Here is a 72089-nt window from a genome sequence, read left to right on the forward strand (position 1 = left end):
TTAGAGAAGTGTCTATTCATGTTTTCTGCCCATTTCTTCACTGGGTTATTTGTTTTTTGGGTGTGGAGTTTGGTGAGCTCTTTATAGATTTTGGATACTAGCCCTTTGTCCGATATGTCATTTGCAAATATCTTTTCCCATTCCATTGGTTGCCTTTTAGTTTTGTTGGTTGTTTCCTTTGCTGTGCAGAAGCTTTTGATCTTCATAAGGTCCCAGTAATTCATTTTTGCTTTTAATTCCCTTGCCTTTGGGGATGTGTCGAGTAAGAGATTGCTACGGCTGAGGTCAGAGAGGTCTTTTCCTGCTTTCTCCTCTAGGGTTTTGATGGTTTCCTGTCTCACATTCAGGTCCTTTATCCATTTTGAGTTTATTTTTGTGAATGGTGTGAGAAAGTGGTCTAGTTTCAACCTTCTGCATGTTGCTGTCCAGTTCTCCCAGCACCATTTGTTAAACAGACTGTCTTTTTTCCATTGGATGTTCTTTCCTGCTTTGTCAAGATAAGTGTACTCTTTAATAAGACTCTTTCTTCTCTTAATTTCTTCTAATGCTATTTAAAGACAAACTTTTAACATTGTCTTACAGAGTTGATTAGTATGTAGATGTAATACATATGATAACTGCAACATAAAGCATGGTGGGGGCATATATGGATGGACCTATACAGTTACAAGGATTATATATATGTGAAGGAGTATAAGATTGACTCTAAGTTATTAACTCTAAGTTTAACTGTAAGACTCTGAAAAACTAAGGATGCATATTATAATCCTTAAAACTAAAAATATAACACAAAGAAGTATCACTTAAAACCTAATAGATAACATTAAAATGGAATTCTAAAATGTATATAAATAATGAGAAGGTAGAATAAAAGACAATAAAGGAATAGTGAACAGAGGGAACAAAGCAAATAATAAATTACTAGGCCTAAATCTAATCATTTTAACGATATTGAATTCTAATGGACTAAATAGGCCAAAATTATCAGAATGGATTTTTTAAAAAGCCAAGATTAAACTCATATTGTCTACAAGAGATATTTTTTGGAATAAAATGTAGCTTTATTTATCATAGAGACATTTTAAATATAAAGATGCAGAAAGATTGAAATTAAATACATGGAAAAATATACATCATGTAAGTAGCCAGCATAAAAAGGCTGGGATGGATATATTAATATCAGATAAAACAGATTCTCAGATAAAGAGTAGAATTTTGTGAAAAGGTAAAAGAGGTATTTCAAAATATTAATGTTATCTATTGGCTTTTTAGATAAATTAATTATATATATACCTAGAAGCCTCAAAATAGAAGTGGAAATTGATAGAATTCAAAACAGAAATTGACATAATACATAATCCTATTACATAATCATAGTAGGATAATTTAACACTCTTCTCAGAAATTGATGGAACAACTAGATCAAAAAAAGGTAGGAAATAGACAATCTGCCTCATTTAATTACTGTTTGTAAGTCACTATAGCCGACAATGGCAGAATATGTGTTCTTTTCAAGTGCGCATGAATCATTTACAAGAAAAGACCACATGTTAGGTTGTAACAACAGTTTCAATCAATTCAAAAGGGTTCAATTCATACAAAGTATGTTCTTTTACCACAATGGAATCAATTTACAAATCAATAACAGAAAGATATCTGGAAATTTTCTAAACATTTGGGAAATAAATAAAACATTTCTAAGCAATCCAAGGGTCAAAGAAGAAAACGTAAAGGAAATAAAATGTTTGAACTGAAAGATACAGAATGTACGACATATCAAAGTTTATAGGATACAGGTAAAGCAATGCTTAGAGGGAAATTTAGTACTTATAAAAGCAGAAAGTAAGTAATCAAATTTAGTACTTATAAAAGCGGAAAGTAAGTAATCCCATAAGTAATCAAAGGCTTTACTTTAAAAAATTTTTTAAAGTAAAATAGAGTTCAAATAGTTCAAAATTTATAAAAACAGTACCATTTATAATAACATCCCAAAATGGGATACTTAAGAATAAATACTACAAAATATGTACCAGAATCTGTACGCAGAAAGCTATAATACACTGATAAAGAAAGCCAGTAAGACCTAAAAAAATGGAGAGACATACAATATTCATGGATTGGAAGATTAAAACTTGTTAAGATGTCAATTCTCTCCAGAAGAAGCCATAGTTATAATGCAATGCAAATCAAAATCTCAAAAATTAATTTTGTAGATGCTAATAAGCTCATTCTAAAATTGATATGGAAAGGCAAAGAAATTACAATAGCCAAAACAATTTTGAAAAAGGAAAATAAGGAGTATATATATACTTGATATCAAAACTTATAAATCTAAAGTTATCAAGGCAGTGTGGTATTGGTAAAAAGACACACAGATTAGTGAATCAGAATAGACAAGGCAGAAACAGACCACACCAATATGGTTAGCAAATTTTTGGCAAATGTGCAAAGGCAAATCAATGAAGGAGAGAGTGTCTTTTTAACAAATAGTGCTGGAACAATTGGATATTCATATACAAAAAGTTAACTTCAACTCATTCCTCACATCTTGCCCCCCCCAAAAAAATAACTCAAAGTGGATTATAGACCTAAATGAAAAAAACATAAAGCTATAAAATATCTAGAAGAAGACAGAAGGGAAAAAAATCTTTGTAAACTTGGTTTAAGCAAAGAGTTCTTAGATATGATACCAGAAATATGATCCAGAAAAGAAAAAATAAATTAGACTCCATCAACGCTAAATTTTTTTCTGTTAAAGGCACTTTAAAAAGAATAAAAAAGGGGCCCCTGGGTGGCTCAGTCAGTTAAGTGTCCAACTCTTAATTTTGGCTCAGGTCATGATCCCAGGGTCATGGGATTGCACCTGTGTTGGGCTCTGACCTGAGAATGGAGCCTCTCTCTCCCTCAGCCCCTTGCCTCATTCACACACACTCTCTCTTTAAAATAAAATTAATAAAAGAATAAAAAGCCAAGGCAGAAAATGCGAGAAGGTATTTTCAATACATATATTTGGCAAAGCATTTGTATTCTAAATATGTAACTCGCAAAATTCAACAATGAGAACACAATTTTTTTAATGCAAAAGATTGAAACAGTTTACCAATAAAGAAAATAGATGACAAACAAGCACATGAGAAGATACTCACCATTATTAGGCATTAAGAAAATGCAGATATAAAACGTTTTAAAAATCATTACTCTATACCTACTTAGAATTATCTTTTTTTTTTTTTAATTGACAATATCAAGTGCTGGTAAAGATGCAGAACTGGAACTCTAATATGTTGTTGTCAGGGATGCATAATGACGGGGCCGCTTTGGAAAACCAGTTTGGCAGTTTCTTATAAACATTTGTGTAGTATACTCCAGGATTCCATTCTTAAGTATTTATTTACCCAAGAGAAATGAAACTTATGTTCACACACAAATCTGTACACAAATGTTCATAACTGTTTTATTTAGAATTGCTCAAAACTAGAAACATCCTAAATATCCTTCAATATGTGAAATAGAAAATAAAACGTGGTATCCTTTGGCAAATTTAATGCAATTATTTGGCAATTGTAAGGAATGGACTGATCACATAGATGAATCTCAGCACTGTCATGCTGAGTGATGGAAACCAAATACAGGACAGTACATACGGTATGATTCCATTCAGATAAAATTTCAAACTAACCTACAGTAAACAAACAAACAAAAACCTATCAGTGATCGTCTGTGACCAGGAGTGGAGGGAAGAATGCACTGCAAAGAAGTATAAGGAATCTTTTGAGAATGAGGAAATACTCTGTATCCTGATTGGAGGGGTAGTTTACAGGTGTATATACTTGTCAAACCCATGGTATTTACACTTGAAACAGATACAGTTTATTGTAAATAAATATAAATAAATAATATCTTATCAAGTTGATATGAAAAAGGCATCTCTAATAATTTTGCTTTCTAATAACATTTTTCTTTCTCCTAAAAATGAATAAAACATAAAATTTTCTGTCTAATAAAGTGATCTGCCTAATAAACTCACAATGTAGCATCTTTCTAGAGTCTCTTCTCATCTATCAAAGTTTCTCCATCTTTTTTCCTTCACCAGCTCCTTTGAGTGCAAGTAGCATAAGCATTCTGGAACACTAACTCTACTTCTTTAGATAGAAGCTAACTTCCGTTGCCCAGATTGAATTGAACTAAACTTCTTGAATTCTGCATTTTTTCATCCACTCATATCCAGGAGTTTCTGGCTCCATCTCAGAGATCAATGCAACTGAATTATTGATGCTTGGGGAGATTGTATTCAGATTCTCATTAACTGCCTGGAACTATAGGCCAGATTGCCCCAGGAAAACTTGTCAACCAGGAATATTGTCTTCATTGCCTAGCACTCAGCGTCTCAAACTCAGAGTGGGGCTTAGAGAACACTAGTCTAGTCACTGGCTTCCATTCAACCTGACCCTTCACCACCAAGATATCTTCCAGCCTCTTCTTGAACACTCTGGTGATGAGGAGCTCACAGCCAGGTTTGTTGTCTTCCTTATGATTAATCAAATCTCTCCCTTGAAGTTGACTCCTTGTTTCCTTTCTGGACTCTCTCTCCACTTTTTGGGGTGCCCAGGGTTATCTCAACTTCCAATTGCCCATGGCCCCTTCTGCACATCTAGGCAGTTCCCACCAGAGGGCACTCCAAGCACTGCTCAGTCTCTCTTCTGCAGATACGTCCTCTGCTTCGATTTCTTCATCTTGCTCTCTGCCTTGTGCCAAGGTGTCAACCAAACTAATCCTTGCCAAGAGATACTTAACTGTCATTTCAGATCACTTAGTGCTTTAAACCCAAATAAAGGTAGATAGATACCTAGGAGTAGAATTGCTGGATTGTATAGTAATCCTACATAACATTTTCTTTCTTTTTCTTTTTTTTTTCCAATATATGAAGTTTATTGTCAAATTGGTTTCCATACAACACCCGGTGCTCATCCCAAAAGGTGCCCTCCTCAATACCCATCACCCACCCTCCCCTCCCTCTCACCCCCCATCAACCCTCAGTTTGTTCTCAGTTTTTTATCCTACATAACATTTTCAGGAACCACCAAACTGTTTTCCAAAGATTGCACCATTTTATATTCGCACTAGCAATGTATGAGGGTTCTTTCTGATTTCTTCACATTCCCCTCAACCCTTATTATTGTCTGTCTTTTTTAGTTATAGGTATTCTGGTAAGCATGAAATGGTATCTCATTGTGGTTTTGATTTGCATTTCTCTAGTGATTAACGATGTTGAGCATATTTTATGTCCTTATTGGACATTTCTATATCTTCTGTGAAGAAATGTATATTTGAATTTTTGTCCATTTTTAATTGGGTTATTTTACTATATATTACTGAGTTGTAGAAGTTCTTTATATTCTGGATATAAATCCCTTGTGAGATATATGATTTGCAAATATTTCTTCTCAGTCTGTTGGTTGCTATTTTACTTTATTGGTGGTATCCTTCGAAGTATGAAAGTTTTTAATTTGGATAAAATCCATCTTGCCAATCTTCTCTTTTATTGCTTGTGCTTTTGGTGTCATATCTAAGAGATCATTGCCTAACCCAACATCACAAAGATTTATTCCTATATTTGCTTCTACACATTTTTATATTTTAGCTCTTACATTTCTTTACCTTTATAATTCATTTTGAGTTAATTTTTGTTTATTGTGTGAGATATGGGTTCAAATCCATTCTCCTGCATGTGGATATCCAGTTGTTTCAATATAGATTTGCTAAACGGATAATGAAAAGTTTGACGTGATTTGTCTTCAGAGATCACCAAGCATCTAGATTTTTCCTATGGTTCTTACAGGCTAAAGGAAAATGATGAACCTATTAAACTGGTACCAGACAGAAAAAAATCTACCTCACATATTTCCAAGGCTTTAGAATGAAGAAGAGAATGCATTAGAACTGTTGACAAAGTGTGATGGCATTTCAGCCACATTAGTCTCTGCAAATAATTCTGTTAGTAGCCAAGGGGGTATGCTGTGAAGGGTTAGAGTATTCATAGCACCTCTAAATTTGGGAAGAAGAATGCCTCATTTTTAAAAGAAGAGTAGACCTCAGCTGAATTTAGAAGACCAGATAAAGATTACACAGAGCCCCTAGAGTCCAAATAAATATTGTACATAAGACAACAGGCCTTATTTTCATCTTTAAAATGTTCTATCCCAAATTTTCAATTAAATATATTGGAAGTTTTGCCCACTTTAAAATTCATCTCTGGTTCCATACTGGCCATAAAGAGAGCCTACTTTATGTGCTGCCTCCGTGAACCCTTCCCAACCTGCCCTAGATACCTCTGCCCTCAGAATTCCAGCTACCCTGGCTTTCCCAAATCCTCAACTCTGTCTTATCAACTCGGGGAGATCACCAGCCTCTGTTTGGGCTTCCCTTCCCTGTGCTGTGGCTTGGAAACTTTCTTTAATCAATTAGCTGAGGAAATCATGGGCTCATCTCCTTTTGATCATTTCCTTTTGCTCAGGAAACACTCATGAATTGTAGTTCAACACTTGGACGTTGTTTCATATATTTTTCTACTATTTTAGTTATAAATACAGTCCCGATTTTTACATAATAACCATTTGTGGATGTCCCATGTCACAAATTTTGCTATGTCATGTTTTTCATTTTCATTTTGATTCAAAAATTTTTTAAAGATTTTGTTTATCTATTTATTTATTTTTCATTTTTAAAAATTTATTTGAGGGAGAGAGTGCATGAGCATGAGTGCATTTGAAGAGGGGCAGAGGAAGAGGCAGAGACAGACAGAGACCCCAAGAGGCAGAGACAGAGACCCCAAGCTGGCTCCATGCTCAGCACAGAGCCTGATGCAGGGCTTGATCCCACAACCCTGTGATCATGACCTGAGCTGAAATCAAGAGTTAGGTGCTTAACCGACTGAGCCACCCAGGCGCCCCTAAGATTATATTTTTTAAATAATTCTACACCTAACATGGGGCTCACAACCCTAAAATCAAGAGTCACATGCTGTACCAACTGAGCCAGCTAGGCACCCTTGATTCAAAATATTCTCATTTATCGTGTGATTCTCCTTTGACATACAGGTTATTTGAAAGTGCACAGATAATGTGCACAGAGAGGAGCATTGAAATTTGACTACAATTATGGATTCATTTCTCCCTCCAGTTATAGAAGTTTTGCCTATAGATTTTGAAGCTCTGTTATTTGATGTGTACAAATTTAGGTTTGCTTTCTTGATAAATTGGCTTATCATGATGTAATGTCTTTCTTTATCACTTATAATATTTTCTGCTCTACAGTCCAAATGTTCATCAACAGATGAATGGATAAAGAACATGTGGTGCATATATGGAATTTTACTCAGCCACGAAAAAGAAGAAATCTCTCCATTTGCAATAACATAGATGGATCTAGAGGGTATAATGCTAAGTGAAACCAGTCAGTCAGAGAATTGACTCATGTGATTTCATGTGATTTCACTCATATGTGGAATTTAAGAAGCAAAACAAACAAATAAAAAAAGAGACAAAGCAAAAAACAGACCCTTAACTATAGGGAACAAACTGATGGTTACTAGAGGGGTGGTAGGTGCGGGGGATGGGTGAAATGGGTTAAGGGTATTAATATCATGATGAACACTAAGTTATGGATAGAACTGTTGAATCACTGTATTGAACACCTGAAACTAATATAACATTGTATGTTAACTATACTAGAATTAAGAATGTTTTTAAATATATTCCTTGCTCTAAAATCTACTTGGTCTGATATTAACATAACCTCTCCAGATTTATTTTAACTAATGTTTTCATAGTATATATTTTCCACCCACTAACTTTGTAATTTTAGCAGGTTTCTTGAATATAGCATATAGTTGGATCTTGCTTTTTTATTTAGTCTGGAAATTCTGCCTTTTAATTGGAATGCTTATACCACTTCCATTTCATCTAATTACTGATATGGTTGGATTTAAATTTACCATCTCACTATTTTCTATTTTCCCCATCTGTTTTTTATTCAATTCTTCTGCTTTCCCTACATTATTTTGGGATTGAGTTGTTTTTTATTATTCCTTTTCGTTTCCACTATTAATTTATTACCTATATCTCTTTTTTTTTAGTTGTCACTCTAGAGTTTATGCAGTATACATCTTTAACTTAACACAGCTCACATTCAGATTTATACCTCTCTCTATAGATTTAGCATAAGAATCTTACATTAATGAATTAACTAATTAAATGCATTAAATGCAACTAATTAATGAATTAATTAAAGAAATGTAATTGATTTTATGGCATTTGCTTTCTAATCAATGCTGAAAAAAATGCATCCCTGTAGGGAAGGATCCTTTCCTTTGGGGCCTCTGGAGTAAAGGAAAAGAAAGACCATGAAAAAGCCACACCCTGTGGATGCTTACTCCTCTGGAGGCTCCCATCCCCCCACTGGCCTCACCAAACTTGGATGCTACCATGCACTTCTCAGCACAACTCTATCTCTTTCTCACAAGTGTCACTGCTGTACAGACTTAAAACCATCTTTATGAGGTGAGTGAACAGAAACATAATTAAATTATTGTGAGGTACAACCATATGGCTTGTGTTTAAAGAAATTAAGCATCTTCCGTTATGAAAAAGGAGCTCTAAGAAGAGCTTATTCTCTCTCCCAGAAGGATTCTTTCTCTGGGAGGATAAGGAAGGGATCAGACTTATGCAAACTGAAGGCAAGAGAAAGGAAAGAATCCCACCCTGTCGGGAGAGACTCCCTCTCCCAAGGCCCTTTCCCTGACTTTATCACTCACCTTCCCCTGCCCCTACCCCTGCTCCTCCTACAGAACTGCCCACCTCCTCCACGTTCTGTGTTCTCCTCCTGCTCTCAGCCAGCCTGCCATGTGGGAGAGGGTAATGGACATCCCTTACCTAGCCTCTGACTTCACTGAGCAAAGCCAAACCCTGAACTTAACAAAGATTAAGACAAAAGGAACTAAACACAGGTTAGTACATATTTAACCTTCCTCAACAGTGCATTTCATTCACCCACATCCCAAGCTATGGCTGGTGGGAAGAAATGGGACATGATACAAATAACATAGAACCTTTTAAGATCACAGCCTAATGGACTTACAGAGAGAATGAGTAAATCTCTTACTTAAAAATAAATCCACTCAGTGGCTATTAAATCATCCAAGCACCCACATCACCATCTGGTACCATTCCTCTTTCTTTTATCATGGGACAGTGGAGATGCCATAAAACAATCAGCAGCCTTTTCTAGAAGGTTTTGCTTAGCATTTATTGTTACCCTAGCTTATTTGCCATGCCTGGACCTCGGCCCACAGCCTATTAGAGAATCAAAAGGCCAGGCAAGAAAGGAAATGACTCTTCATGAGTTCATTCCTTCATGTGCCAAGAGCTTTATCTTTTGATTCGTGGTGAGATTACCATAAGGTTACCACAAAAAGTCAAGACAGCTATTAAAAAACTGCAAGGCAGTAAAATCGTAGGCTTATTTATTTGTTCCTGAAAGGGTTAGACCACCTAAATCACTATTTAATTGCAAATTTCTCATTAGAGGTCTTTTTTCCCCCCCTTTTGAATACAGTAAAGCCAGTGCTGCTGCTCCTTCTGGAGGCAAGCATTGGGGGTAAGGGTAATTTGGGACTGGAAACCCTTTCCAGAACACAAATGCCATCTCTACTCACCATGATCTCTACCACACCTTCATTTTATGAAACAGGTTCATGATAATGCATAGCCTGATCCTCTCCACAGAGTGCGGGTAACAGATTCCACAAAATGGATGTGACAATTGGTAGAGTCTGAACTGTAGCACCACACTGAAGCTCTGGCTGTTTTTCTCCTGCATGAGTTCCTCAGAAATCTAAATGGTAGCCCCTAAAGGACAAGAATCATGTCTAACTCAACAATATCTCCCACCCCTTACCATTTTTTTGTATTTTGAATACTTAATAAATGATTGCAGATTATGTTCAGGCCTTAAATTCTATGTAGAGCCTATCTATGTGGGCTCTGCTGGGTCTCTCTTACAAAAGCCTGCTATGCCCTAAGAAGAAAGACAAACTTTGTTTTTAAGTTTATTTATTTTGAGAGAGACAGAAGTAGCACAAGTGGGGGAAGGACAGAGAGAGAGGGAGAGAGAACCCCAAGTAGGCTCTGAGATGCCAGCCCAGAGCCCGACCCAGGGGCTCGAACTCAAAACCGTGAGATCGAGACCTGAGCCAAAACCAAGAGTCCAGACGCTTAACCAACTGAGCCACCCACGTGCCCAAAGAAAGACAAACTTCTGATTCTTAAAGGGGCAAGACAGGATGGCTACTCTGACCAGCTACGTGACCTTGGAAGGCATTTTAACACTGCAGGTCTCAGTGTCTCCATCTATTATGTGAATGGGGCAGAACTAGCTGATGTCTTAAATGTACTTTGGCTCTTTCATTCTGAAAACAAACAGAACACTACAACATCTCCCACAAGGTCAGGAGGAAAACGTTCCCTCCATGAAAGTTTCAGCAAGAGCAAGACAGAATATTTTGTTAGCTAAGCCACAGGCATATTTTAACCTCTTGTTTCAAAAACCACTCCATAGAATCCTACACTAACCATATTTTTGTTGCACTCTAGTTTTAGGAAAAAAGGGAATACATTTAAGGATGAACATACCTTCCCTTCAGACTTTTATTGTACTCCATCTGCATACATATTCTAGCCCTACACAGAGAAAACGAGTTGAAAACAATGGCCCTAGAACACTGAGAGTACTTCAGTTTTAAAAGAAGAGTTAAGATTGCGTGAAGTTTAATCCACATTATATTTAAATTAAGAAAGTCCACATTAGGGACACCTGGCTGGGCTGATATGATAGATTGTAGGACTCTTGATCTCGTGGTCTTAGGTTTAAGCCCCACGTTGGGTGTAAAGATTACTAACAAATAAACTAAAAAAAGAAAAGTCGACGATCACGTTAACTTGAAATGACAATAGGGTATTTAAAATTTCCAAATATGTAAGTTACCTTATTAAATCAGGGTTGGCCTAAAAATTCTAGACAGCACCCTCTTGTGGCAAAAAATGCAATTGCTGAATGACAGTTTTATCCAGAGATTGTACCTACCAGGCAAAGAGCAGCTGCCATTCATCAAGCACTTATTACAGTTCAAGGACCAGCCCAGATATTTTATATGGCAATAAAATAAAAGTTTTAATAAAGGCAGTTTTCAATGTCATGGAGAGAACTGGAAGTCTTTTGTTTCACGGAGCCCAAGCTACACCTTAAGGTTTACTTCACTGAGAATGTCTCCCCCACCTGTATATTCTTGAACATGAGGGGTATCATCTAGCCTTAGCACATTCTCCAGCACCTTTCCTGCACCTTCTTGGAGTACTGAGCTGTGCCTGAGACACACTGTTAAGTTATATTTCTCTTTTGTTTTCAACTCAGAGTCCCTTATTTCAAGTTGACAAAATGAAGACAGAAGAGTAAAAAGGAAGCAATACTTTAAAAAAAAAAAAAAAAAAAAAGGAAGAAAACAAAAGGCAAACAACAACAACAAAAAAAACCCCACAGGTCAACACCTTATAAAAATCTTTATGAGCCCAGGGATCTTTAAATTCAAACAAAATTACTTAGCATCCATGATTTGAGAGGCATTTAATAAACAGAAAAACACTTATATGATTACAATTTATATTCTTCAGTAATATATATCATTCTTAGATCTTCTGAGCATTCTATGTTTCTTATATAGCGAATTTCTGTACTTAGTACCTCGTGTGATAAACCTAGTGTTCATTTCTCAAAAGGGCTTGCTAAATATTACCAACACTTGCCACAAACCTGGACCTGAGGGGACAAATATTTTTGTACATTCTGATTATGAATGTTCAGCCCCTCCCTAGAGAGCCCGATGTCAAGTTCCCATGCTAGGTGACCCCTCCACCGAGGTTGCAAATTCTAATGCCTACTAGCTGATCAGTCCCCATTCTTAGTGGGCTTCATGATCTCAGATCCTCCAACTTTTTAAAGACAATTGAAATGTAGAGACCTAACTTTGAAATTTTGGAAACTTCAAATGTTGAAAAAAAGGAAGTCAAATTATGTGTGAAGCCCTGTCTGAGCCAAACAAAACAGGCCTTCTGCCCAGTTGCGTCCCTCTGGTTCAGAGGCAGAGGTTCAGCATCTGCCCTCAGGGATTCTGAGGACTGCTGTTCAGTCTACCCCCAGGAAATGGCTTCCTGATCAGATCCCGAGGACTGCAGTGAAGAAATCCCAGAAGAGGAGAGCTGCTGAGTGCTTCTGATATGCTTCAGTGTCACTGCAATTGTCTTCAGGCAAGCCATGTATGATCTTATCCAGTCAATTCCCTTCTTTAACATTCTCTCATTACTTGGATATTTCCACAGGTTTCAGAGAATACCAGAGTTGACAATGTCTACTATAAAACACTTTTTTTTAATTCTCTCAGGAACCAACCAGAGTCATGTCTTTCTCTTTGTGGTCATGAAAAGCCGTCCTTCAATAAAACCCACACCAGTTCTGGGGATATCTCCAACAGGGATCATGGAATCTTTCAGAAGATAGGGGCACTGAGATAATATACAAATTTGAAATGGGGTCAGTGCATCGTTGCATCTTTAGCAAGATGAAGAGAGCCTCCTCTATTAAAAGTTCATCTCACATCTTTCATAATTAACTAAGGAAAAGGAAAGTGTGACTGAGTTTCCATTTGGGAGTAGATTTGCTCAGGATCCATGCAGCTTCAGATTTTCAATATCTGCTAATTTGTATGGGTATAAAATATGTACCTTTAATAAAGTCTATAAGCAATGCCCTCAACTGGGAACCTCTCTGACTACAGAGATGTCTTACATTGATGTAGAGTAGGTATTCAGCCACACGTACTCAGATCACCCAAAGAAAAAAGTATAGGGAAGTTCTATACTTTCTAGGAGGAATAGCTAAGAAGCAGATAGATGCCTCTGTGTGGAAAAGAGCCTTGTCGAAGCTTCAAAAGGAGATCAGGAAAGAGACGCTCTGGGACAGTGGAGTACACACTAAGTACCCACCTCACAGGATCTCCAGGACAGCTGTTGGAATGCAAGAAGCCTACTATTATGTATATGCACAGTGCAGCTTTAAAAGTTACAGGTTCAGCAGCCTGATGGTGCTCGACAGTCATGTGGGAGCTCTGTTCCTTTTTATTTGGTTTCTTTAAAAGATGAATGGAATGAGGGCTTTCCGAGATTTGGGGTAGTCCTCAAACATCTTGAGGTAGAACCTAAAAGACAAGAAAGGATAATTACAATAAGCAGTGGTCAACAGTGGAGGTTCACTGGGTCTGAAATCCTTATGACTAATCAAACGACAGTTATTCAGGGCCTGACTCTTCCACACGGCCATTTGTCCATCTTCTTTCTCCCTCCTGCACCCTCTTCTGTAAATGTTCAAGCTTCTTGTGTTGGGAAATAAAAAGTAACAGCCAGAGGACAGTGGTGATGGTTGCACAACATTATGGATGTACTTTAAGATGACTGAATGGCACATTTAAATGGCTAAAATGGTAAATTTTATGTTATGTGTATTTTGCCACAATAAAAAAAAAAGTATAAGCCAGAAAGAATTGCTCAATGGATTCAACCGGGAAATAAGGAACCAAAGACCCCAAAGACAATGGGCAAGGTTACTCCTAGAGACCTGGTAATGTTCCCAGGCGAATATCCCCTCATGAGGCCTGGGAATGCCAAGAAAATGTTATCTTGTGTTATGGGTTGAATTGTGTCCCCCAGAATAGATGCTTGAAGCCTTAACCCCCTACCTGGAAATAGGGCCATTGCAGATATAATTTATTAAGGTAAGATGAGATCATACTGGAGTAGGGAAGGCCCTTAATCCAGTATGACTGAAGGGGAGAAGAGACACCACAACAGAGACAGGCAGGGAAGGAGGCCATGTGGGGACAGAGGCAGAGGTTAGGAATGGAGCTGTGTAAACCATGGGACACCTCGGACGGCAGGTGCAACCAGAAGCCGGAAAGAGGCAGGGAGGGATTCTCTCTTAGAGCCTTCAGAGAGAATATGACCCTACATCCACTTTGATTTCAGACTTCTGCCTCCAGAACCACAAGGAAATAAATTTCTATTGTTTTAAGACACTCGGTTTGCGGCCATCTGTTTCGGCAACCCTGAAAGATTAACAGAAGTTGTGAAATGGCTTTCTCCTTCAGTGACCAGTCTGTCCTCCTAGCTAACTGAAGCTGGTAGTTCTCAGGTTATAGTCAAGATGATACACTCTGTTAAAGTGCCTTAATTTGAACTGGGGGACACCCAGTAATAATATCCGATGAGAGGTGGCATGTTTCCGGTGCTATGATTATGCCCTCTGGGCCTCCCTCTGGAGCAGTCTGACCTAACAGGACAGGGCCACACTTAGGAATTTGTTGGGGCACCAGCTGGAAACCTCTGGTGGAAATGCTGTCCTTCCCCTGACCAGCTCCACTGAGACCACTTCTCAGGGCTCCTTGAACTGCTGGCTGATGCCCTCTCTGCCCTCTCCCTCTCCACCTCTGGTGGTGAGCAGACTGCCTCAAGAGAGGAAGGGTGCTCTGCAGCCTGTCCCCACCAAGTCTAGGAGGTGGCTGGCACGGGTCATGAGGACAGCTACTGTTTTATTCATTTCTGACAGGTCTGCGTAAATTCCACTCCAAGGAAAAGAACCCATTCTTGGTTTAACCTTCTAAACTATGAAATTAATCATTAGCCCAACTAAAACACCTATGCAGGAGACTAAGGGTCCCTCAGATCCTGGTTCCAAGGCTATTCTCCCCTTGGCTATCGCTCGCTCTCTCTCTCTCTTTCTCTCTGTCTCCAGCCACAAATGACGTTTTATTTTTTTAATTAAAAAAAATTTTTTTATGTTAATTTATTTTTGACAGAGAGAGAGACAGAGCATGCGCGGGGGAGGGGCAGAGAGAGCAGGAGACACAGAATCCGAAACAAGCTCCAGGTTCTGAGCTGTCAGCACAGAGCCCGACATGGGGCACGAACTCACAGACCACGAGATCATGACCTGAGCCGAAGTCGGACGCTCAACCGACTGACCCACCCAGGTGCCCCTATTTTTTTTAATTTTTAAATTTTATTTAAATCCAAGTTAGTTAACATATAGTATAATAATGATTTCAGCAGAATTTAGTGATTCATCACTTACATATAACACCCAGTGCTCATTCCAACAAATGCCCTTCTTAACAAATGCCATTTTAGAGAAAGGATCTGAAATTCAAGTTCAAAGCCTGGTAACAACTTAGCATGTTACCTTCCTTCCCCCTGCAGTGAGACATTTAGTCAATGCTTTGGTCCCCACCCCATCCGAGGTGCAGGGTTTGGGAGGGAGGTGGAAGTTAGTAAAGCTTTAGGCTAGCCCTACAGAGAAAAGTTTCCAAACCCGTACAATTACCCAGGTGAGGGGACAGTCCTGAAATCATACCACATAAGCACTCACTTACCCTGCCTTCCCAGGAAGCCAGCAATGACCTTGGCTATGACTTATGGAGGGAGGAGGTAGAGGGAAAGGGAAGTACCCATACCCAAGTAAGCCCGAATATTGCACAGATTCCAATAAAATAATCCCAGAGTTTCCAAGGCTCTTTGATTACCTGGACTGTTAGCACCAAGCCTAGAATTAAAGAAAGTAGCTCCACAAGACCTGGGGCCAGGCTGTCCCTTGGTGGGACTGTATCCTGGCTGTCCCTCAGAATTACCTGTGAGGCTGCGGAAAGTTCCGCCCACGGAACACACTTAGAAATGTGGCAGAAGTGAAATGAACTGAAGCAGAGAAATGGAAGTGAGTTGAACTGAAGCACTCCTTGTGCCTCTTGACCCTTCCCTATAGCCCACTGCCACCCAGAATCCACCCACCAGCAGGTGAGCCTGCTAGGAGGGCACAGAGCCGCCTAACATATGAGGACACAAAGTGCTTCTCCCTGGGAAGCCTTCTTCATCAAGGCGTTAGGTGGCTCCCCAAGTCACTCCCCAATGGGTTTAGTTTTCCTCATAGAAAAAAAAAATTTTTTTTTTTTTACAATACTGTCATCCGGCTAAATTCCAAGTTCAGTGAAAGCCCAGGAAGTCAGAATTTACCAGTCCAGAAAACTGTATCAATTTTACCTTATACAAACACATGTCTTAGTTTCTACATCTATCTGACTCCCAGGGCTGAAAGCCTGTTTAGAGAAGAAAGCTACTTGGATGCTGCCACCCTGAGTGCAAAGTTTACCTATGGTGGTGAAAAGCTCGCAGCCCAAGGAAACAAAGTGAGAAAAAGGCAAATGCAAGCGCTGGGAGCGACCACGTGGCCAGGGCATAGCCGATCCATTCAATGATCTCACCAAGGAAATTGGCTCCAGAAACGTAGGTAAACAAGCCACCTGCATGCAGAAGAAAGAAAGAATCATTGGAACTGGATCATTGCCACATTAAAACCGCTCCTCCTATGTAGAAATACAAAGGGGAGCTACAATGGACAAGGGGCTGAGGACTTCCTTATGGTCACTGCAGTCTAGGGCAGTTTTCTTGGGGACAAGGGAAAACAAAGTGACGCAGCCTGTTGTTCTCGGAACATCCCAGAATCACGAGGAGTGGCAGCAACTTCTTGACAGGCTCTAGCCAGTCTCTAGCAACGGCTGCACCACTGGCTCCCAGACAGGACGCAGAAGAGAGGCAGGAGGTGTGGGGTTTGTTTCGTTCTATTAAGTAATGTTTCCAGGCCACCTCTCACCTTCTCCCTTCTCCCGCGGACACCCACACTGCCGCCAGCGTATTTCACGCTGGCACTCAGACAAAATGCAACAACACACAGTGTGACAAGAATAAAAACCTGAGTTGATGCCAGAAGTAGATTTGGGGACTGCGCCCCCAGCCCCCCGCCGCCGCAAGATCTGCTTCTGCTGATTTTCAAGGTTTACTTTTCTATCCAACCATGTATGTCTGATATCAAAACTATAAATAGAAACCAACACATTTCCAATGACAGTAAATATATCCACTTTCTGCCCCACACTAAACTGGGAAACTCACCCAAAACTAGTTGCTTTCTTTCCACAATTCTATAAAGAATATTTTGTTGTTTTCTTATTTTTTTTTAAGTTTATTTATTTTGAGAAAGAGGGAGAGAGCACACATGTCTGTGTGGGAGGGGCAGAGAGATAGGGAGAGAGAGAATCTCAAGCAGGCTCCCCACTGTCAGCCTGTAGGCTGATGCCGGGCTGGGACTCACCAACCCGGGGATCATGACCTGAGCCAAACTTAAGAGTCTGATGCTTAACCAGCTGAGCCACCCAGACGCCCCAAGAATATTTTGTTTTCAAATCATTCTCACCCCAAGAATATTTTGTTTTCAAATCATTCTCTAACATAACTTAAAGTTGGAAACTAACTTCGACAATGGAGCTTTTAAGAGCATTCTTTGCTCTTCTTTGTTTGGTTAGTGAGTGAATATTTAAAATCCCACAGCCCCTTAAATTTATCTTCCTTAAAGATGACACTGCCTCAGCAGTTCCAGACCTGTGATTTTCCAGACCCTGGGAGGAACCACTGTCCTACTGCAAAGGGTCTATAAATTGCCTGTGAATGCAGCAAATTGTATTTATCAATGTATGGCATTATTTTTGTTTTATGTAAGATACCATTAGGATGTCAGCAACATTTAAATTTTTAAAAATGAATATTAATACCATATTGTAACTTAGGAAAATTTAGGTTCCATTTACATCAAAAAGGATGGGAGCCATCCTTTTTAGGTTAAAGGAGGTTAAACCTATATAAGTACCACCTAAAATATCCAAGGATTACTTGGACTGGTTCACTCTCAACTGCTTATGTTTGTCAACCTCACACCCTGATTTCTTGGGAACAGTTAGGGTTTCAAATATCCTGTGACTTTATATCTGAGAATGCATTTGTAGTTGCAAGACCTCCCATCCTAATTTGTGATTAATTATGGCTCTCCACACCTTTAAGAAAATACAAGTGGTAGGAAATATAGCCCTGACTACTCACTAAACAAATCTAGGTCAACTGGAAAAGACAAGTCATACAGGATTCATCTTTATCTGCTGACTCAGGAAGGACCAACACTCTGTGTACACATGATGCTTAACTTTTTGCGTTAACCTGACTGGGCCATAAGGTGCCTAGATATTTGGTTAAATACTATTTCTGGGTATGTCCATGAGAGCGTTCCTGGAAGAGATTAATGTTTGAATCTATACACTGACTGAAGCAGATTTCCCTCCCTGATGAGGGTGGGCCTCACCCAATCCACTGAAGGCCTGAATAGAACAAAAAGGCCGAGTAAGGGAAAATTCACTCTCTCTGCCTGACTGTCTTTAAGCTGGGATGTTAGTCTTTTCCTGCACTCAGATTGGAATTTACACCACCAGCTTTCCTGGGTCTCCAACGTGCACGTAACAGATCATAGGACTTCTCAGCTTCCATAATCAATTCCATAATCAATTCCTCAGAATAAATTTCTCCATATATATATATATATATCTGTATCCGTATCTGTATCCTAGTGGTTCTGTGTCTCTAGAGAAGCCTAACCCAGCACATGTAATCATACCTATTGTAACTAGGTGGTAGCCTATTTCCACCTTGCCCCCAGCATTGCACTACCCCACCTTTAGGGTGTTATGATCTCACACCTTCCTGAGGATGCCTCTGCCTTTCTTGAACTTCCAGGTTTAGATAAAAAACACAAATGTGTTGTGGGGTGGGAGGGGATGTCAGAGGCAAATGGAGATATAGTGTGTCATTTGTGCCCTCACTGCCCCCCCCCCCCCATTTGCCATTCATAGCATAATCCCTGGGAAAGGCTCCCAAGGAAGAGTAGAAATCTGGAGGGCAGGAGAGACATTACCTTGTGGAATCCTATAGATGACTTCTCCAGGCTTCCTGAGCTGGCGCAGTATACAGTCGCTATGAATGTTGATCCCCATTCCCAAAATAAATAAGAAGACACCTTAGCAAAGAAGACAGAAGGAAGAAGTTAAAAATGTATCCTGATTTTGGTGTTTTTCTCACAAGCTAAGTTTTTTTTTTCTTCCTAAAAATGGAGACAAGGGCATTCAATTTCAAATGCTGAGGATGCTACAAAGAATGTCAAAGGGTGGCCAATTAGTCATGGTCCCAAATTTGGTGGAGAGGCCACATTGTTTCATAGAACTGTGTCATATGATAGAGGCAGGTGGCAGAGAAGAAAAAGGGAGGCAACACCATCGGCCAATACTTGAATGAATGAATGAATGAATAGCAAGCTTTTGACTCATTCACAAATAATTAAATTGTGATTGGCAAACTCAACAAATAATTCCAAATCCCCTTCCTTTGCCTTTCCACACTATAGAGGCTGGAAGTCTGAAAAGTGGTCATGTGACCTGTTTCTGCCACAAGGATGTAAAGGGAAGTGAATGTTCTGGGTGTTTCCTTGGAAATGTTTTGCTTTTCTGATAACAGGGCAGATGGAACAGCACTTCTTCTGTCACCCTCCTCATTCATTGCCAGATGTGATGCCTCGAGTTATAGCAACTGTCTTGCAGTCCTGGAGTGAATATCATGAGGACCACATACAAACATGTTAAGAACAGTGGAAAAGAAAGTATAGAAAGTTCCTGGGATCTTAATGACATCTGTAAGCAATTGAAGGGATGCAGAAGTCACCTGCCTTTGAACATTCTTGCTATGTAAGAAATATAAATTCTTAATTATTTAAGTCATTATGAACTGGTTTTCTGTGACTCAATGCTCAGAGCATTCCTCATTGATACATCCATTCGCATGAAAGTAACATGAGCTGGACTAGGGAGACTGGCACCTAGTAAACTGGTTTCTACCACTGTCAGTCACACACACACACACACACACACACACACACACACACACACACATGTTCCCCATTCATTGGTTCAGAAAGAGCCCTGGTCTGAGGTGAGGAGAGCCAGGATAAGGGATGCTAGGTCTTACACCCCAATGGGCACCATTACAACCCAGAAACACTCTATTTTTCCACATAGATGCCCAACCTCACCTCTCAACGATGTGTATTTGTACCGATCAAAACACATGAGGCAAAAAGCAAGAACACTTGAATTCAAAACAGTCAGATCTACTCTCACCTCATTTAGTGTGATATGAAATACGATATGATATGATTTTCAGTCTTGTCTAGTCGAAAGATCATTGGCCGTGGTATGGCATCAAATGGTGACTACACTTATCTTGGTGATCTCTGAATAATGTATAGAATTGCTGAATCACCATGGTGTGCATCTGAAACTAATATAACATTGTATGTCAACTATATTCCGATAATATTTTTTTTTTTAGTTATTGGCCTGGAAGAAGAGGAAACTGGGGAGAGACACCAATGGCAAGACGTTGAGAGAAGGAGGGGAGATAGCATGCACAGCAGTGGACAAAGCAGGAACCTTGGACTCAGAGTCTGTGCTGTGTGTCCTTGGGCAAGTCACTGACCTTCTCTCAGCCTCCATTTTGTCATCTGTAAAATGGAGATTCTAACAGTACCTATTTCACAAGGATGGTACAAGACTCACTTATGTGTTCATTCATTCATCTATTCATTCACTTATTCATTCAACTACTATTTACTGTTACTATGTACCAAGCACTGTCCTAAACATCAGGGATACAGTAGTGAGAAAACAGTCGAGGTGTCTGTTCTCATGGAGCTTACATTTTAATGGAAGGAAACAAATGAATTCAAATAATTAAAATTGTTTTAATTATATAATGTCACACCAAAGCAGAAGATCATAGGATCATGAGATAGAGAATGAGCTGGGGAGGGGAAGTGGTGTCTCTACTTTAGATGAGGTGGAAAATCTTTTCTGAAGATTTGGCATTTGTCCTGTGATTTGAATAATGAGAACGCACAGATCTGAGGGACAGCAATCTAGTATAGGGATTAGGTGCAAAGGCCCTGAGGCTAGAATAGGTTTACTGTGACTAAGAAGTAAAAACTTTGCAGTTGAAACTTTAAGATAAAGGGAAAAGTGAGAAAATGTGGACTGGATGATAATTAAAAAAAACACAGTAAGCATTATATACCTTGGTGAGGAGTTTGGATTTTTAAGTGCAAGAGAAAGCCAGTGTCAGGTTTTAAGCAGGGAAAAATAGGAACTTATTTCTGTTTATTAATATTACAAAAGAAATAAATATGTGGAATACTACATGTGAATTTGTAAAAATAAGAAAATCAAGACACCTTATTCCCACCACCCAGAAATTACCACCGTTAAACACCTTAGTACGTATCCTTCCAGATTTTCATCTTGTGTAGTATCTAGGCCAGATTTCAATTTCCCCAGGAAGAAGCAAAATGCTCCTTATAGCTGGGTTGAGCAAACCAAAGTCCAACATAGGACCATATCTTGTAGTTGGTCATTATCTCTTTTAAGACCATTTTGACCTCTACCTTTTTAAAACATTTTTTCAGGGCACTGACTTCTTGAAAAGACTGGACTCTTGTACCTCAGAATGCTCCCCTTTCTAGATAAGACTGGCTCATTTTCTCATGGTGCCATTCAGCTTACTTCTTCATTTGCCTTATTTCCTGTAAACTAGCATAAGTCATTTTCCTGTGTGGTTATGTTACCAGCTTGATATATAGTTAGGTACATTTATTTGTTTGTTCCCAATTTTAGGGAACTTTTTCCATTTAGATTTTTTTAAGTTTTCTTTAAATTTATTTTTTAAAAATCAAGTTAGTTAACATACAGTGTGGTATTGGTTTCAGGAGTAGAACCCAATGATTCATCACTTCCATGTAACACCCAATGCTCATCCCAACAAGTGACCTCCTTGATGCGTATCATAGATTTTTTTTAAGTTTTATTTAAGTAATCTCTACACCCCACATGGGGCTCAAACTCACAACCCCGAGACCAAGAGTACCTTCTCCCTGGACTGAACCAGTCAGGTGCCCCCACTTAGATTTTTTTTTTTACCTAAGTTATGAAGTTTTGTGATTCAAAGGACACAACCATATCAAAAGAGAAGCTCTGCCCACCATCCCATTCTCTTTCCCTGAAAATCTATGTGTCACCTTTTTAGTTTTTATCAATCTGATACTCCCTTTTCCAGTTTTACACACACACACACACTTCCCTCCCACCATTTTTACATGACAAGTAGCATACTATATATACTGTTCACACTTGATTTTTATATAACCACATATTCTGGAGACATCTTACAGGAGCACACAGAGACCTTCCTTGTTTTTGTTTTATTTTGTTTGTTTGTGTCTGTGACTCCAGAACACTCCATTGTGTGCGTGTATCGGCATTCATATAACTAATCCTCCAGTCATTTGTGTTTTCTTTTTACTTCTCTTTCTTTTCTTTTTTTTTTTTTTTTGAGAGAGAGAGAGAGAGAGAGAGAGAGAGAGAGCACAGAGCAGAGGAAAAGGGCAGAGGGAGACAGAGACAGAGACGCTTAAAGTAGGCTCCATGCTCAGTGCAGAGCCTGATGCAAGGCTCAATCCCGTGACCCTGGGATCATGACCTGACCCTAAATCAAGAGTCAGACACTCAACCAACTGAGGCACCCAGGTGCTCCCGGTCATTTGTGGTTTCAAATGTGGACTCTGACTGCTATGTGCAAAAGGGGCTATTGAAGGCCAGTACCAGTGGTAGGAAGCTTAGTTTGAAGTTCACTGTCGTGGTCCCGGCAAGAGGTCATCGCTGCTCAGATTAGGACAAAGTTGGAGCAGTGAGGGAGAAGTGAGCCCAGTTGGCACAGTTATGGAACTAAATGCAGCTGTACTAGGCTGATGGGTAGAACTGGATGTGTGATGTAAAGAGAAAAATTAAGGATAATCCCTGCATTTTGGTTTGAGTCGAAGTAATGCACAATTGAAACTTCCCAACTTGAGTTCCTCTTGCAGATAATGAAAAAAAAATTCAACAATTAGTGTCTTCTACTATTTTAGATAAATGGTCAGGAAAAGTCTCTTTGAGGAGGCACAACTTGATAGAGACCTAAGTAAAGTGAGGGACCAATCTCCATGAATATATGTGGACAGAACATTCTAGACAGAGGGAATGGTCTGTTTGAAAGTTTTGGGGCCAGACCAGCTTGGCCATTTCAGGCCCAGCAGGAAGTTCCCTGAGGCTACAGCACAGTAAATGGATGGAGGCAGGAAATAGGGTTGGGAAATCGTGCAGGACCAACAATATTTGGGTGTCAGAAGCAGAGACAGTGGTAAGGAATTTGTATTTCATCCTGAGAGTAATAGAATTCTGGAGGATTCTCGGGGCGGGGGGGGGTGGGAATGATGTTTTTCAAAGTGCTCTTCTACTGCTTTATAGAGAAAAGACTGGTAGCAGGGAGAGAAGAGGAGTAGGGAGTCACTAAGGGTTATTGCAGTAGGGTGGGGAGAGATGATGGTGATTCAGGCTGTTGGAAGGGATATTCACTGGGGTGTGGGTGGGAGATGGTCAGGTGTACTCACCCAGGCTAAACCGTATGTCTGTGTACCAATCAGCAGGGTATTCAGCACAGTAAATCAGATAGTAGCCTTGGAGAAGTCCATTTCCCATGCAGAAAACAAAGCCTTTGACGAGGAACACAACTGGAAAAGGCCTCCCTCTAGTACGCAATGAGTAAACAAATGTCCTGGGGTATATGGGAAAGAAAGGACAGGATACACTGTTTTAAAAAAAAAATCAAATAAGATAAAACAGTAAACAATTATATCAAGCCCATTTTTTAATTAATTAACTAATTAATTATTTTGAGAGAGAGAGAGAGAGAGAGAGAGTGAGAGGAGGGCAAAGAGAGAGAGAGGGAGGGAGGGAAGGTAAGAGAGTGTGGAGCCCAGAGCGGGGCTCAAGTACACCTGGAGCAGGATTCAAATGCACAAACTATGAGGTCATGACCCGAGCCAAAGTCAGATGCTAAAACGATTGAGACACCCAGGTGCCCTACATCAAACCCATTTTATAAAATCATTTTCTGGTGAACTTATGCAAAGAAGAATATTATTATTCAATTCTACAGCAATCATTTATGCTATTATTTATCTCACTTCATTAAAATCCATAGTAGTCACCATTTATTACCTTATTTTATTCTGAGACCAGCCTTGAAAGTTACATTTCCTCTCCATCCAGTAGTTAATAAATTCAATCCTATGAGCCCAGAATTGGAGATCAGCTTTATATCAATCTACAAGTAAAATCCATACCATCCTGAAGAAAGGGAAAGCCTGGCCTGCCCCATGCAGCAGTGCAATGACATTTTTATAGCAGCCACTCAACAATGCATTTTTCTATGTCTCTCTGATAGACTTAATTACTGATATTGTAGCATTTCTAGAAAGTGGACTGAAAAATCTCGTGAGAAAAGAGAGAGAGTCCTCTAAATGTTATGGAATCTAGAGTAATCTAGGAAGATCGAACTAAATAAAGTAGAAATAGCCTCAAAATAAAAATTTGCCAAGGTATAATTGAATGCTAGACATCAACTATATCTTCTTTGTAACTTTCCTTCTTTTATCGTTCAATATAACAATCATACAGGTAAGTTCATAAACCTATGTGAACAGGTCTTTTAAGATTTTTAAAAATATTTTTATTTATTTTTGAGAGAATGAAAGAGAGACAGAGTGTGAGCAGGGGAGGAGCAGAGAGAGAAGGAGACACAGAATCCAAAGCAGGCTACAGGCTCTGAGCTGTCAGCACACAGCCCAACATGGGGCACGAACTCACAGACCGTGAGGTCATGACCTGAGCCAAAGCCCAACTGACTGAGCCCCCCAGGCGCCCCGTGCGTGAACAGTTTAATGCATAACTATTAAATAAACACCCATATAATCACTAAGCAAGCCAAGAAATAGAACATTCCCATCACTCCCAGAAGCCTCCCATGGGTCCCTCCCTATTCATGGTACCACCATCACCCCAGACATAACCACCATCCTGATTTCTGTGATAATTTCTTTTTGCTTCTTTACAATTTTACCACATTTGGATGCATCTATAAAAATATGGTTTATTTCTGTTCATTTTTAATTCCATACGAATGGACTCATATTCTATGATTATTAGAGTATCATTAATGTCATGTCTTTAACTCCTATTGTTAATATAAGCATGTTGTTGCATATAAGCTATATAGTTCAAGCATGTTGTTGTATATAAGCTATATAGTTCATATACTTTCATGGTTGTATATTACTGTTATGTATGAATATATCACATGTGTTTATCTATTTTACTTTGATGGATATTTGGGTTGCTTCCAAAGTCTTATAACCACTCATTATTTAATGATTTTACATTTTACTTTTAAACCTTTGATACATTTGGAATTTCTTTTGTTGTAAGAAGTTAGATAAGAATCCGACTTAAATCTTTTTCCTAATGATAGTAAATTTACTTAATTCTTTTTTTCACTGACATGCACTACCATTGGTATTATTAAACGGCCATAAAAATTGATTCTTCTTCTAGACTCTCGATTCTTTTCCATTGATCTATTGATTGCCAGTATTACACTGTTTTAATAATTGTACTTTTAATATATATCTTAATACTAGGTGGGGCTAAGTAAACTCTACTCCTAATGTGGGGCTCAAACTCACAACCCTAAGATCAAGAGTTGTAAGCTCTAGGGACTGAGTCAGCCAGTTGTAGGTGGGGCTATTCTTAAATCATTACTCTTTTTGAGGCTTTTCAACTTATTCTATATTATGTATTTCTTCATCTGAACTTTAAAACCAACTCATGGAACACTCACCCCGCTAATTTTAGAAATACTCCTAGATGTAAAAATTAATTAAGGGAGGGAAATCACAGAAGGGGGACCTCTAAGAGTTTGTAAAAAAGCATAAAAGCAAAGAAAAAACTGGCAAAAGAATAAAAGTCAAAATCAACTTTGTCAAAACTTTGGGTATTAGTCCAGACTTGCAGTAACATGGGGAGCATTTAGGCAAGAAAATAGCTGAATCTCAGGAAGGGCCACAAACACCGTGCATTTCAACTTACTCATCTTAGTCCCATTTCCCACGTTCCAGCTCAGCACAGCCTCAAAAGTAACAGCCCACATTCCCAGGATTGGAGGGAGGAAAACAGGGCTGGAGCCTTAGTCCCAAAGAGAAGTCATCATGTTATCTGTCTGGTGGTTCCCCTCAAAAGGCTTGTCTTTTGACCACCTCACTCAACCTTACCCAGGGCTAAATGTTTCTGCGGAAGGTGGATGTTTTTGAATGTTTTACTAGGGCAGTGGCCTGAGGCAACGGATAACAGGTGGGGCAGATGAAAAACTCATCCAAAAGCTTCAAAGGAAAGATGGAGGAATGAGATGTCCATAAGGGGTTTTGAAAATCTCAGGTATGTTTCTGGGAATCTACACAGCCATGAACATGCATAGGACCATGCACATGTTCAAAAACAGACCTGAAAATGTCCTACACTCTCACCTCTGATTGACCTTAAGGTTTGCACAAGTAGCTAACAAGGCTAAAAGCAGAGCTGTAAACTACATGGGTGATTACTGAACAAGTCCCTTAACAGACACCCAGAGGTCCTTGGCAAAGACAAGGGAGACTTAATTGGTTCCAGGTGTTTAGGGAAAGCTCTGTGCCATCATTAACTGATCATTGAGCTAACAAGCAGTGACTTCAGTGGCCACAACAATAAACATGAAGACTTCAGAGAATGAGTTCAGAAAAGTCACTAAGCAAACAAACGACTATGACAATAGACAGCAACAACAACAAGCCCCTGGAAGGCAGGAGAATCTGATTCCCAGAGCTGCCACAAAGTATCATCAGAAATGCTTCATTTTCAACAATCAACCGTGGGACATACAAAGAAACAGGAAGGTATGACCCATACACAGGGGAGAAAAGCAACCAAAAGACGGTGATGCTGTCCCTGAGAAGCCCTATCACTGAGCTTACCAGACAAAAACTATAAATTAACTATTTTAAATATGTGAAAACATACATTAATACAAGAACTTGTCCACAAATATTTATAGCAGCATTATTTATAGTAACCAAAATGAAACAACCCAAGCGGGAATGGATGATGAATGGATAAACAAAATGTTGTACATCCATACAATGACATGTTATTAAACCATAAGAAGGAATAAAGTAGTGGTACATATGCTACATGAATGGACCTTAAAAACAATATCCTACATGAAAGAGGCCAGTCACAAAAGGCCACATATTCTATGACTCCATCCATATGAAATGTCCAGAACAGACAAATCCTTAGAGACAGGTGGTTGCCAGGGGCTGGGGGATGAAGGAATGGGGACTGACTGCTACCAGGTACAAGATTTCTTTTGGGGATGATGAAAATATTCCAGAATTAGACAACGGTGAAGGTTGCACAATTTTTTTCGACATACTAAAAACCATTTAATTGTACACTTTAGTATGATGAATTTTATGGTATGTGAATTATATCTCAATTTTTAAGTTAACGAAGAGAAAATTCAAGCAGTGGTGCACAGGGGTTAAATTGCAAGGCTTCTTGGGGTGCCTTGGTGTCTCAGTCTGTTAAACGCCCGACTCTGGGTTTTGGCTCAGGTCATGATCTCAGTCTGTGGGTTCGAGCCCTATGTCAGGCTCCATGCTGATGGTGCAGACCCTGCCTGCGATTCTCTCTCCCTCTCTCTCTGCCACTCCCCTGCACTCTCTCTCTCTCTCTCTCTCTCAATAAATGAATTTTTTTTTTTTAAATTGTAGGGCTTCTTCCATTTACTAGCTCTATGACCCTGTCACCTAACTTCATTTGTTGTGTCTGTCTCTCCATCCACCCCCATTTCATAGGGTTGTGAGGATTAAGTGAGTCAGTATATGCAAGGTGCTTAGACCGGAACAAAGAAGAGATAAGTAAACGTGTTGTTTTTGGTAATGTGTTTATTAGGTTGTTGTTGACATTACCATTTTATTCAGGTACAGGTGGTTCCTTTGCACTAACTCAGGTCTTTTTTGTGTGTTCCCCAGTACATTTTTAAGTTTCTTCACATAGATTTTGCACATTTTTTGTTATGTTTAATCCCACGCTTTTTAAAATCTTATTTTGTGTGACTGTCAATGGGATTTTCCATTGACCTTTCCAGGATTTCCTCTAACTAATGTTATACTTCACTCTTAGAAGATTCTGGAAGGCTTCATTCTTTGACCGTGCTCTGGAATGACAGATAGCACTAGAATTACACAGTCTTTAAAAATTTGGCAGAAGCTTTTTGTGAAATCTGTCTAGGACTACACTGCTGGGAGGAGGGTTTGTTGTTATTATTGATAATATCTCTATTTCTCTCAGAATAATTGGTTTCTTTGTCTTATCTATGCCTTCTGGGGCACTCTAGTAAGTCCTGAAAAACACATGTTTTTTATACAAAATCATGCTTATCACTCAAGTTTTTAAATGTATTTGCATAAGGCTGAGAAGATCATACTTTATGATACTTTTAAACTCTCAGTACATTTTATTACTCCTTCACCACAAGGGTCTTTCTTACTATCCTTTTATAGCCACATCCTCTCCCCATTCCTGGTAACCACTAACCTATTTTCATTTTCCACAGTTTTGTCATTTCAAGATTATGTTAAGTGGATCGAACACATGTAGTTTTTAAAGTGGTTTTTGTCACTCAGCATGATTCCTTCAAGATTCATCCAAGTTCCGAGATTTATTTGTAAGCGAAAAAAAGGAAGCTGATAAAGAGTATATTACAAAAAGCTTGCCATCATTTTGTAATCAAGAAAAGGAGGGGCGCCCGGGTGTCTTGGTTGGTTAAACATCTGACTTCACGGGCCCCCCGTCCGGTTCTGTGCTAACAGCTCAGAGCCTGGAACCTGCTTTGGATTCTGTGTGTCTCTCTCTCTGCCCCTCCCCTGCTTATACTCTGTCTCGCTCTGTGTCTCAAAAAAATAAAATAAAATGTTTAAAAAAACATTTTAAGGAAATAATATATACATTTATTTTTTATAAAAGCATTATTGAGATAAAATTCACATATACAAAATTCACCCTTTGAAGTGCACAATTCAGTGGTTTTTAGTATAGTCACAAAGTTGTGCAGTCATCACCATTATCTAATTCCAGAATATTTTCATCACCCCAAAAAGAAATCCCGTAACTGGTGGCAGTCAATTCCAATTTTCCACACCCCCAACACCACCAGCTTCTGGTCAACAACCAATCTACTCTGTCTGTAAGGATTTGCTTCTTCTGAACATTTCTTACCAATGTAATCACACACGATGTGGTCTTCTGTGACTGAGTCCTTTCACTTAGCATAATGCTTTCCAGGTTCATCCACGTTGTACTGTGTATCAGAACCTCCCTCCCTCTTGGGGCGCCTGGGTGGCTCAGTCGGTTAAGCGCCGACTTCGGCTCAGGTCATGATCTCGCGGTCGGTGAGTTTGAGCCCCGCGTCGGGCTCTGTGCTGACAACTCAGAACCTGGAGCCTGTTTCAGATTCTGTGTCTCCCTCTCTCTGACCCTCCCCCATTCATGCTCTCTCTCTGTCTCAAAAATAAATAAAAACATTAAAAAAAATTAAAAAAAAGAACCCCCTTCCCTCTTAAAGTTGAATAATATTCAATTATATGGATATACCACAATTTGTTTACCCATTTGTCAACTGATAGAAATATGGGTTGTTTCCACTTTTTAGCTACTAGGAGTAATGCTGCCATGAGCATTCATGTCTAAATTTTATGTGAATGTATATTTTCCATTCTCTTGGGTAGATACCTAGAAGTGGAATTTGTGGGCCTTATGGTTATATTAACATTTTAAGGAACTGATAAACTGTTTATCAAAGTGGTCACATTTGCTTGCTTTTGCAAAACAAAACAAACCCTAAAGGGTAAATGAGAAACTAATTTTAAAAGATACTTAGCTATAGAGGGCAGAAGGAAGGGAAAGGATAAAGAGTATAAGGGATTGAGGTGGAAATGAAACGTCACTGAATTTACCTTTTTTTTCAAAAAAAAATTTTTAACATTTATTTATTTTTGAGAGAGAGAGTGAGACAGAGCATGAGTGGGGGAGGGGCAGAGAGAGGAAGGGACACAGAATCCAATGCAGGCACCAGGCTCTGAGCTGTCAGCACAGAGCCCCACGCAGGGCTTGAACTCACAGACCACAAGATCATGACCTGAGCTGAAGATGAATGCTTAACCAACTGGGCCACCTAGGCACCCCATTTACCTTTTTATATAGCTTTGAAATATGGCCCATGTGAATGCCTTTATGTTTAAAAAGTTACAAAAAGAGCAAACTGTAAAAGTGAAAACAAAGAGAAACATAAATCCAGTTGTATATAAAGTTGGTAACACAAGCACATACACAAAAAGAATCCTTTCAAGTGACTTTTGAGCATGGTATTATGACTGTATATCCTTAGTGGGACAGAAAGAATGGCACAGAAATAACAACTGATTTTTTTGTTTTTATCAGTAATAATGGTATTGTAATATAAATTATCTTATTAATATTGTCAGAGAAAGCCAACAAGTATACATGCTATTGTGATTAAGAACTAAGATTTTCGGGGCGCCTGGGTGGCACAGTCGGTTAAGCGGCCGACTTCAGCCAGGTTCGAGCCCCGCGTCAGGCTCTGGGCTGATGGCTCGGAGCCTGGAGCCTGTTTCCGATTCTGTGTCTCCCTCTCTCTCTGCCCCTCCCCCGTTCATGCTCTGTCTCTCTCTGTCCCAAAAATAAATAAATAAACGTTGAAAAAAAAAATTTTTTTTTAAAAAAAAGAACTAAGATTTTCAGGGGCTCCTGGGTGCCCTAGTCAGTTGGGTGTCCAACTCTTGATTTTGGCTCAGGTCATCATCCCAGCGTTGTGGAATTGAGCCCCACGTCGGGTTCAACACTGAGCACTGAGCATGGAGCCTGCTTAGGATTCTCTCTCTCTTGCTCTCTCTCTCTCTCTCACCCCCTCTGCCTTTCTCCCCTGCTCACATGCTCTTTCTCTCTCTCTCTAAAATAAAAATAAAGGCTGGGGCGCCTGGGTGGTGCAGTCGGTTAAGCGTCCGACTTCAGCCAGGTCATGATCTCGCGGTCCGTGAGTTCGAGCCCCGCGTCAGGCTCTGGGCTGATGGCTCGGAGCCTGGAGCCTGTTTCCGATTCTGTGTCTCCCTCTCTCTCTGCCCCTCCCCCGTTCATGCTCTGTCTCTCTCTGTCCCAAAAATAAATAAATGTTGAAAAAAAAAATTAAAAAAAAATATTTAAAAAAATAAAATAAAAATAAAGGCAAAAAAGAAACTAAGATTTTTGGTGTAAAAGAAAAGGATATGAATATAAAGTCAAAGGAAATGTAATGTTGAATTTGAATTGGAGGTATCATATAAATTCATGACTTGTAATTCTGACCCACTCAAAGACATAGGAGTAATGACATGCCCATAGCAATAAGCACCAGGTCTTCATTTGTGAATGCTATTCTCTAAAAGAAGCAGGCCACCATGGAGAAACAGCTCATTCCAGATCAGAGGCAGAAAAAGTATAAGGTGAGACAGAAGTGTTTTGGTTGTGTTGGAAAGTAAGGAAACAATCCAAGATCAAAAGGGAGATGACGGGGACTGTCAAAATTACATACGTGCCAACCGGAAAGGACTTCCACTGGCCAAATTTGTAACAAACTGCATATCAAAAAGAATAATGCCTATAGTTGATGGTTAATATCTGTAAACTGAGGTTAATCTTCACTACCTCATGGGATTCCTGTAAAAATTAAATGTTTATGCAAGGAAAAATGCCTGACACAGGATAGTTGCTGAAGATTTTGTTTCTCTTCCCCTTCATACCCCATGAAGCCTTGAGGGCCTAAAGGTAGCTTAAGTTCTCAAAGGGAAAGGGTCCTGGAAGGCTACAGAAAGGTTATTTGAAAAAATTTTTAAATAGTTGCTTGCCTCCCAGAGTGGCCCTGTCAGTGCCAACAATGCCCCCAAACTGGTGCTCGCATGTGAGCCATGCTTCCAGATCAAATCACATATCTGCCTCACCCCTAACCTCTAGACCTTTTAAATCTGAATGCAAAGCCAAAACTCATCATATCTCATCCAAAGGAGTGTGTTATAATCAGAACAGGCTCATGGCTATAATAAAGAACTCTAAAGTATCAGAGTTTCCACATAACAAAAGTTCATTTCTTGCTCATGCCACAGCATAATGTTCAGCGGTGGTGCTCTGCTCCACAATCATTCAGGATCCAGACTCTTCCAGGCCATCTTCCTCCTCTGATGGGCAAACAAAGAGAGAGAGCATAGAGAATGGTGTATAGGTTTTCCCAAGGGCCAGGCCGTAGGCTGGAAGTGGCCTCACTGGGAAATGTAGCCTCACTGGATTTCCCAGCAGGAAAAGGAAAAGAGGGTTGATGAAACCCATCATAAGGAACAGGCTCTCGAAAGTCAGGAGCCCCAGAAGGGTAAATAATCCTTCTGATCTGAATGATTTTGCTGCTGGAAAGCTGGAAGCAGTTCAAAATAAATGTTTCAATGTAGAAAGCAATAAAAACAATGAAGATAAAGGAAAAGAGAGTCAAGTAGCCCAAGAGGTTGACAATTAGTGCTATGGAGGGTGCAGGTGAGTTTCACATTCAGATCCCACATATGCTCTGAGACTCAGTTTTCCTGATCTGGGACCACTTTAATTCCTTCCTACACTGCTAATGACATTTTCATTCTCTTGTGTTTGTTCTGATACAGAGACTGATAAGTACTCTGTAAATATAAAGTTTTCTATCACTGCTAAGTAAATATTCATTTTGGGGGACTCTTATTGGAAAGGGTTAACTGAAATTCCAAATCCAAATTAAATTAAAGAAACAACCTTTAAAATTACACATCTTCCAAAGACCAACTCATATTTAACTAAGTCTTCTTCAAATATAAATGCTATTGCTAAGATTATCAAGCCTATTGAAGACTTTTCACTATATGAAATTTTAGATTTCATTGTCAATCAAAATAAATTCAAATTCTATATGTAAATACAAGGTTTCCATGTATATATTTACTTGTTATGTGTAGTAATAATTCCTTCCTCAATCCATGTCTCCCTTCATCCACCACCCCATTGTTTTGCTTTCCTTTACAGAAAAACTCCTTCAAAGAGTTGTCTATACTTGCCATCTCTCTGTCTCTCCTCCTCTTCTTTCTTCCTTCCCCAGCCACAGAAACTGATCTTGGCAAGACCACCAGAGACCTTCATATTTCCAGATCCAAGAGTCCATTTTCAGCTCTCTTCTTATTTAACAAGTTAACCTCTCCATCCTTCTGGAAACACTTTCTTCACTCAGCTTCCAGCACACCACTTTCTCTTGGTTCTTCTACTTTACGGATTTCTCCTCATTTTCCTTTGCTGCTTTCTCTTTATTTCCTTGACCTGTAAATATTGGAGTGCTCCAGGGCTCAGGACTCTTTTCTTTATTTATAGCCTCTATAGATGAGACCATGTCTAGTCTCATATCTTTAAATATCATACACAGAGTGACAACTCCCAAATTTATGTCACCAGACAGGATGTCTGCAGTCCTTGAACTCAGATTCATACAGCCGGTGTTCCACTAGACTTCCAGTTTAAAGGATATCTCAAAGTTAATACATCCAAACCCAAAACCCTGATTCCCCACCCTTCCCAAGACCTGCACTTCCCTAAGTCTGCCTCATCTCAGTAAATGGCAAGTTCATTCTTCCAATTGCTGATTGTGGACCTTGAACCACTGTTGACTTCTCTCTCTCTCTCACTCTCTCACTGCCTCTCACCAACTCTATCAAATAGAAAAATATCAAGAAGTTCTCCAAAAGTTGGAAACTTAACAGAATACTTCCAAATAATTTATGGCTCAAAGAGTAAGCTTCAAAGGATATCAAAAACTATATTGAACTCAATGAAAATTAAAATTACAATGTATCAGAATTCATGGGACACAGCTAAATCAGTGCTGAGACGGAAATTTGTTGCACTAAATGCATACAATTAGAAAAGACGAAAGGTCTCAAAGCTCCCACCTTAAGAATCTAGGAAAAAAAGATCATAATAAATTCAAAAGAGGCAGAAGAAAGGCAATAATAAGGATAAAAGCAGAAATCAAGGAAATTAAACATTAAAATGATAAGTGAGAGAGGAGAGGGAAGAGAGAGTTACTGCTGAGCCAGGGAAGAATCTGAAGCTCACAGATGTGGTAATTTTCCTAGGACCACATGAGATGAGATTCAAATGAGGGTCCTCTGCTTCAAAATAACTCACTCATTTCCAGTTGGAAAGAGAAATTGTGATCAACATATACAACTGGGGGAAAAAATCCCAAATACCCTTCAAAAGAACCCAGGTTTGGTTTTCAGACATTTTAGTTCAAAGATCTATTACATCTATTGGAGTCATCTGTTGTATTTGCCACCCAATATTCATTCTTCCTTATTAGAGTAACTACCTTGGTTCTCCTTCCCATCTTAGCCCATAAGAGGGTTCATCCTCTTCAGGCTCCTCAGCCAATCAAAACAGGGATAGCCTTATCACTATGGTTATTTCAGAAATTGGCATGTGACCCAACAAATCCCAATAAGGTTTTGCTTACATTTTTTTGAGAACTGTTCTTTTCCACATGTCCTGGATCAGAGAGGATATAAGCTGTTAGATCCTACAGTTGTCTTGCCACCACTAAAGGACAGCCTTTCAGAGAACAGAACCAGAAAAGGTAGAGCCAATAGCTGGAGAGAGAAACTGAGTCTTGATGGTATCTTTAGAACCACGCATCAATCTGGACCCGAAGTCAGAATTTTTCAGTCATGAGAGTTAACAAATTCAGGTTTTATGTAAGTCCATTTGAATTGATTTTTCTGTTACTTGGAACTGAAAGAGTCCTTATTAAAGCACCATCACACTGTTCTCCTTTGAAATAAATCAAACTTTTCCAAAGATAAAGCCAGGAATGGTGAGGGTTTTCAGTTGTATTTAATCATAAAATAGAGTTGCCCCCCAATTTTTCCCTTTGGAGCAGAACCCACCAAGAGGTTCTTCTGTATGCCAAAGGGCATTGGGCCAACTAATCCTCTGAGCCCTTGGTTCACTTCCCTGAGTCCTTCCAATGAAATAATAAACACTGACGATGAATAGTCACTTGTCTGGATATACACAGGTGATACCTGTTATTGTAAATAATGGTTTTGGATATATTAGAGAGCAGGGTATGAAGGCCAAATGCAAGGGTGACTAGACACAGAATGAGTCAGTGATGCATCCCATCCAAGCTTACATTTTTTATGGACCTTGAGTCAAATGGTGGTCCCCTAGAAAAGATGTGTCCATCCCTAATCCCCAGAACTTGTGAATATCACTTTATAGCAAAAGAGTGAAGACTGTGTTACATGGCAAAAGATGTGATTAAATTAAGGATCCTGAGAAGAGAGTATCCTGGATAGTCTGGGTGTACCCTGACTGCAATCACATGTAGCCTCATACAAGAAAGGGGCAGAAAAAAAGAAGAAAGACACACAGACAAAAGGCAATGTGAAGACAGAGAACAGAGATGTGACCACAAGCCAAGGAATGTTGATAGCCACCAGAAGACGGAAGAGGTAAGAAATGGGTTTTCCAGAGGGACCACAGCGCTGCTGACACCTTGATTTCAGACTTGTGGCCTCCAGAATGGCGAGAGAAAAAAATTTCTGTTATTTCAAGCCACTCAGTTTGTGGTGATTTGTTATAGCAGCTACAGGGAAATAATAAGTCTTGTTAGAGTAATATTAGGCCATTGAGATTAATTTCAGTTCAGACATTTGGTAGGAAATACCAGCAAAGGACACCAGACAGCTAATGTTTATATAGTGCTTCCTAAGTTCCAAGTAATATTTTAGGTACTATGCACATATTAACCCATTTAGTTATTAAAGTTACCTAGAGGGCACCTGGGTGGTTCAGTTGGTTAAGCGTCTGACTTCAGTTCAAGTCATGATCTCATGGTTTGTGGGTTTGAACCCCACGCCAGGCTCTGTACTGACAGCTCAGAGCCTGGAGTCTGCTTCGGATTCTGTGTCTCCCTCTCCCTTTAATCTTCGCCTGCTCACACCCTGTCTTCCCCCCTCCCTCCCTCTCTCTCTCTCTCAGAAAGAAAGAAAGAAAGAAAGAAAGAAAGAAAGAAAGAAAGAAAGAAAAAAGAAAGTTACCCTAGGAGATAGGTATTACTATATTATTCCATTTTACAGATAAGGAAACTGAGGCACAATGAGAACTGGTATTTAGGTACAGGTAGAGCTAGTTCCAGAGTGTATGCTCTTGATCACTTCACTCTCTAGCAGTTACTATGTGGAAAAGGAATCAATCAGGCACATGGGGATTAGTCTACATCAGAGGTTCTCACTTCTGGTTGTACTTTCAAATCACCTTTAGGCTTTAGGAACCCTGAAGGGGAAGAGTCACACTGAAGACAAATTATTCAGAATCTTCAGCATAGAATCTTGAACATCAGTAGTGCTTAAGATTTCCATCAGATGATTCTAATGTGAAGCCAAGGTTAAAAAACACTGACATAATAACCTCCAATTTGCACATTTAACTAAGTTTTTCAAGTTGGCTTTGACCAGATGTTTGGCTTCTCCAAAGGCTATGCCTACACAGAGAAATTAGATTGCCAAACCTAGTAAAAGGTCTAATTCAGCAAAACCACGTTGTTTTTTTCCTGAAGTGGAATAGCTGACCATTTACTATTAAGGGCTGGACCATGGGAAAAATTCAATGTGAGGTCTCCCCAAAGCAAGGATCCTGAGACTTCTTGTCATCTTGCTTTGACACCCTACAAGTGAAGATAGTCAGGTTCCATTATCCACCCCTAGTAGATATCTTCTGGTTTGAATCATCTAGTGGTCATGATCCAGTAGATCTATTTTAATTGTGAAAAACATTGAAATGATTAGCTCATAAAGACTTAAAATAAATGAAGCCATTTTGAAGTTTTCTGTTTATGCTTTTTTATATCTTCACATTTGTGTCCTGGTAGTGCTGGGGGCTCACTCACTCACTTCTCCCTCTTCCTGCCTCTACCTCAACAGAGAAGTTCAATCTGAACATGTAATGAACTACCAAAGTTTTAAGGAACTTGGAGGGTTCCTCTGAGTGATAGAAAGATAATCATCATACAAGAGACATACTACTATTGATCACTATTTATACCCCCACAGATCAAAATCTGAGTATACAAATAGAATCAGATCAACCTCTTGGCCTGAGTAACTAATCAATTAATTCGAATAACTAGTTAAACTTTTTTCAAAAAAAATTTTTAAGGGGTGCCTGGGTGGCGCAGTCGGTTAAGCGTCCCACTTCAGCCAGGTCACGATCTCGCGGTCCGTGAGTTCGAGCCCCGCGTCGGGCTCTGGGCTGATGGCTCGGAGCCTGGAGCCTGTTTCCGATTCTGTGTCTCCCTCTCTCTCTGCCCCTCCCCCGTTCATGCTCTGTCTCTCTCTGTCCCAAAAATAAATAAAAAACGTTGAAAAAAATTAAAAAAAAAATTTTTAAGTGTTTATTCATGTTTGAGAGAGAGAGAGAGAGAGAGAGAGGTGAAAGTGGGCAAGAGAGAGTGGGCAGAGAGAGAGGGAGACAGAGAAACCGAAGCAGGCTCCAGGCTCTGAGCTATTAGCACAGAGTCCAATGCAGGGCCCAAACCCATGAACTGTGAGATCATGACTTGAGCCAAAGTCAAAAGCTTAACCAACAGAGTCACCCAGGTGCCCCTAACTTATCTTTTCAAGTTGACTGTTTGAGGTGCGTTTTGGCACTGTGTAGGAACACCTGCTCAGCCATTCACTCCAACTGCTCTTGACGAAATAAGTAAATTGTAGATAGCGACATGGGGTGATTTTCAGCTTGAAGCACAAAATCCAGTAAGCTTTGCAGGCTCAGGGAAAAGTATGTAGACTGTTGGACACAAATACCTCATCTCTCTAGGCCACAACTTTGTCCCCTTTATTTTTCATTGTTTGCAAAAAGAAATTTATGGTTTTCTAATTCCAGCTCTTTGGCTTTATACTGCAGCCCAGCTTTATTTTTTCTTTTTGTTTTTGTTTGTCTTGCTAGTTTTTAAATATAATTTATTGTCAAGTTAGCTAACATACAATGTATACAGTGTGTTCTTATCTTCAGGAGTAGATTCCCATGATTCATCACTTACATACGACACCCAGTGTTCATCCCAACAAGTGCCCTACTCAATGCCCATCACCCATTTTCTTCTCTCCCCCATCACCCCCCCCCCACAAACCCTCAGTTTGTTCTCTGTATTTAAGAGTATCTTATGGTTTGCCTCCCTCCATTTGAAACTATTTTTCCCCTTCCCTTCCCCCATGGTCTTCTATTAAGTTTCTCAAATGCCACATATGAGTGAAAACGTATGAGATCTGTCTTTCTCTGACTGACTTATTTCACTTATGTAGCCCAGCCTTATAGGGCTTCTCATGCTGTTCGGAAACTGTTCTATATAGCCATGTAGCAATGAGGCCTATATAGTGCCATCATTCTGAGAACTTCTGAGAAATTTCTACCTTGATTTAAATATTGTCCTGGCACTCAGTAGCCCCGATCAAAGAGTACCATTTTTTTAAATTTTATTTAAATCCAAGTTAGTTAACATACAGTGTAATAATGATTTCAGGATTGGAATTTAAAGATTCATCACTTACACATAATACCCAGTGCTTATCCCAACACCCATTTATAAAGGAAACCACTTTCAAGGGCAAAATGGGTGATGGACATTGAGGAGGGCACTTGTTGAGATGAGAACTGGGTGTCGTATGTAAGCAATGAATCATGGGAATTTACCCCCCAAACCAAGAGCACACTGTACATGCAGTACATTAGCCAAGTTGACAATAAATTATATTAAAAAAAAAAGAAAGGACACCACTTTCAAAAATGGATCTGCCTCAGTGCATCTCCCTCCTACATCTCCATTCCATTGTTCATGCTGATGAAAAAAGGAAAAGCCTTTTCTAAGGTCTCTGTGGCAGAATTTACCATGCGAAAGTTTCAGTCCTGACATTCATAAGCATCTGCTGCTATCTCTCACACTCTATCCCCCAACTTATAGTCATGGAGCCACGGGACTCATGAAAAGGAACCCCCCATTCTCCTATCATGCTTAGCTCTCCACAGGTTTAGAAACTTGTACCATGGGACCCAAAGTCCATTGCACATTAAACCTGAGAACAGAAAAAGTAATAGTTACAATGAAACAAAGGAAACTATTACAGACAGAATGTTTATGTCCCCCCAAAATTCATAGACTGAAATCTAATCCACAATGTGATGGTATTTGGAGATGGTGCCTTTGGAGGTAATTAAGTCATGAAGGTTGAGCCTTCGTGAATGGGATTAGTGCCCTTATAAAAAGAGGCAAGAGAGCTCACTCACCCTATTCCCACTATGTGAGGATACAACAGAAAGTCAGCCACCTGGAAACCATAAAATGGCCATCAACCAAACTGAACCTTGCTAGCACCATGATCTTAGACTTCCAGCCTCCAGAACTGTGAAAAATAAATTTCTGTTGTTGATAATCCACTCAGCTTATGGTGTTGTATTATATGAACCTGCACTAAGATCAAAACACTCAGAACAAATTGGTGGAAAGTTTAGAAACACAAACCAATGAGCTTAGCATAGTAAAACTGAGTACAAGTAGAGACCACCAAAATCAACAAGTAAACAAGTCCTGCAAAATGTTCAAATTTTCAAAGATAAACGCTAAAACCCATTGGAGGGACTTTAGCTTCCAGTCAACATGGAGTCAACAAGGACTAGATTTATCATCCAGGCTGAACAAAAATACAAACAAGACAAATTATACAAAACAATGATTTATAAAACATTGAACATCAGGCAATGAAAGACAAAGATCCCTGAGAGACACACACACACACAAATGATGTGAGCCATATAACTGATCTAGTTTACTTCGAGAGAGAGTTTTCCTTCCCAGGAAAGATGCCCTTCTCTCAGACAGAAGTTTGCAGATTTGCTGCATTGAAGAAAGAGAACTGAGATTCCAGATCAAGATATCTAGAAGTCTCAGGAGAGAGTACTGAAGATGAGAGATATACAAAGAGACCTGCTTCTCAATTATTCAGCGGAATCTTAATTAATGCACTTATGTAAGGAAAGGATCACTCAAAAGGATTAAAGGTAATAGTGCCTAGTGCTTACATATGGCCAGGAATAGAGCCCTTTCCTACCAGCTAGACAGAGAAATATGGTACACTGGGTAGAGTATTCATAAAGTGCTTACCTCAGAGGAGAGGATTAATTATCCCTGTCACTAGTACTCTTCTAGAACCACTTAAAAACTCAGATCAAGTCCTGAAAGGATCAAATTATTTCCAAGTAATTCAACTGCATCCCAGAAAAAAGTCAAGAATATTTATAGAATACAAACATATTTAACATTCAAAAAGCTACCTATGACCATCCAATCAAAAATTTCCAGCCATACAAAGAAATGGGAAACATCCCCCTTCATGAGAGGAAAAATCAATCAAAACTGACACAGAAATGACACAGCTGTTAGAATTAGCAGACAATGACATTAAAGAAGTTATTATAACTGTTCCAGTTATGGAATGAATAAGTCATGGGGATAAAAGATACATCATAGGGAATATAGTCAGTGGTATTATATAAGCATTATAGGGTGACAGACAGTAGCTTCACTTGTGGTAAGCATAGCATAATGTATACTGCTCAAATTGCTGTTGTACATCTAAGACTAATATAACATTGCATGTCAATTATACCTCAATTTTTAAAAAACCACCTATTATAACTGCCATCCATGTTCATAAAGTTAAGTAGCAATATGGAGGATAGCAAAAAGACCAAAATCCCACTTCTAGTGATTGAAACTATAATGTCTGAGTTGAAAATATCCCAGATGGAATTAAAAACATAAGACACTGCAGAAGACTATGAATTGAAGACACAGCAATAGACACTACTTCAAATGAAGTACACAGAAAAAAATCCAGGAAGGAAGGAAGGAAGGAAGGAAAGAAAGAAAGGAGAGAGGGAGAGAGAGTGAAGGAAAGAAAAAGAAAAGAAGAAAGAAAGAAAGAAAGAAAGAAAGAAAGAAAGAAGAGAAAGAAAGAAAGAAAGAAAGAAAGAAAGAAAGAAAGAAAGAAAGAAAGAAAGAAAGAAAGAAGCATCAGTGAGCTGTGGGATGGTTTTACACATGCATGGGCCTCACAAATATGTAATTGCAGTTTCTGAACAATAGGAGAATGAAGCAGGGAGATGAAGAATAATGTACAAAAATTGACCAAATTTAATGAAAACCTTAAATCCGCAGACCTAAGGACTTTAAAAAACCCCAGCATTAAAGTCATGACGAAAACTACACCAAAGAATATGATAGATTACTCAAAACCAGTGATAAGAAGAAAACACTAAAAGCAGTCAGAGGTTAAAAGACACATGTACCGAGGAACAAAGATATGAAGGACAACAGACTTCTTTTTATTAACAATTCAAGCAAGATGACAATGGAGCAGCACGTGTCAATTACTCAAAGAGAACAGCTGTCATTCCAGAAAGCCATATCCTGGAAATGTATATCTCCAAAAACAAAGGAGACACAAAGCATTTTCAGATAGTCAAAATCTAAGAGAAATAAAGTTCTTGAGGCAAAATAAAAAATAATACCAGATATAAATAGGGATCAATCTCCAAAAGGGAAGAACATCAGAAATGGCAACTATATGGGTAAATATGTAAGTTTTTATGATTTAAATCTCCTTAAAAGATAACTGACTGCTTAAAAAGATAATAGCAATATGGTGGAGCTTTTTATAGCATGTATATATGTAAAACAAATAATGACAATAGCATAAATTTCAAGAGATGACATGGAAGTATTTATTCTTATTCTTATACTGTACGTGAAGGGGTATACTATTACTTGAAGGGAGACTGTGATAAATTTAAGATACGTGCAATAAATCTTTAAGCAAACTAACAAAAGAGTTATAGCTAATAAGCCAAAAAAGATATAAAGTGAAAAAAGTTAACAATTCAAAAGATGGAAGATGGAGGAAATGGGAAAAATAACAGAGGGAAAAATAGAAACAAACAGCAATATTCCATAATGGAATTAAATTATAAATTAGTAACATAAAATATCTGGAAAATCCCTAAACATTTGGAAACTAAAAAGCACCCTTCCAAAGAATCTATGAATCAGAGAAGGAATAAAAAATATAAGACATTTGAAAATGAATTAACATGAAAACAACATATAAGAATTTGTGAGGTGCCATAAGCAGTTTATTTGTGTGAAATTCATAACAATACGTGCCTATACTACAAAAGGGAGAAGGTCTCAATCTATAACCTTAGCTTCTGCCTTCAGAAAGTAGAAAAAGGAGAGCAAATTAAAGCCAAAGCAGGAGGAAGATAGATATAAGTATCAAAGCAGAAAACAAATAAATAGGAAACAGAAAAACCAATAGAGAAACTAAATAAACCCAAAATACAATTCCTTGAGAAGATTAATAAAATTGATAAAGTTCTAACTAGACAGATTGGGACAGAGTGAGAAGACATAAATTACCATTATTAAGAATGACAGAGGTGACATTCCCACAGATTCTACAGGTATTAAAAGGATATTTATCAAGTAACATGATTATATTTTAAGGGATCTTCAACATCCTAACTCAAAGTATCCATATGGAAAGTGACAATTTCAGGAGTTAGTGACATCATAGCAGCTTAGTAGAAGAAATCTTACACATGAATGGTGATTCTTCCTTCAAAGCAAATCCCTCAAAGCAGTGCCTACTTGTAGGAGTGTCTTGATCTCTGTGGCATTTAATCGCATGGTCAGTTTGCAAAGTACTTCTTAAAATCTTGTTAATATCAGTGTTATTTCTTCTATTAGGTTTAGTAAGAGTTAAACCATATTACAAGAAACATATAACATATTACAAGAAAAAACAGAAGCCTAAAGTATCAGCTATTTATATCACTTTATATTCCAACCCTTATCAATGTTAATTCATACATGTTGATGTGGATTTTTCAGAGCATACTCTTTATGGGCTACTTTTTTTTACTAAATGACTTTATATGCTTATTTTCATCATATAATCCAAAAAACTAATATTTTTAAGTAAACATGATATTCAATCATATTGATTATAATCAGAACTCAATTATAGGGCATTTAAGTAACTTCCAGTATTTCACAGTTATAAATAATAACATAACTTTGTATAAATTGATTTATTTTAGATTATTTCCCTTGAGTAGTTCCCCTAAATGAAATTCCTGGGCCAAAAAAAAAAAAAAAAAAAAAAGTGAACAATTGTTCAGCTATTGGTAAACATTGCCAGATTAGATTCACAGAAACTTAGAACAATTCTCAGTGACACAGAGCCACACATACATATAATTTTCTCACTGGCCTACCTGCAGTTTTTTTCATCCTTATTGAGGTATAATTAAGAATCAAGGGCACATATTTAAAGTATGTAATTAAGTATGTAATTTGATAAATTACTATCATGATATCAAATAATGAACATATTCATCACTAACAAATTTTGTTCATACCCTTCATAATCCCACCTTCTATCCCTCTTTTTCCCTAGGAAGCCACTGATACTTTTTTTTTTTTAATCTTTATTTATTTTCGAGAGAGAGAGAGAAAGAAAGAGAGAGAGACAGAGCATGAGTGGGGGAGGAATAGAGAGACAGAGGGAGACACAGAACCTGAAGCAGGCTCCAGGCTCTGAGCTGTCAGCAGAGAGCCTGACCAAACTCACGAACCACAAGATCATGACCTGGGCCAAAGTTGGATGCCCAATGGACTAAGTCATCCAGGTGCCCTAAGAAACCACTGATACTTTAAATATCACAGATTGGTTTCAATTTCATATAAATGGAATCATAACGCATGTATTCTTTTTTGCCTGGTTTCTTTTATCCAGAATAATTATTTTTTAGTTTCATCCCATGTTGTACCATATATCAATAGTTAATTCTTTTTTTTTTTAAGTTTATATATTTTGAGAGAGAGAGCACGAGCAGGGGAGAGGAAGAGAGAGAGATAGAGAGGGTGAGAGCGAATGCTAAGCAGGCTCTGGGCTCAGCACAGAACCCAGAGTGGGGCTCAATCCCACAAACCATAAATCATGACCTGAGGCAAAATCGAGAGCCCAACTGTCTGAACTCCCCAGGCACCCCAAAAATTAATTCATTTTTTAAAATTTTCTTTTAATGTTTATTTATTTTTGACAGAAAAAGAGAGAGAGAAACAGAGCATGAGTGGGGGAGGGGCAGAGAGAGAGAATCTGAAGCAGGTTCCAGGCTCTGAGCTGTCAGCACAGAGCCTGATGTGGGGCCCGAACTCACACACTGCGAGATCATGACCTGAGCCGAAGTCGGAGGCTCAACCGACTGAGCCACCCAGGCGCCCCCAAAATTAATTCATTTTTATTGATGAGTACGATTCTATTATATGATTACACCTCAGTTTGTGTGCTTACTCACCTATTTATGGACGTTTGGGTTGTTTCCAGGTTTTGGCTATCACAACTAAAACTGCCATGAGCATCTTCATACACATCTATGTATGAATATGTGCTTTTATTTCTATCAGGAAAAGAGCTAGCAAAATGAATGGCTAGGTCATATGGTATGTTTCTGTTTAACTTTTTAAGAGACTGTCAAAATGTTACCCAAAGTGATTGCCATTTACATTCCCATAAACAATGTATACAAATTAGTATGGTCAGTCTTTAATTTTAGCCATTCTAGTGGATGCATAGTGGTATCCCACGGGGTGCTTCAATTTACATTTCCCTAATGACTAATGATGTTGAGCATCTATTCATGTTTTTATTTTCCTTTATGTTCTCTTTAGCAAAGTATCTGTTCATATCATGAGACGCAAGAGCAATTCATTAGAGAAAGAAAAGTATTTTCAGGAATGATACTAAAACAAATGGATATCCATACCAAAAAAAATAACTTTGGGGGCGCCTGGGTGGCGCAGTCGGTTAAGCGTCTGACTTCAGCCAGGTCACGATCTCGCGGTCCGTGAGTTCGAGCCCCGCGTCGGGCTCTGGGCTGATGGCTCAGAGCCTGGAGCCTGTTTCCGATTCTGTGTCTCCCTCTCTCTCTGCCCCTCCCCCGTTCATGCTCTGTCTCTCTCTGTCCCAAAAATAAATAAATGTTGAAAAAAAAAATTAAAAAAAAAAAGAATTTTGATTCACACTTCTAAGCCTATATAAAAGTTAACCCAAGATGGATCATATGCATAAATGTAATACCCTAAACTCTAAATCTTTATTTATTTATTTATTTATTTATTTATTTATTTATTTATTTATTTATTTTTCCTTAATCTTTTAAGGAAACATAAGAGAAAATCCTTGTGACCGTAGCTTACACAAAGATTTCTTAGAGATGACACCAAAAGCACAAAAACAAATAGAAAAATTGGGTGGCATTAAAATTTTAAGCTTCTGATTTTTCAAAAGACATGGCCAGGAGAATGAAAAATACAAGCCACACAGACTGGGAGAAAATATTTGCAAAGCATGTATCTGGGAAAGTATTTGTACCCAGAATATATAAAGAACTTGCAAAACTCAATAAAAAGAAAACAAAGGACCCAGTACTCTAATATTTAGATTTGTTTACCAGATATATGACTTTGGGGAAGTAAAAAACATTAATGGAGAGACTGAAGTGAGAACTCGTACTGCTGTTCAAAGAGAGCAAATAGGGGCAGGAGAGAGACAGACACTGCACACAGAAAAGGATCTTGGGATGTTTCATGGTCAGCTATGTCAAAATCATATTGCCTATTTTCTTCACAGTAACTTCTAGGGTCAGCCTTGACAACATAGAATTTTGAAAAGAGCTTGGAGCCTGATTAAGGTTTGGGTAGTAGGATTGGATATTATGGCATACATTTGAAAGATATTTGGTATTAAAAAGAGGAGAAGCATTCCAAGTCAATGTACATAAAGCGCCGGACAATTTTAAGTCATAAGCCATCAGGCCCCTTTTCCTGACTGAACATCACATGCCCACCAACAAATTTGGGAATAGACCATTCTTTGAGGGCCAGACCAAGTGCCCGCCCATTACTCCCACTCAGTCCCACCAATCACTGCACTCAGATGGAGCGCTGTCATTTGTGAAATAGTAGTAATAACAGCAATTGCCTCAAGGGCAAAATGAGATAACCAAAGTAAATCATCATTCCTGGAATCCCCAGAGCTCAATAAATGTTGGGTTCTCCTTTCCTTTGTCCCCTTCCCCAACCAAATAGAAGGCAAATCACATTGCTGGCCCCACTTCAGAAAGTTCTTTAATTTAGAGCTCCTACGCTGAGCTCTTATTAAAGGATTCTGGGTTGAGCACAGTGACTTTTGAAACAACCTGAGTCTAGATTTGGATGGCCCCTTTGCCATATGTAGCAGGGAGTCAAAAAGCAGAGGGGGAGGTGCTCCACGCTCCAGAACCAAGTTGCCAGGCTCTGGCAAAAATCAATAGGTAGACAACTTTTCTATATATCTAGAAAAGAAAACACTTATGTCCTCCCTCCTGCTTGCTGAGAGCTCATCATCAGAGTATCCCTCTTGGCCCTTCCACTGTTCCTCACTCATTCCTCCTCAGCGAAGAAGTGAATTGCCTGATTGGTAAACGTACAAACTTACAGCACCTCTCAGGAGGTGTACACAGCTCAGCCCTTCTCTCCCTTTGCTGCCTTTTGAAAATAGGCTCCACAGAGAAAGACCTACGGTTGTTCAGCTATGGGTGTTGCTGAGTATTTTTGAGGTATAGTGTTAGGAAGCTCACATGATCTAAAATGTAAGCCACGTTCCCCCAAATCAACTTTAATTAACTCTACTAACAGTAGTGATTGTTGCCTAAGTCTTAGGTTTATCTCTCAGTTGGTTCTGAACTTGGGTAGGAGGAGGGAGTGTCCTCTATTTAATGCACACTCAGGCACAGACAAGACATTCAGTGACAGGACTGCGTCCTCCCCAATTAGGTCTGTATCTCCCTCAATTTGCATTTTCCCACCTGCCCTAGACCTCTCAGACTGACATTGCCACCACCCAACTTTCACACCAGAAAGAATGATAGACACATAATGAGGATTCTTTCTTGCCTTCCTCCTGGAGAGCAAGCACCGGGAGGTGCTTCTCTGTGTCTCCTATGGGACCTAGCATGCTTCTGAGCATGTGGAACGCTGACAAAGAATCAGAAGGCTGAGTTTAAGCCCCATGCTGCCCCTTCCTGGCCATGTGATGTCATACACATCACTTCACCAGTTTGGATCATTGTTTCCTTATCTTATTTGTTCATTTTAAGCAGCATTACGTGAGATTTAAAATGAGCAAGAAGTTCGTCCTTTCTTCAATGTGGCAAAAATGAAATGGTCAAGATCTCTTAAAGCTTGTTTACATTTTTGGCAAACAGAGCTCTATATTTTTCAGATGTGCTTATGATGTCATCCCATTTAGATGTAAACTCCAAGACTCCTCCTATTTCCCACAGGGTTCAGATAAAGGACTTGGAACCTAGGAATTCTCAATAAATGATGTCACTACCAAATTCGTGTTTAAATGCACCAGAAATTTTCTAGAATCTGCCCATTGCTTTGCTACAGGATTTAACAAAATTTTATTATGGTATTACCTGAAATACAATCAATTTACTGATTGTAAAGCTATGCCATTCATGGTTTTCTTAAGGAGAGGCCGGCAAAAATTAACGGTCCACAGGCCAGAGAAGGAACACAACCACATTCATTTGTGCACATATTACCTGTGGCTGCTTTCACACTATAACTGCAGAGTAGAGTAGCTGCAGCAGAGACTATATGCCTGCCAAGCCCAAAAGAGTTACTATCTGGCGTTAACCCTCATTCTAAAGAACCCTTTAGTTACTCTTACTTGATCAAATTATGCTTCATGAATGTCCTTAACTTCTGATCAAGTGACAACAAAAATGTGGCTCATCCTGCTTTTCTTCTCAATCTGCAAGAGAAGAAACTTGTCTAGATGGTTTCCAACATAGGCATCACTCAACACTGATTCTTAGCCAACGAGTCATTTCCTTCATAAGGATTTTAGAGGGTTTTTTTTTTGAGTTTTTATTGTTTTATTTTACATGTAAGGACACATTTTTCTTTTTTTTTTTTAATTGAAATAGATTTATACACAGCGTTACATTAGTTTCAGGTGTACAACATAGTGATTTTACAAATTTATATATTATTCTATGTTCACCACAAGAATAGCCACCATCTGTCACGATACAATGTGATTATACTAACACTGACTATATTCCCTGTGGTGTACCTTTCATCCCGGTGACTTATTCATTCCATTACTGAAAGCCTCTATTTTCCATTCCCCTTCACCCATTTTGCCCATTCTCCTCATCCCCTCCCCTCTGGCAACCATCAGTGTGTTTCCTGCATGAGGTTGGATTACTTCTGAATATTTGAGACATCAGCACTGCTTGTGAAATTGGAGAAGCATTGGCAAGGCACATCCGGAGATTCGAGTCCCAGCCCCCTCTTTGCCCCTAATTCTTGGTGCTTTATTTCTGTAAAATGAGGATGCTGGATGAAGTTTCCTTAGAGAAGATAATCATGATCCAGTGTGTAAAGTGCCTCACAGAAGGCCACACTGGCTGCTATGAAAGCCCAAGGAATGGTATCACCCCTGGATTTACAGAGAAGGGACTCAGAGAAAGCTTCTTGAAGGAAGTGATCCCTGATCTGAGTTTTGAAGAATAAGGGAGAATTCATGCTTCTGGAGAATGAACTGACCCATTGAAGCAAAAATGCATCTTATGGAAGCCATCATTTTATTTGGCTAATTGGGAAATGTCATCTGTTTCAACATCTAAACCCCAGGAAAGATCTAAATTTAAACAGACTCTAAAGTGCACACTATGCTGTGCTTCTGGATGGATACATGTCAGGAAAAGTCACACTGCAAGCAACTTTTCACAATATAGTCACCTTTTTTGTGAAAAGAGCCTTCTTTTCCTTTTTCAGCTAAATACCAAAGTCACATCCAAATCTTGACAAAGACATCAACTACCACAGGCATAGGTGGCATAATGATCATTGCACAGGACACAAAGGCTTCTCTGGAAATATGAGGATTAAACAGAGTGTGAGCAAAGGATCATTCCAGGGCTGTAGGCAAGGTCAACAGAGATAACTCTGACTTCAAAATAACTTTGGCAGTGGGATTAGGCAACATGCTTACACAGCAATCTTTTCCTGTGGCTAGACCATCTAAACATCCACAACAATAGATTCCAAAGGGAGGAGAGGTCTCTCATTTGACCGAGCCATGCAATCTCAGCAGTAATTTCTAAGTATTCACTTGCTCTCCTACAATCCTGACTGCCTGAACTAATGTCAGAGGTAGAATCCATTCACACATTCAACAGATTTAGTGAGTACCAACTATCTACTGGCACTTTTCTATACACTGGGGACACAGTCATGAACAAATAAGACAAAAATCCTTGCCCCTGTGGAACTTACATTCTAGCATATCCCCTTTGTAAGGAGAAAAGTGAAAAGAGTTTTAACTTCTATTCAATAGGACATATTGCTGTTCTGAATAGTCCTGAAGGGACAGTTTGCAAAAGATTCTAAGCCACACTTGAGCCAGCCTTCCTCCTGAGCCCCTGTCCCTTCATCCTAGTTTCCATGTCACAGCAATTTACAGAACAGAGTAAAGTCAAGGAAGCCTGATGCTTTCTCCTAAATGTACCCTTATTATCAAGCTACATAACTCCTAAAGCCTCAGCACAAAAATGTTCATAGCCTTTGAACCACCTCTGGAAATATTGACTGACAAAACACTCCTACGTTCTCAAAAGAAGGTAGGTTGCAAAGACATGATTCATAGATTTAACCCCTGCAAAAAAAGGAGGGGGGCAAATTGAATGTCCAACTATAAATTAACAGATAGGTAAATTATTGTTTTACATGAGATGAAATCACAAGCAACCATTAAGATTGTATTTACAAAGATTCTATGATAATGTGGGAAAACACTTATTATAAAATGTTAGGTTATCAAGCAGAACAAAACCTATTTATATTCAATATAGCAAGCCTGTGTAAAAATCTACTAATAAAAATAAAAGCCTTGCTAGAAATGTTCTAAAACATTAACCACTGATATACTTAGGTGTGGAAATTATGGGTGTTTTTCTACTTTTTGTATTTTCTGTTTTTTCCTTAGTGAACATTTATTATTTTCAGAATAAAAAAATATTAATTGTAAGTCTAAGTAGGTCTTTAAAAGGTAAAGACAAGGCAGCAAGAACAAGCATAGAAGAGTTTATCATGGTAGCAAAGAACCTGACATCTGAATTCAAACTCTCTGGGTCTGAGCCGTGGCTCCCCATGTTACTGTGTGGCCTTGGGCAAATGATTTAACCTTTTCTTCCCCCAGTTTCTCACTTGCAAAATGGGGGTGAAAATAGTGCTCATCTATATACATTGAATGAGGATTAGTAGATAATCCACAAAGAGTGTTCAGCAGAGTATAACACCTCATACACACTCAAAATGACAGCAGATCCAGTACTCCAGTGGCCTCGAAGAAAGAGCTCACACAAGGGGAAGGTGAGCAAATATCACATCTTCATGCCTCAAGAACAACTAACTCAGAGCTGTGCTTTCAGTGGGCAATTTTCCCTCCATCAGAATCCATCTCCAAATCCTTTACTTTTATTTTAAAAATTTCCCCTGAGATACAGGAGTGCTGATGCATAGGGCCACATGTACCCCAATGTTTATAGCAGCACTTTCAACAAGAGCCAAATTATGGAAAGCCTAAATGTCCATCAACTGACAAATGGATAAAGAAGATGTGATTTATTACACAATGGAATACTACTTGGCAATGAGAAAGAATGAAAACTGACTATTTGCAGCAACATGGATGGAACTAGAGGTATTATGCTAAATAAGTCAGTCAGAGAAAGACAGATACCATATGTTTTCACTCATATGTGGATCCTGAGAAACTCAACAGAAGACCAGGGGGGAGGGGGAGGGAGAAAAAAGTTACAGAGAGGGAAGGAGGCAAACCATAAGAGACACTTAAATACTGTGAACAAACTGAGGGTTGAATGGGGGTGGGGGAGAGGGGAAAGTGGGTGATGGGCATTGAGGAGGGCACCTGTTGGGATGAGCACTGAGTGTTGTATGGAAATCAATTTGACAATAAATTATATTAAAAATGAATAAAATAAATAAAATAAAATAAAATAAAATAAAAAAGATTTCCCGTGAAAAAGATGGACAGTACACCGATACTCATTTTATGGGTAATTACTTCCTTTTTTTTTTTTTCTTTTTTAATGTACTGGTCATCATTTATTGTGCCAAGTGACTTTTAATTTTAAAAACAAGTCTAAAAATTATGTTAATAGGACTGTTAGAGAACACCAATGATTACTTTAAGATGAAATGACCTCAAAAAAATACTGTCTATGGTGCTAACAGACAGTTGTTAATTTGAAGATAAAAGCCATTGTTGTAGAAGCATACTTTTTGGTCAAATGTCAATTCCAAAAACAGTGAAATCAAAAGATCGTCTCTTATCTGTTTGGTTTTTTTTTTTTTTTTTTCCAGTACACATGAAACCATTTAAATCTGGGCAAAATGACATGGTTGTTTATTAAACCTGCACCTTGACCACAACAGACTTTTTGTAAATATTTGCACAAGGGACACCCATTTCTGAAATTTTAAATCTTAGTTCTTGTTGCTTGCCAATCCTCATCTTTTTAAAAGAATGAGAATTCACTTTCAATTGTATAAATATTAAATCTTGACCAATAATAAAAGATCCAGAGGATAAGATAGGTTAACATTTGTCTCTCTACAAACTCCTGCTCCAAAAAATGAGGCGTCCTTATGGAAAAGGATTGTGCCTTTCAGTTTCCAGAGGCATTCTTATCCTAAATTCTAATCTAAACTTCCTTCATCTTTTGACTCCAGAAATGATCTACTCAAAATTAGTCTGTGCTTGTGTTCAACTTCTTAATTCGGTTTGGCAACTTTTCTCTGCCATGGACTCTGTTTTCGTCTTGCATGGACTTTGTGCCTGCTTAACGTGGTGAAAACGTCTTGAACGGTAGAGTTTCACTGACTTAAGAGTTTCATTGAAACGGTGGAATTGCATTGACTTAGATTTGAATCTGGCCAGGCATTAGCTGCATCGTCTTCCTGGAGTCCCTTAACCTTTACTCAGCATCGGCTTCTTTGTCTGCATAGTGGCATAATTAATTACAGATCTCGCCAGGTTACAATGGGGCTGGAAGAGACACCAGATGCTAAATGACAGGACGCGACAGGCAACTTACTCAGGTGCTCCTTCCCTCCCCAGGGAGTCTTTTTTGAGGGTCTGCAGTCAGTGTCCGAATCCCCGAAGCCTCTGGTTTCGGTCCCATCTTTCCTTAGACCGGAAGGCAGGCAAAGTTGTCCCCAATTTGGGATTCTTAATTTAGAAGAACATTTGAGCTCTAAATTAACTTCGACTCATTCACGCTTATGTCCCAGGGTAACTGACCAGGTAGATGAGTTGGTGGCGAGCCGCAGCCCTTTAGGGCTGAGAAGTGGGGTTCCCGCTCGGGCCAGGGGGTTCCCACACGTTCTCTCTCCCATTGTGGAAGTCCGGGTCAGGCTCTGCCCACCTCCCTCCTCAGACCCACAAAGGTGAAGTTATGGGTCCCTCCGAGCACGGCCTCCTCCGGGAGATGCCAATACGTAGACTCACTCACGATCCCAGGACCAGCCCGCCCCCCACCCTGCAAAGGAAAAGTGAAGGGGGACGGAAACGGAGCGGGGGGGGGGGGGGGGGGGGGAGGGGAGGGGGGTGCGGTGAGCAGCAGGTGACCGAACGCGCGCGCGGAGGGAACAGTGGGTGCCCGCAGCTCTGCCCAGCCTGAGCTTGCCAGCCCACCTCCCGCCCGCCGGACCTGCCTCCCCGCGGCAGCCAGAGGGCCCCAAGCCAGCCCGAGAGGGGCTCGCGGGGCCGGGGCAGTGTCCCGCGACGGCTCCTCGCCTGGCCCGCGCCCCGCCGGGTGCTCCCCTCGAGCCGGGCTCCGCGCTCCCTCGGCGCTCCCTCCTGGACGCCGCGCCCGCAGCAGGCAAACGCTACCTGTAGAAGTAATGTCCGCAGAAGAGGCCCAGAAGCACGGTGGCCGGAGGGCCGAAGAGAGCACGCGGCTGCCGGGCGAGGATCCCCGCAGGCACCGCGAAGGATGGCAACTCCTGCAGGAACCAGGCTGCGCGGGCTGGCAGGCGAGCAGCGGCGGGCATTGCGCGCTCCGAGTACTTCCCGTAGCCGGAGGGCTCAGCCAGGTACAGGACCAATGCCCCCAGGGCGGCCAGGGCGGCGCTGCCCGCCAGCACCGGGCTCTGCTGGCAGGGAACCCGCATCGCACCGCGTTCCCCGCCGGTGGCCACAGCCCACGCAGAAGAGAGCGCGGTCTCACTGCCCCTTTATGGGGCGCTAGACGCCACCCTGCATCCGCCCCTTCGGCTTTGGCCCCCGCCCCTCCATCCTGCTTTCTGCTTGGCGCGGCGAGCCCTGGCTCGGCTCAGCATCCATGCCCTTTTCGCACGGCTGGCGCTTGGGAAGGCAGTCGGGGAGCAGGCGAGGACGAAGGGATCCCCCACCGGACCCCACCTGGGACTAGCCCTCGTCCGCGCCTCCGCCCGTGCGCCCACCCTCCCCACCATCTGCCACTGGCCTCCCCTTTAGATTGCCCTTCGAAGACCTGTTCCTTACCCATCACCCTCTGATGCTGTCGCTCCTAACACCAGGAAATCAGAAGAGAAAACCACAGGGACGATTTAGCCGGGGTCGTGCTCCCGTCCCAACACACTTCTGTTCCGCAGCCACGCATCACCTCCAGCCTCAGACCATCCCAGGATCTCTCGAACCCCTCCGCTTCCCTACGCGCCTACACTCCCTGTCCGTTCCCACCCAACCCTGCACCCATCTTCCGACCCCGGGCTGATTTCCAGGCACTTCCCGAGCCCGTGTGAGCCCTTCTGCGCGGGGGCTCGGCGCTCCTTCGCTACTCTCAGCGTCAGAGTCCCCTCTGCCCGCACCACGCCCCCAGGGCCTTCATTCCTTCGCGGTTTCTCTCTGCTTTGCTGGGTGCACCCCTCGGTCAACGAGGCGCACGTCCACTGAGCACCGACGCATAAGCAAGGATTGCGGCCGGGAGTAATGATCCACTCGGTCCGCCCTAGCTTCTCCGCCACCCCGGGACCCCTGGAATCTGCCCGGACTCCAGCTAAAGTCTAGGGCTTCTGCGGTGGGACGCCCTCTCCCCACTCCTGGAGTGGATGAGTCGGGCTCCATATGGTGGTGCCACTGGAGATGCTACTGTGCTCTGAACATCCAGACGTGGTTCTTTCTTCCTTCTGTTTTCCATCCTCCTCTCATCCTTCACCCCACTTCGTTCATTATCTATTTCTTCTACCTGCTCAGATGTAGTATCTGGAACCTCTTTGGCTGCCCTCCTTCTATGTTTTGTGCCCCCCTTTTAATGTCTTCTGTCTTTCTTTGACTTGGCTTCCTCCAGGATGGCCTTCTCCTCCCAAGTGCTGTTGACCTCATGCCTCCATTTTCTTGTCCCACCCCAATAGGGATTACTCTATCCCTATTAATTTTCCCCTCTGGTCCCTATGTCAGGCTCTACCCCAGTCTTCCCCCCACCCCAATCTTCCCCCACACATACACACACACTCCCCTTTCCTTGGCTCTTTCTTCATCCTTCTCTCTTCATTCTTCACCCTTCACTGCTTCTCAGGAGCCCCAGTCAGTATTCCCCCATCCATTCCTTCCCTGTTCTACTGTCTGTTCCATGAAAGGCACACGGTCCCATCTGCCCAATTTAAAGGGTGTTTCCCGACACCTGGGACACTTTCCAAATTTGATGAGAATCCCATCTTACAGATCTAAGAACCTTGATCAACTCTAAGCAAGAAGAACAACCACCTCCAACTCATAGCCAGCAATCAAATTGCTGGCAACCAGTGATAAAGAGGAAAATCTTTAAACCAGCCAGAAAAAAAAAAAGACCTAGAGGCACAAAGGTAATAAGTACAACAGATTTCTCAGATACTATGCAAGCCAGAAGAAAATGGGATAATACAATTAACGTCCTGAAAAAGAATTTTTATCAACCAAGAATTTCACATCTAATTAAAATAGCCTTCAAAAATGGAAGTGAGATTGGTTTCCAGACATGATAGACTAAGATTCTTCTAGACAGACACACACACACACACACACACACACACACACACACACACGCACACCGCAGAAAGTGATGACAAAACCTGGGAGGAAAGAAATCTGCTTGAAGTTACTACAGAGTGAACAGCAGCAAACATGCTCACGGGGAAATCACCTTCACATGGAGGAGGGACATGGACAGCTATGGCCATAAGTTCCTATTTTTTGACACTTTTAGCCTGGGCTACATGCAGTCTGAATAATGCACACAGCAGCAACAAAGACACATGTGAAAAGAACCTACCAGAGTCCTAAAACAGGAAGAGCCAGAGAGGGCAATCCCCCAATTCTGTCTACCCATACCGCTGGATGACTCCTTAACAGCACATTATAGAAGAGACTCAAAGCAACTCTGCTCAGACAAAAGTTCTGAACAACGCAAGAAGTTCAATCCCAGCCAAGGAAATCACCAGCTAAAACAAATGAAATATTCATAAGAGAAAAAGAATATAACCCATTATCTCTACTATTTAATATGCATAATGTCCAAAATTACCTGACATAGGAAGAATCAATTCAATGAAACACATTCTCGAGAGAAATTAAAATCAATCAAATCCAATATTACAGTGAACCAACCTTAGAATTAGTAGACAAGTATTTTAAAGTAGCTATTATAATTGTAATAGTTTGTTAGGGCTGCTATAGCAAGTATCATGGTGGCTTAAACAACAGAAGTGTATTGCCTCACAGTTCTGGAGGCTAGAAGTCTAAGATCAAGGTGTCAGCAAGGTTAGTTCCTCTGAGGGCAGTGAGGGATAATCTGTTACATGCCTCTTTTCTAGTTTCTGGTGATTCACTGGAAATCTTTGGCATTCCTTGGCATGTAGAAACTTCATTCCAATCTCTGCCTGACTCTTCACATAGGCTGCACCCTGTGTGTTTTTATCTGTGTCCAAATTTCTCCTTTTTATAAGGATACCAGTCATATTGGATTAAAGGCCCACCCTACTCCAGTATGATCTTATCTTAACTAATTATATCTTCCATGATCCCATTTCCAAATATGATCATATTGTTATGTACTTGGGTTAGAGTTCAACATAGAAGTTTTGAAGGAGACACAATTCAACCAACAGCGTAATTAACCTCAGTAAAGTATAAAACAAAACATATCTTCAATGCATGAAATCACAGTGTAGAAATGGGAAATAGTGAGATATTGAAATGATTTTTTAAGGATGGAAATTCTAGAACCAAAATTACAATTTATGAAAGAAAAAATGATGGGATAGACATAACAGCTGAACAAAGATGGAAGGAAGAATAAGCAAACTCAAAGATAGATTAATTGATAAAAGGCAGAAGTTTACAGATTCAGATTATTCAGTAAGCAATAAGCAGAAGAACACAAAAGCCCATGCTGAATCAAATCATATTTAAGTTATTGAAGATCAAAGATAAAGATGACATCTTAAAAGCAGCAATAGAAAAACATCATACTATATATAGGAGGACAACAATCTGATTAATTGCTAACTTCTTATCAGAAAACTTGTGAATCATAAGTGAGTGGAACATCTTTTTTTTTTCAATATATGAAATTTATTGTCAAATTGGTTTCCATACAACACCCAGTGCCCATCCCAAAAGGTGCCCTCCTCAATACCCATCACCCACCCTCTCCTCCCTCCCACCCCCCATCAACCCTCAGTTAAGTGGAACATCTTTAAAAGCTGAAAGAAAATCTCTGCCCACAATTCTACCTATATCCAACAAAAGTATTATTCAGTAATGAAGGTGAAATATGGATATTTTCAGAACAAAAGCTATGCACATTCAAAACTTCAATATAATAAATGGTAAAGCTCTTGTGGCTGAAAGGAAGAGATAACTGATAAAAACATAAAGGATGGTGAAATATGAGTTTATAAGTTTGCAAGATTTCTTATTTTTTTAAGTGAAGCAGTACATTACAACTATAACTACACCATGATAGTTATGAATGCATGTTGAAATCCATAGGGAAATCCTATAAAAAATTTAATGAAGAATAACTACTGTGTATAAGGTTGAATGTTAACTAGACTTACTGTGGTGATCATTTCACAATACATACAAATATCGAATCATTATGTTGTACACCTGGAATTCACATAATGTTACATGCCAACTATACCTCAATTAAAAAAAAAGAATAACTATTAATTCAACAGTAAAATCAAATAAAAATCTTAAAAAGACCCAAATAACCCAAATGGAGGGGACGAGAAGAGAATAACAGGAACAAAACACAGAAGAGTTAAATTGTTGGAACAGCTTGGAAAGGAAAAAGTGAAACTACATCTATTCATAAATGACATGATCTTGTATATAAAACACTAAGAAATCTACCAAAAAACTATTAGAACAAATAAGCAAGTACAGCAAGGTTACAAGATACAGGATCAATATAAAAATATCAATTGAAACTAGCAATGAGAATCTGAAATGAAATTACAAAAACAATCCATTTATAACAGCACCAAAACCCCCCAAATACTTAGTAAGTTTAACAAAAGTTTAACAAAAAAAGAGTAAGACTTATGCACTGAAAAATATAAAACATTGTTGAAAGAAATTAGAGAACACTTAAATAAATGGAAAGATACCCCATGTTCATGGGGTGGAAGACTTTATATTGTTAAGATGTCATACTCCCTGCTATAGACTGGATTGTGTGCCCCTAAAATTCATATGTTGAAACCCTAGCCCCCAATGTGGCTGTATCTGTTTCTGAAAATAGGGTCTTTAGGAGGTAATTTTTAAAAATATTTATTCATTTATTTTGAGAGAGAGAGAGAGAGAGAGAGAGAGGAAGCAGGGGAGGGACAGAGAGAGAGGGAGAGAGAGAATCCAAAGTGGACTCCACACACTGTCAGCACAGAGCCCGACGCAGGACAGACTCGGTCTCATGAACCATGAGATCATGACCTGAGCCATAGTCAAGAGTCTGATGCTTAACTGACTCTAATCTATTATGACCCATCATAATGATGGGACTCTAATCAGGTAAAGGACTGTGACCTTATGAGAAGATCTCTTTCCCTCTCTCTCTCTCTCTTTCTCTCTCTCTGTCTCCCACGTGAAGAAATAGTGAGAAGTCAGCCATCTGTGGCTCAAAGAGCTCTCACCAGACACCAACCTTGCTAGTACTTTGACCTTGGACTTTTAGTCTCCATAATTGTGAGGATAAATTTAAGTTTAAGCCACCCAGTCTATGGTATTTTGTTATGGCAGCCTGAGCAGAGTAGGACACTCCAAAAAGGTCTTCATATTCAATTAAATTCCTATCAAAATCCCAGCTGACTTTTCAGAAATGGAAAAGTTGATCCTAAAGTTCATATGCAAATGCAAGGGGCCTGGAATAGACAAAGCAATCTTTAAAAAGAAGGAAAAATTGAAGGACTTATACATCCTGATTTCCAAACTTATTACAAAAGAACAGTAATCAAGACAGTGTGGTACCAGCATAAGAATAGATATATACATCAGTGTAATAGCATTTAGAGTTCAGATATAAATTCATACATCTATGATAAACTGATTTGCAACAAGACTGCCAAGATCATTCAATGGGGAAAGAATAGCCTTTTAAAAAAATGGTGTTGGTAAAATAAATAGCCCCCTGGAAAAGAATAAAGGATGGCCCTGTGGTTGGCAGAGGGGAAGCCCTGAGTTATCTTAGTTCCTCCACCTTATTTTGCATAAACCAATTCAATTCAAGATAAAAATGCTAGGAAGTATAATTGGAGCTATACGTCAAAGCTGTGTTCTCCAAGGAAACCTTACGAAACTTTATAAAACTGATATTTTGATGTTTGTTGTTATTGTTTTTGTTTTGCATGAAAGCAATTTTTAAAGGTTGATTCCAAAAATAAATAAATATTCCACTAATAGATGAATGGAATAAATATCTAAATTTTTAGATTCAAAAGTTCTCATTTATATAACCAAAAAATGCATTTTATCTGCTTGGAAAACTCCTAATCATTCCTCAAAACCCAGCTCATATTTATCTCTCCTATGAAGCTTTGCCAGGAAGAATTAATCATGCCCTATTCCATTTCCATGGTACTTTCTGCATGTCTTACTGTATCATTTTCCACAGTTTTCACAAGTTTCTCTTTTTTTTTTACTTGAAAGATTTATTTTTTTTTCTTTCTCCATATTTTTATTTAAATTCCAGTTAGCTAACATGCAGTGTAATATTAGTTTTAGGTACAGAATTTAGAGATTTGTCATATACATATAACACTCAGTGCTCATCACAACACATTTCCTCCTAAATTCCCATCACCCGTTTAGCCCATCCCTCCTACCTACCTCTGTACCCATCAATTTTCTCTCTATAGTCAAGAGTCTGTTTCCTGGTTTGCCTCTCTTTTTTCCCCTCCTATGTTCATCTGTTTTATTTCTTAAATTCCACATATATCATATGGTATTTGTTTTTTTCTGACTTACTTCACTTAGCATAATACTCTCTACCTCCATCCACATCATTGCTAATGGCAGTGCTAATGGCACATCATGCTTGGATGCTCAGTCTGAGACCATGGAGTTGGTAGAAATCAGTGATTTTTCAGAACATTGGAAGGTGCACACAGTTGGCACTAGTGTATTTTTTGTCCGTTCAAAGCACCTATGGACAGTCCTTTGCTTTTCCATACAAGAGTAAACTTAGGAATGCTTAGCTTCATTCTAGGTCAGGCTGCTTGCAGATACAGACCCTTTACTCTGGAGCCTTACTGTCAGTTACATTAAATACAGTCTATGACAAGAGTTTCTTCATACTGTACTACAGTCAACATCTGTTAGTGATAGTGAAAATTGTCCTACGCAATAACCCTCCTCTCTCTTGTCTCCCTTACACCAGCCATGAAGGTTTTCAAAGTTAAGTGCAGGTTAATTTGTTTATTTTTCTTTATATTTTGTATTTTGTTTATTATTTTGTATTATATTACAATTTTGGTATCATTTTTATATGAATATTTTTGGGTTGTGGAATAAATCATCTGAGTTTCTTTTTTTATGGGGAAATTTGCCTTGACATACAAGTGTTTTGGATTACAAGCATGTTTCCAGAACAACTTAGGCTCACAAACCAAGGTTTTATCAAAACTTCTTTATCCATTCATCAGTTGATGGACATTTGGGCTTTTTCCATATTTTGGCTATTGTTGGTAATGCTGCTATAAACATCGTGGTGCATGTATCCCTTTGATCAGTATTCTTGTATCCTTTGGGTAAATACCTAGTAGGGCAATTGCTGGATCATAGGGTAGTTCTAGTTTTAATTTTGTGAGACACCCCCATACTGTTCTCCAGAGTGGCTGCACCAGTTTACATTCCCATCAATAGTGTAAGAGGATTCCTCTATGCATCCTCACCAACACCTGTTGTTCCCTGTTGTTAATTTTAGCCATTCTGACAGGCGTGAGGTGATATCTCATTGTAGGTTTGACTTGTATTTCCCTGATAATGAGTGAAGTTGAGCATCTTTTCATGTTTCTGTTAGTCTCTGGATGCTTTCTTTGGAAAAATGTCTATTCACTTCTTCTGCCCATTTTTTAATTGGGTTATTTGTATTTTGGGTGTTGAGTTTGATAAGTTCTTTATAGATTTTGGATACTAACCTTTTATCAGATATGTCATTGCAAATATCTTCTCCCATTCCATAGGCTGCCTTTAATTTTGTTGATTGTTTCCTTTGCTGTCCAGAAGCTTTTTATACTGATACAGTTCCAATAGTTTAAATTTTTGCTTTTGTTTCCCTTACCTCAGGAGATATATCTAGTAAGAAGGTGCTATAGGATATCAAAAAAGTTACTGCCTGTGTTCTCTTCTAGGATTTTGATGGTTTCCTATCTCACATTTAGGTCTTTCATCCATTTTGAATGTATTTTTGTGTATAATGTAAGAAAGTGATCCAGTTTATTTTTTTTTTCAAAGCAATCTACACATCTAATGCAATCCTTATCAAAATACCACCAGCATTTTTCACAGAGCTAGAACAAACTATCCTAAAATTTGTATGGAACCACAAAAGACCCCAAATAGCCAGAGCAATCTTGAAAACGAAAAGCAAAGCAGAAGACATTACAGTTCCAGACTTCAAGTTATAGTACAAAGCCATAGAGATCAAAACAATACGGTAAAGGCACAAAAACATCCATAGATCAACAGAATAGAATAGAAAACCCAGAAATGAACCCACAACTATATGGTCAACTAATCTTCAACAAAGCAGGAAAGAATATCCAGTGGGAAAAAAGGCAGTCTCTTCAACAAATGGTGTTGGAAAAACTGGACAGCAACATGCAAAAGAGTTTTTACAAGTTTCTGTTTACATGGTAGTATCCCCTGAAGAACATAAGCTCCTTGGGACTCCTGGGTGGCTCAGTCAGTTAAGCGTCTGACTTCAGCTCAGGTCATGATCTCGCGGTCCATGAGTTTGAGGCCCACGTCAGGCTCTGTGCTGACAGCTCAGAGCCTGGAGCCTGTTTCAGATTCCGTGTCTCCCTCTTTCTCTCTCCTCCCCTGATCATGCTCTCTCTCTTCTCAAAAATAAATAAACATTTAAAAAAATAAAAAAAAAAAAAAAGAATGTAAGCTCCTTGAGGGCTTACATAACATTTAAGATAATAAGGTTTGAAGTCCAAATGTTGGCTCTTTTCTCTACTGTTAATAGTTGTATAACCTTGAGCATCAGATTAAACTCTCTGACACTGATTTTCTACATCAGTAAAATGGGTATAATAATACTATCATGAGCAATAGTTTTTAAGATATAAAATGACAGAGGGGTGCCTAGGTGGCTCAGTTGGTTGAGCATCTAACTCTTGGTTTCGGCTCAGGTCATGATCCCAGTGGGATCAAGCCCCACATCGGGCTTCATGCCAAGCGTGGAGCTTGCTTAAGATTTTCTCTTTCTCCCTCTGCCCCTCTCCCCATCATGCTCACACTCTCTCACTCTTTCTCTATCTCAAAAAAATAAAAATTTTAAAAAGGCATATGGCAGAAACCTAACTCAAATGATCTTAACCCAAACAAAACAAAACAAAACTTTGTGTGCATGTATTCATAAGTAGAGAATTCAAGAAGTGGCTACAAGGCAAGACTGGATCCAGGGGTCCAAACTTTGTCACTAGACCCTCCTACTCATCATCAATTAACTCTGATTTCTTCTGCTTCATTTTCAGGAAGGGTATTCTAGCAGCTCCAGATTCAGTCAGGCCTTAGTTCTTACAATCTAAGTAGATTCCTCTTGAAGAAATCATTCCCTTTAGAGAATTCTATCTCTGCTTATGTCATATTCCTGGAGAGGAACCGGCTACTTTGAATGGGGTAATTTTGTGCCCATCCTATGGCCGGAGGCATCTAATGATAATCCCATTAAACCTAAAATTCACATGGTTATGTGAATGTGTGTACACACATACACAGGGCTGGGAGTTAGTCAAAATTTAGTGCGAAAACTAATAGTACTCAAACTACTTCAAGCAGAAAGGCCCACCTTGCAGAAAATTACAGAATTGTTGGAAGGGGCTGCAGTAGCTAAAGTCAAGACACTGCTGCTGGGCTTCAAATTCACCTCACCATTGACTTCATACAAGTGACACACAGAGGTCAGCATCTTAGTGTGGCCCATGAAGTTGAACACACACTGGAAAGTGGGTTCTGGCAGCTGTAAAGACTCATTTCTGCACAACACCCCCAAAACAATCACCAGGACAAGTAGGCTGGCCTTCACCTCCCTTTGACATTCTAAGCCTCGTTGGAATACATCTCATTAGCAGGAGCTAAATCACATCTAGAAACCTAATTGCCAGGGAGTGTTGGTCAGACTACTCCTTATAATACAAGCAGATCTTAGGGGGGAGGGACATGGATACTGACTACCAATAAACAATACTGAACACTAACAACCAAAAGTAATAGATAACTGGTTTTCAATATCTATTTTAATGTATACTTCACAGTTTTACACTTGAGCAACTGACACATATGAACTATAATTGCTCATTTTTCCCATGTGCAATACTAAATTCTTACTGTACTTTCAGTGTAGGGGAAGAGTTCACATCTTAGTTCCCATTATTATTGTTATATAGTAGCTAAAAATTGTTATAAACAAAATATCAGAACCTCTGTCACTTAATAACTTTAATTCATTCCTGAAAAATGTGCTAAGTTATGGGATTTGACATGGGTAAGAATTCCATTAATCTTAATGAGAAAAGTCAAGATGAACTCCAAGCCAAGATTCACACAAAAAAGTCAACTGAACATTGAAGTAACTTCATATACATAATACATAGAAATTTTTAAATAAATAAGTAAAGTTCGGATGTAAACTGTAATTTAGACAAGGTTTACTGTACTCGCTAAAGAAGGCAAAGAAAACCTGATAAGAAGTGGTAATTGATGTAGAAGGCTACAACAGAGTAATTCTCTAGCAGGCACATTTGTCATTCTGTACCATTTTGTTTGTATTTCAACCTTTTGTCGCTTTGTGGTTATCTTACATTCAAAATGTGCTCAATGGAAAGAAAAACACAAATTGAACAAAATAAAGCTAAGTAAAAGAACATCTTGAAATACATGGAATCATGTGCACATATATGAGACGGAAAAACCGCACTGCTTCTTCACCCTGCTTGCTTAGCATATACACAAAACACACACTGTCTGGGGCTCATCCAAAGATGTTGAGCAATTCAAATCTCTTCCACTACTTCCTGATTAGAAATTGTTCTGTCGGGTAAACTGATGAGTCTTTGCCTAAAATCATAATGTTGAAATATTACTTCTTAGCATTTATTTAGTGTGCTTCATCATGAAAATATATACAAAAAATCAACTAAAACGTGGTCTATGTTTTCAATAGCATGTTCCAAGGGCCTTAATTGAACAGTTGTTGTGTAAGCTAAGTCTGTCCTTGAAAAATTCAAAGCAAATAATTTCGAGTAAATTCACTTGCAGTTAGAGAATTACCTTATGCTTAAAATATCACTTTAATAATTAAATGAATTAATGTATGTAAAGTACTGGGAACTGGGTTTGACACACAGCAAAGATTTATCAATATTTGATAATATTAGTCTCAAATTATACTTTATATTTTAAACTCATACAGTTATTAATTGTGTGATGTCACTTGCTCAATTTCAAATCAATTTAAAAACCTTACTGGTGAGGGGCGCCTGGGTGGCGCAGTCGGTTAAGCGTCCGACTTCAGCCAGGTCACGATCTCGCGGTCCGTGAGTTCGAGCCCCGCGTCAGGCTCTGGGCTGATGGCTCAGAGCCTGGAGCCTGTTTCTGATTCTGTGTCTCCCTCTCTCTCTGCCCCTCCCCCGTTCATGCTCTGTCTCTCTCTGTCCCAAAAATAAATAAACGTTGAAAAAAAAATTTTTTAAATAAAAAAAAAAAAACCTTACTGGTGAAACTTATATACACTAGACTGGTTTTGGGGCAGGACAACAGAAAACAACAGTGGCCCAACACCAATCTAATAAGCAATAGCAGTCTACCAATGGGGAAAAGGCAGGAGTGTATAAAGAGTTACCCTCTGTGGTGTAGGCATATACAGGAAAGGCTAAAAGCTGAGACTGGACCAGAAACGTTGGTATAAACTTCCTCACATCCTAGCCTTCACCCAACACACAGGATAACACAGAGGGATTTGAAACAGTAATGCACTAAAGACAGCCATAGCAGCAATAATGGTCAAACCTCATTTTCTGAATAGACTGACTCCACTCACAAACATGAACAGCCAAGCAGAAGAAAATATTCTTCTCACTTTCAGGCATAAACATTATTTACCTCAGTTCTAGTGTTCTACTACAATGTCAAACATTCAACCAAAATGTATGAGATGCAAAAAAACAAGAAATAAACAACCCATGACAAGAGATAGTGCAATCAACAGAGACAGATTCTGAGATGACTCAGATATTGGACCTACCAGGCAGAAAATTTAATATAACCAATTAACATGCCAAAGTGTATAGTGGAAAAGGTGAACAATGTGAATGAATAGGAAATTTTTAGAAGAGTGATGGGAAGTACAAGAAGTTAAATGGAATGCTACAAATAAAACACATGAAAACAGAAATGAAGAATTGTTTCAATAGGCTTATTACTAGACCGGATTCTAAGAAAAAAAATTATTGAGCTTGGATACAGGCTCACATAAACATCTTACAGATATAACAGTCTATTTTAGCCTGATAACATTTTTTCTTCAATCACATACAAAAACTCTATGCTGTTACTTCTCCTCCTCCCACACTTGATGCTATTGATGTCACACTTTATATCTTTTTATATTGTGCATCCATTCACAAGTTATTGTAGCTACAGTTACTTTTCATACTATAATATAGTATATATAAAAAAACAAATATATTAGAGGGACATGGATACTGTCCATTGGATACTGTCATTCTTTTTAAATGAATACATAAAGTTCGGATGTATAAACTTGGATGTTTATACAACCAAAATGGTTGTTTATATATTCTAATATAAAAACAAATATATTAGAAATAAAAGAGATTCACACACCATTACAGTAGTAGGGTATTCTGAATTTGACTACATATTTACATTTATCAGTGCGTTTTACATTTTCATATGTTTCATGTTGTTAATGACTGTCCTTTTGTTCAACTTGAAGAACTCCTTTTATCATTCCTTATAAAGCAGGTCTAGTGGCAATGGACTACCTTAGCTTTTGTTTCTTGGGAAATATCTTTATTCCTCTGTCATTTGTGAAGGACAGTTTTACCAGGTATAGTATTCTTGACTGGCAGGGTTTTTTTTTACTTTCAGCACTCTGAATATATCATCCCATTCCCTCATGGCCTGCAAGGTTTCTGCAGAGAAATCCACAGAGAGCCTTATAGGGGTACCCTTGTATGTGAGGAGTCATTTTCCTCTTGATTTTTTAAAATTCTCTTTGACTTTTAACATTTTTATTATCATGTGTCTCAGAGTAATCATCTTTGGGTTGTTCTTGCTCAGGTTCCTTTGAACTTCCTGTACCTGGATAGCTCTTCTAAGGTTTATGATTTATCTTCTACTGAGATTCTCATGATGCAAATGTTAATTTGCTTGATAATGTCCCATAATTAACATAGGCTTTCTTCATTCTTTTTCATTCCTTTTTCTTTTTGTTCCTCTAAGTGGCTACTTCCAAATGATCTGCCTTTGAGCTTGCTGATTCTTTCTTCTGCATGATTACATCTGTTGTTGAAGCACTCCGTTAAATTTTTCAGTTCTATCATTGTATTCCTCAGCTCCAGGATTTCCATTTGGTTCTTTCTTATGGTTTCTACTTCTTCTTCAACTCTCTAATTTTGTCCATGCGTTGTTTTCCTGATTTCATTTAGTTGTCTATCTTCTCTCTTGCATTTCACTGAGTTTCTCTAAGATTTTTATTTTTAACTATTTGTTAGGCAAATCATAGATCTCCACTTCTTTGGGGTCAGTTATTGGAGTTTCATTCATTTCTTTTGGTGGTGTCATATTTGTCTGATTCTTCATGATCATGAGCAAACATTTCCATGAGCAAACATCTCAAATTTCATGATCATGAGCAAACATCTCTTCCAGTTTTTACAGACTGGTTTCAACAGGTATTGACTGTCTCCTTTCTATTCCCTAGGCTGATAAGATCACCTCCAGAATCACAGTCATGCTGGGGTGGAGCAAGTTTTGAGGTTGTCACTGAATCTGCATGGGTGATGGGATCATTACCAGGGCATTGGGGATGCATGGATCCTGTCTGTCCCTGGGTGGATGATACTGTTTCCAGTACCTTGTTCAGTAGGCTGGTGCTGGGACAAAGGTCCACAGTTGGATCTGGAGACAGTGGGCCTATTATCAGCTGTGTAGACAAGTGTGGTTCCAACCAGGTCCCTAGAAGAGCTCCTGCCTTGTCAATGGAAGGGCCCCTGGGTGAGAAGGAGTGGCCCTGAACCATGGCTGAGAGGGGTTGTAATAAAGTCCTACAGATGTTTCAGATTTCATAGTTAAGACTGAGGTATTCAGACCTGGCTCTGGATAGGTGTGTCTCCCACTAGGTCCCTGGGAAGGCTGGACTGCTCCCTCATCATGGCTGAAGTGGTTGAAGTGGTTGGAGCCATGTATAGAGATGTTTCATGATCTCATGAGGTACAGACTCAAGTCTCCCACCAGGTCCCCATGCCACCAGGACTGCTCATGGACTGTGGCTAGGAGGGCCTATAGTCAAGTATAGGGCCCTTTCAGAATCTACAGTCTGACCAAGTTTGGCAGGTTTATATTTCCAATGTTTCCTAGACCATGGCCAACAGGGACTGGAGCTGGTTCATATGCCACTTCAGGGTCCACAGCTGGGACCAATGCCTGTATATGTATTATCTATGCACAGGTGGGCATGACTCCTCCCAGGTCCCTAGGTGCATGGTGCTGGGGACAGGACCAAAGCCAAACGTGGCTGAAGCTGAGCTCTCAGGGGTATACAGCTGTTTTCAATCTGTAGCCAGGACCACGGCTGCCAAATCAGCCACCTGGATGTGAGCCTACCTTCTCAAAATGGCTCTCCTCAGCCTTAGACCACCCTGGGGTTTTTCAATCTCTGCACTGGATCCTAAAGCTCCCACAAAGGCACTCCTCTCCATGGATGGATGCCAAATTATCACCGTTAAGGGAAAATGCTAGTAAGGGATGTCTCACTTGGCCATCTTGCTGATGTCACTCCAGAATTACTTCATTCTTTCTCACAAATGCTAAGAGTTTATTCTATGGATGTGCCTAACTTTTTACGTACATGAAGACTTTGTGCCATTTTGCTATTACAAATAACATGGGGTATTCATGTGTGCACATTAACTTACACAAGTATAAGTGTGTTTGTAGGATGAATTCCTAGAAGTAGAATTGGGCCAAAATGTGTATGCCTTTTTTATTTTGCTAATGGTATCAAATTGCCCTCCTTACAGGTTTTTAACAATCTACACCCCCTCCTCAGCAATATATGAGAATTATTCATTGGGAAGCTGATATGTGAGGATGGTTGAATTGCCCATAATGTAAATTTAGCACATGTCAAATGCACCAGCATAGTAAAGGCATTAAAAAATGAGTAAAAAGGAGATCCAACATGGTGGAGAAGTAGGGGGATCTGAACTTTCCTCATCCCTCAAACACAACAGTGTTGAGGCCAAAGAACTTTCTGTTCCAAGAGTCCAGGCTTCAGAGTGATGGAGACATCTCTAGTGACCCATGGGGACAACCTGGTGGGCCATAGGTATGTGATGGCAAAATGGGAGAGAGAAAATGGGTGACAGAGGAATGGAGAGCAGGGATCCCGTTCTGCAGAGAGACAAAGAGAAGAGAGAGAGAGGCTGCGGAAACATAGGACTATATCTGGACAAGAGAAAAACCACGGACTGGGAGAGAGAGAGAGAGAAAGATCCAAACTCTAACTACGGGGCTTCCTCCAGACTGGGGCTGGCTGCCCAGTTCATTCACCTGGGGAGGATGGGAGCCAGCCCTGGGCTCAGGAACTAGTTCAGAGGCACAGTCCACAGAGGGAGAAAGCAATCCCCTCCCTTGAGTGCTGTGGAAAGATGGTATATAAGCATTCGAAGAACAAAGGACCCTGCCTGCACCCACCAGTCAGAGACCATTTATCAGTGGCACAGAGCGGCACTTCCCTGGAATCAGGGCGCACGGAGTGGGACTCTTTAAGACTTCAGGTTTAAATCCCAGCCGAGTGCCAGGGAGACAGGGGAGTCAGCAGAAAGGGACAAACCTCCTCATTTGCACCCACACAGCACTGGGAGGAGGTCTTCCATAGGTGGGGTGAAGTGGCACGTCCCTGGAACCCCGGGCGTGCAGAGTGGGACTCTTTGGGACATCTGGGTTTGAATCCCAGACAAGCCCCAGGGAGGCATGGGATACTGTGGAGCAAAAAACAAAAACAGCCTGCTGGAGCCTGCACAGCACTGTGAGAACTGCCTGAACAGAGTGGTTTGGGACACCCAGTCCAGGGAGGAGAGACTGGGGTGTCACCATTTTTCTCCCCATCACCAGCAAGGTGGGGCTTCAGGGAAGGGACAGTGGGCCCACAGTGGAGGTGGGACCCGCCTACACCAAACTACACCCCTTCGTGCCTGGTAACTACATATCTACGGGAGTGGGATTGATGCTGACAAACCAGATAGCCGAGCCTCCAGACCAGTGCTGCTACCAGTCCCAAGGCACCCAGCAGCTTTGCATCTTCTGATTTAAGTCTTGGACAATTCTTACTACATATATATTTTCTTTTCTTCTTTTTCTCCTTCTTATTTCTTCCCTCCTTTAGTCTGGTTTTTCTGGTTGTTGGTTTGTTTAAGCAGACATATCTAACCTATTCTCTTTATACCTGTACTATAACTCCTTCTTTATTTTTCTCTCTCTCTCTCTGGATTAAACCATATAGTTTCTCTGGTCAATTTTCTTTTCTTTTTCCCCACCCCTGTCATTTATCTCTTTATATGGAATAAGGCCTTTTCCACCAACACCACCCCCACCCAGTTTTTTTTTGTTGTTGTTTTTGCTGTTGTTTTTGGTTTCTTGTTTGTTTGGTTGGTTGGTTTTTCTTAATTTTTCTTTGTTTTTTTTTTTGTTTGTTTTTCCAGGGCTACTTTGACAAACAAATCAAAGTACACCTGGTGGAGGGTCCAGAACATCGCTACAAGTAGGGAGATAATGTAACCAAAGTCACAAAAACAGAGAGTAAATAAGACACTCCCAACAACACCTCTTGAAGGGCAAGGCCCTAGAGAGTGTATAACCCCTCTTTAATATAGTAGTTCTCACAGGTGCAGGACATATAACAAGCTTTTAAATCACATAAGGGACAGAAAACTAGCCAAAATGATGAAACAGAAGAATTATCCTCAAAAGAAATTCCAGGAAGAAATGACAGCTAAAGAATTGATCAAAACAGATATAAACAATAGAAATTAGCAATGATTTAGAATAATGGTCATAAGATTAACAGCTGAGCTTGATAAAGGCACAGAAGAGAGCAGAGAATATATTGCTGCAGAGATCAAGGAACTAAAAAACAGTCATGATAAATTAAAAATGCTGTAAATGAGGTGAAAAATAAGCTAGAGGTGGTGACAGCAAAGATTAAAGGGGCAGAGAGGAGAATGAGTGAAATAGAAGATTAAATTATGGGAAAAGATGAAGCTGAGAAAAAGAGATAAAAAAAATTCTAGACCACAAGGGGAGAATTAGAGAACTAAGTGATTCAATGAAACATAATAATATTCGTATCATAGGAGTTCCAGAAGAAAGGGGGGTGGGGCTGAAGGGAAAGGAAACAGACATTGAAATCCAGGACGCACAGAGAACTCCCTTCAGATGGAACAGGAATCAATCTTCTGCATGACATATAATAGTAAAACTGGCAAAATACAAAGATAAAGAGAGAGTTCTGAAAGCAGCTAGCGACAAACAGGCCTTAACCTACAAGGGTAGACGCATAAGGATAGTAGCAGACCTATCTACTGAAACTTGGCAGGCCAGAAAGGAATGGCAGGAAATCTTCAATGTGATGAACAGAAAAAAATATGCAGCCGAGAATCCTTTATCCTGCAAGCCTGTCATTCAGAATAGAAGGAGAGATAAAGGTTTTCCCAAACAAACAAAAACTGAAGGAATTCATCACCACGAAACCAGTCCTACAAGAGATCCTAAGGGGGACTCTGTGAGTGGAATGTTGCAAAGACCACAAAAGACCAAAGACATCACTAGAAGCATGAAAACTACAAATAACACAATGACAATAAATCCATACCTTTCAATAATAACACTGAATGTAAATGGACTAAATGCTCCAATCAAAAGATATATGGTATCAGAATGGATAAAAAAAAATAAGACCCATCTATTTGCTGTCTATAAGAGACCCATTTTAGACCTAAGGACACCTTCAGATTGAAAGTGAGGGGATGGAGAACCATCTATCATGCTACTGGAAGTGAAAAGAAAGCTGGAGTACCCATACTTACATCAGACAAACTAGATTTCAAACTAAAGGCTGTAAGAGAGATGAAGAAGGGCATTATATCATAATTATGGGGTCTATCCATCAAGAAGAGCTACCAATTATAAATATTTATGCACCCAATTCAGAGGCACCCAAATATATAAAATAATTAATCACAAACATAAGCAATCTTATTGATAAGAATGTGGTAATTGCAGGGGACTTTAATGCTCCACTTAACAGCAATGGACAGATCATCCAGGCAGAAAATCAATAAAGAAACAATGGCTCTGAATGATACACTGGACCAGATGGACTTGACAGATACATTCAGAACTTTTCATCCAAAAGCAGCAGAATACACATTCTTGTAGAGTACACATGGAACATTCTCCAAGATAGATCACATACTGGGTCACAAAGCAGCACTCAATAAACGCAAAAGAATTGAGATCATACCGTGCACATTTTCAGATCACAATGCTGTGAAACTTGAAATTGACCACAGGAAAAAGTCTGGAAAACCTCCAAATATATGGAGGTTAAAGAATATCCTACTCAAGAATGAATGGGTCAACCAGGAAATTAAAGAAGACATTTAAAAATATATGGA

General features: G+C 39.6%; 1 protein-coding gene across 1 annotated transcript; it reads right to left on the reverse strand.

Annotated features, from left to right (window-relative positions):
* Positions 1-11593: 11593 nt before the first annotated feature.
* Positions 11594-53638, reverse strand: SRD5A2 (steroid 5 alpha-reductase 2). Its single transcript, XM_025927347.2, has 5 exons — positions 53308-53638; positions 23557-23720; positions 18943-19044; positions 16300-16450; positions 11594-13303 (listed from the first exon to the last, which is right to left on the reverse strand). The coding sequence occupies exons 1-5, from the start codon at positions 53586-53588 to the stop codon at positions 13237-13239; spliced, it is 765 nt and encodes a 254-aa protein (XP_025783132.1). The 5' UTR covers positions 53589-53638; the 3' UTR covers positions 11594-13236.
* Positions 53639-72089: the final 18451 nt, after the last annotated feature.

This window comes from Puma concolor, chromosome A3 (assembly GCF_028749965.1).
Source record: "Puma concolor isolate L17-30 chromosome A3, mPumCon1.1.hap2, whole genome shotgun sequence".
Classification (NCBI taxonomy): domain Eukaryota; kingdom Metazoa; phylum Chordata; class Mammalia; order Carnivora; family Felidae; genus Puma; species Puma concolor.

Bases quoted from the DNA above. Each gene is read 5' to 3' on its own strand.
- SRD5A2 (XM_025927347.2), bottom strand. From the start codon at position 53,588: ATGCGGGTTCCCTGCCAGCAGAGCCCGGTGCTGGCGGGCAGCGCCGCC. The intron at 23,721-53,307 runs GTAGCGTTTGCC...CATATACCCCAG, and splicing joins TGCGGACATTACTTCTACAG to GACATTTGTTTACTCATTGC. The intron at 16,451-18,942 runs GTAATGTCTCTC...TTCTGCATGCAG, and splicing joins CATCTATAGGATTCCACAAG to GTGGCTTGTTTACCTACGTT.